Genomic DNA, 69,957 nt, shown 5'->3' with positions numbered 1-69,957 from the left:
AATATACAAAAATATATTTTGAAGAATGTTGGTAACCAGACTGTTGAAGGTATTCATTGACTTCCAGAAACTCATTCAGGTTTGCAAGAATTTGAGGGTGAGGATGATGAACATTTTTGGGTGAATCCCTTTAAAGCCATAGCTACAAGATTGTTAACTGATTGTATATGATTTTGTTGAAGACTTCGTCATGCATTATTATTTACCGTTCACTCCCATGAAGCACTGCAGTCACTTTCCCTACACTCTTAAACTACCTTAAATATTTGTTTACAATAAATGTAAAATATATTGTTTCTATATATTATCAACATCTGTAATTCTTTAAACAGTTTTATATTTACACCATTGTTTTTAATTTGATTGTCATTCGCAATGATTCTTGGGATTGTAGTTCTTTTCCTCATTAAAGTGCTACTCTCTAGTAAAAGTACTATTTTCAAATGCTTTTTTGCTTCAAATCAAAGTTTGTGTGATTCACCTCGAACCAAGGCCGCTGAAAAAGTGGATGGCATTGTTGCACTCTTCAAATAAATCCAATCTTAGTCAATAATGTTAAGGATTATTTTACACTTTCTTGCCAAAGTAAAATGCTATTTCCTTGACTAAAATTAGATTATGAAATATGCCTAATGACTAAATTTAAAAAGTATATATATAAAAATAAATGTTTTGTAAAATATGTATTTTCATCAAAAGACAAAAACTATGACTAAAACAATGTGGGGTGAGATAAGATAAAATGAGGTGGAAAGGGAACACCTCCCATGGGTCCTACAAACGGTTTCATAGCTCCCAAACAGCAAATGTTGTGCCATGCAGTGAGATCAGATTAGGGGTTTTGTCAACTGACCGGAGGGGATGGATGAGGGGAGTAGTGTCTGTATCCTGTGAGGCCTCACCACTGTGTGCCACATGTCTCTGGCCTCTGCCAAGCCTTTGCATGCAAATCCACAATATGGACATAAAATGGAAGGAAGGAGATGTGAGAACATGGGGAATTCTGCTGTGTTTGGGCTGACAGAGGGTTTTTTAAATATAGTATCATATGCAGTCACCACAGGGATAGGATTCAACATGATGTCAGTGCTCAGAGAGTTCATCCAAGAGGGGGAGGTTTATAATAATACTGAAAACGATCATCAAAATAACAATATAAAAAGCTATAGCACTAACAAAAGTATTACATTTGACTTGTACACTATATTCTGAAGCCAAAATGTAAGTGATTGTTTAGCATCTTGGTCAATATATACTGTATGTCATTCATTCAGTCAATTTAATTAAAAGAACATGTGGGGTACACTAGTGTGGTGCTGGTGGATATTGAGCAGACATAAGTCGTCCAGTCAGAGACGAAGTACACTTTAATGGATTCTTCTTCGAGTCCGTTGCAATTGGGTGTAGAGGCACAGCTAGGGCGTAGAGGCACAGGACTGGCGTTGTCTTTATACATCCTGTGATAATGCGGCAGGTGTCGTTGAGGGCTGTATCAATCAGTTTGGTGTGGTGGGAGCTGGATCCTTTCCAGGTTTGAGAATTGTGGCAGTCTTGGCCTTTCTCCATGCCGGTGGGATTATTTTCTGTGCCATGCATGAGTTCAGCATTTCTAGGAGCCAGGTCTTTGCTTTAGGTCCCAGGTGCTGTATCATTTCCGCCAGTACATCATTGATTCCTGCTGCTTTCCCAGGTTTCAGCATGCTCATTGCAGCTTCAAGTTCTTGTGGATCGAAAGGCTTGGTGAGTGCTCTGGCTGGTTGTGGGTGGTCCGGTACCGCTGTCCAGCGGTATTCTCCTCTGGGTCTGTGCCGGTTTTGACTGCAACCGTTTGCCACCAGCTGTGCTGCAACTGAGGTTGCTGAGACTGTTGTGAGCATGGGCGGTGTAGTATGGTCTTCTCCCATGCCTTCCTACTGTTGTTGGTCATATTGGTGTTTTCTAACAGCTCCTTTCAGGCTTGCCTTCGATCTTCCTCGACTTTGTTCAGCAGGATCTCTCCGAGTTCCACGGTGGTGGGGGAGAAGGGGTCCTCATGGTATGCCCCATGGTAGGCTTTCAATAAGTCACTAGATGTTTCCGATAGCCCGGAGATGTACTCTGTCTGACATCCTCTTGGTATATGTCGCCTGGCTGACCTTTTCAACAGGTCAATAAACATGTTGTAGTTGTTGGGGTGTGATGGAATGCTGGAGATGGAGTTTTCAATCTCCTGTTGGAATGACAGCCAGTCTGCCTTCCGCAGATTGAACCTTCTGCGGAAGGGGACGGTTGTTGCTTGGAGAACGGATCGGATGGTTATGGTGATTGGCCGGTGTTACGTATGGGGGATAGGGTCCAGGACCTCTTTCACAACTCTCGATGTTAGTTCACTGCTCACACAGACAAGATCTAGGTTATATCCTCGTTTCCATCTGGCGCTGTGAAAAGATTTTGGCAGTTTAGCGCCGTGGGTCAGGTGTTTCGACTCAAGCCAGGTTTCGACTTCATCTCCATCTTGATTGTTCACTTCATAACCCCACAGTGTGCTATGGGCATTGAAATCCCCAATACTGATGTGGTATTTCCTCTTGCATCTGTCTGGCAGTTCAGAGTGGAGGAACGGACTTTGGGGAGGTTTATACACTGATGTGACAGAGGCGTTCGGGAGGGCAACTGTGATGGTTTCCATTTGCCCTTCGGTGATGTGGGTGCAGACCTTTTCGATCGCAAGGTTTGGTCTGCTGAATACAGCTGGCCCATACTGTCTGTGTCGGATCTTGGCCACCAGCTTCATTCCAGGGATGGCTGGTCGGTGTTGTGCAGGGCCGATGTGGGTTTCCTGCATGCACACTATGTCGAAACGTCTGACCGCTGTTGCTAGTATGTCTGCCTTGCCCTGTGATGACATGCTTCTGAACCGCGAAGGTCGCACAGCACAGGCTGCACGTCGTCCCAAAGGGGAGAACTTGCCACTCATATACTTGCGGGGACTTGGACCTCTTGGTCCCTCCAGAGGAATCGTTACAGTGGGCGGTCTTCAGATTGTAGTCACACCTGATGAAACATGCCCCTAATCATCTGTTCTTGCCATTATGTTGTGTCATGTGGTGGGAGATGTACCAAGACTCTTCTGCTTGGTCCACTTGGTCAGGAGGTATCACTTGTGCATATCCGGCCTCCTTCAACTTGTTAATCTCCACCTGGTAGGCTGCTTCTTGTGCTGGATCTCTGGCTAATCGCCTCTCTATTCTTCTGAGACAAGGCAGAGTGGTTTCTGGGGAGGCATATTTTTCAATCTTAATAAGGGCATGGCGTATCTGGCTACTCCATCTACTGTAACTCTAGTAGTCTTGGACTCGAGCAGTGAAATAGCATCTTGATCTTGCTTCGAGCGGGTAATGAGTTTCTCACTGCGGTAAGGGAGCACGTCTAGTTTCCACAATTTCTCAACTTATCTGTACAGGTCAGTATACAAGCCTGAAGTAGCTGTGAAGAGGCACTGCTGGCTGGGAAGGCGATGCTTGATCTCTTGAGTGGGACCTTGCAGGGTCCAACCTAGTCGGGTCTTGATGGCAGCAGGACCATTAGGTGGGCCTAGACGGACTGGTTCTACTGGGGTGATGAGGTGAGAGTAATCCGACCCTATAAGGGGGAGAGGTTGGACGGATTCAACATGTGGCAACTGTAGACCTTGTAAATAGCTGTATTTACGTTGTAACTCATCTACTAGATAAGTATGCTCGGCTAATCCCAGCGTCTGTGCTGTAAAGGCTTGACGAATCCTGAATGTGGTCTTGGGTTGGGACGCTGGCAACACTGTGAATGTCACTGAAGCACCTTGCAGCATGTGGAGGTCTTGTCTTACTGTACGCAGTACAAACTCTTCTGGTCGACCAGTCAATCCGAGCTGCTGTGCTGCTGAATGAAGGAGGATTGTGCACTCGGACCCGTCATCCAAGAGGACGTAAGTCTCTAAGCAGTGGCTGCCATTTCTTAAGAGTACTTTACAGGTCTTCAACAAGACTTCAGAGAGCTGCTTTGTGAAAACGACTGCAGAGACACTGTACCTAGGTCAGCCCACTGACAGCAGCATGGCAAAGGATCGATCATTAACCTTGTGAAGGACGTATAAGTGTCGGCGATTACAAAGCGAACTTTCAATGCGAATATCCGGAAGGCTCTCGTCATCTCCATGACTGACATTCGGACCGTCCATAAGCTCAGCCATTCGCTGAAGTGCCAACTGGTGGGGCTGTCCATACTGTTGGTTAAGCGCCTCCATAGTCTCTGAGAAGGGGAATAATGAGTTGCAATATGAGTCTGCAATCAGCAGTGATTCCTCAAACTTCAGGTGATTGACAAGAATCTGGTACTTAAACCTCTCTGTAGCGTCCGCTGGCAGGATGTTCTCCAAAGCGATGCGCAGCCACGAGAACTCTCTAGGATCTGGCTTAACGAAGTTCGGGATGGTGGGAGCTGGTCCCCTATAGGTACTCTCTTGACTGGGAGGAATACGTAATCTATTTGAGCTGTAGCCACTTCTGCTATCATCAACTCTGTCTTAAGATGTCTGTGGGAAAGACTGGCGCTGTGTGGGTCGGGCGTAATTAGGCTGTGACATCCTCTCCAGCTGCTGAAGCCTCTGTTCTAAATCATGCAGGCAATCTTGTCTGAATGACTCTGCTGTGGTGTCAATTGGTCTCTGAGGTAGCTTGGATCTAGGCAGATGGATGGGCCTGGCAATAGTAGTGATATGCAGAGTATGGACACAGGGTTGAGAAATAGGGGAAGATGTACTCTGTGGATGGCGACTGGAATGATCACTCACTGCAAGTAGGCTCAACTGTGCTTTCAGGGCCTCATTCCTCTCCTCCAGTTTCTTTGTCTGCTCATAGGAATGACGTCGCACCTCCTCAGTCTCCTTCCGCAACTGCTGGAACTCTACTAAGACTTCTGACGACAGCTCAGGGAGGGGGGAAATATGTGCTTGCTGTTGTTTGTACTCTCTACTGGGACTCCACTCTATCAGAGGCTGCCATGGCTGCATACTTGCTCTATACTCGGGAGGTGGCAGCGAGTTTGGGTGCAGCCGCTCCTGCAGTGGGCTCAGGAAGGTCAGGTCTAGGATCTGAATCACTCTAGCCCCTTTCACACAGGGCGTTGATTCTGGGAAATTGCCGTAAAATTGCTAGAGTGCCTTCTGTTTGAACGCAAACACGTCCCGGGATTGATGTACGATGCCATGATGGGGACCTAGTAACATTGCCGGGATCAGTCCCGGAACGCGCCCAGTGTGAACAAAAGCCAGGAACAATGCCATAAGGGGTGTGACGTAGTGATGACACACGTTCCATCTCGCGACTCTGTTGCTCTTAGAAAGAAGTTTGTGTTCGTCATCAACATAGAAAGAACGAAAAAATGTCTGCAAACTGGAATGAAGCAGAGACCAGGGAGCTCCTTACTATCCGCGCTGAAGCTGAGATTGTTCGACGCGTACGTTACACGTCACATCCTGACATCACGTGTCTTTACGGGATGTGTATGAACGCACTCACAGATTCCGGAAAATCACTGGTAGTGTGAATGAACCAAAATCAAACAATCCCGGGTCAAATCCCGGGACACATTGTCCGTGTATTTTCCGGAATCTCTGTGTGAAAGGGGCTTTTGATGCATCATTCTTATGACAGCTCCTCACTCCGACTCGAAGGACCATTTGTGGAGTAGACTAGTGTGGTGCTGGTGGATATTGAGCAGACATAAGTCGTCCAGTCAGAGACGAAGTACACTTTAATGGATTGAGGCTTGTAGAAGCATTTAAAATCAAAGGGACTCATAATTACAATATTATACATAAATATCAATATATAGCTGTCTCTGTATGCTTTCACTAGCGCTGTATATGGATGATGCAATACACAATGCGTGTTGCATACATACGCGATTATAACTTACTAACTAACGCAGATACAATCAATCTTACAATCAAATTACAGCTCTTTAAAGATAATGAATAACATAAACAAAATCACTCACTTATATATGAACGCACTCTGCAACAAGAACAATAGCAGCGGGACACTAACAAAGTCTCTATACGAGCTCTCCGAACTGCGTCCTGTTAATATAAAACCGTTAAAGGCACACTATGTAAGATTTGTACCTTAATATAACAGCTTCAAAATCATTTCTATGGTAAATTAACTCGTAGTAGGGCGAATCATCCCGATAGCAAAGCAGGGTGGGGGACGCCACTGGCAAAACCAGCAATGCAAGTTTGAGAGGTGGCGCCCTGCCAAATCTTGCGAGAATCACGACTTGCTTTACGGCACGACGTCACATACATCAACAACATATGAAGCAGCCTCTATGGAAGACACTAGCACGCATTTCAGACGTGAATCATGGCAGAGTCGACGAAGAAAACACGGTCGGAAGAGTCAAGGAAAAGAAAACGAGAAAGTGAGACACAAGAGTCCCACTCGGTCAGGCTTTCACTTGTTGGCGAGAGCTAAAAAGCAGTAAAGGATGCAACAGCGATGCTGACCTGGCGTTCTTGTTGATTGACTAGTAAGTAAATCTCTTATTTGTAAACTTGCTTGCGTTCTATGTTGTATGTTGTTGCGCTTGCTTGTTGTATGTCATTTTTTACGAAGTTGTTCATTCATCCATTGTTGATAATAAGACCAGTCCACTAATTTCCACATATGTCTAGCTAGCTATCGATTAGCAGAGCTGTTAGTAGACTTGATAACAAACACTTGTTTCTCTTGTTTTCGTATGGCATGTGTACTGTGCTTATGCAAACTTTAGCTGGCATATTTGTATGAAATCGTAAAACATTACCTCAGCAGTAGACATCTTCGGAGGCTAACTGTGCCTGTTCAATGTCGTATACAGGGGGGAGGGGATCAGGTCGTGAGTGCAGAGACTGCTCTGCGTGAGTGGTATTTACAACACAGTAACGTTAAATACAAGTACTCCACAGCGACTCTAGGGGTCGCTGTTTGACAAAAACAGAAAACTGCATAGTATGCCTTTAAAGGGAAAAATGCTGAGTCATCAGAATAATGCGTCTTAAAGTCGCAAGGGGGCGCTAATGTCTCACTATATGCAAAGCTGGCCTTTTCAACAGAACAGTTTAGTTGACGATAAAGTGCACAGTTAAAACAATTATTCAAGCATTTTAACTATAAACATGTAAAACTACACTGTTTTGCATTGTTATACGGAAAGAGCCAAATATTCACAATTTGAGTTAAGTTCTGAAAAAAAAATATTTAATACATTAAAGGGACCTGAAAACCGTGCAGTGATTTTTAGTTTGTGAAAGTGCCAGAAATTACACTCAGTGCTTTGGACATGTGCCTGTCTATTATACCGGACTGACAAAAAACAAGCACTTTAGGTTGTTCGCCATCTACTGAAGTTCTAGGAAAGGCTCTCTTGCATGTCTTTGCTATTTTTGTCTTCACTAGAGTTCGGTTTGGAGGAAAAAGCCTTGTTTTTCCAATTAATTCCTCCCGTCATCCCAAATGGACGTGAAACTCTGAGTGATGGAGACACGCATATAACACACACCTTCTGCCATACTTTTCAAGCCATCCCATTTGTAGCAAGTGTCTAATCTCAGCCTGAGCTGTAATTAAAGAGGCCATACAGAAGCATGAGGGAGTGCTTCTCTTGAGCGGTCGCAGCTCCTCCTGCGCTGCATTCTGTCCAAACGCTTGGATGAAAAGTCTGCATGCTAATGACCAAGGTGCGAAATGTCCCTGGGGTCTGCGATGCATCACGTTCTCTGGCCCACTCACTGCTAAAGGTGCGGTGCCGCCTGCTCCAGTTCCGTGAGCAGGTTATGAATATGAGCTGGGGGAGGGCCTGGTCCTGCAGTGCCGGGCATCTGTTTGACTGTGAGGGTGTTAACAAAGCAGGCAGGTGCTTTGATGGATCTGTGTCCTTCATTTGGGTCAGAACAGGAGTTCTTCGGCATGTCAGGTGCTATTTTCAGCAGGCCTTTTCCGCTTCCCACTGGGAATTTCTTCAGACTTGTTGATACAAGTCTACTGAGGTAATAAAAAAATAAATAAAAAGTTGACTGTATTCTGCTTCTACAATTTATATATATTTTTTATTTAGGGTCCCTATTATTTATTTATTTTGATATTTATTTATTTTTGCTCTGAGAGTCTATAAAAGTTGCATTGGCTGCACACAGTCTGCGTCATGATCAACTACAAACGTCAATCATAGCTGGATGTTCCAAAAATAGTCTGGATTGGCATACTTTATTGTGTACAAATCACTGAACCTATCACATCTTGCGTCAGAGGTCAGCAGCAATCTCTCAGCTTTATGTAGAGCTGGTTTTAGGCATAATGATTAAAGAAGATGACATCAGTTGTAGACTTCTGTTTACTGTGGATTTCAGCAAGGCGCTTTTGACATAATTAGCTCTTCTAAAAATAACAGAAAAACCTCACTAGAAAACCATCTCTCTTCCTGACATTTCGTGGCATCATCGTACATTTCTTCTGAGGTGGGAGATCAGGGCTTTAACAGCAAAAGATTCTCCCCTGATCCCTGGTCTGGAAAGAGTCCAGGACTTTGTGTTTGCTTGTGCCATTTATCTGTGTCAAGCTTAGTGATTCGACAAGTAAAATACGGCCCTGGCACAAACAAGCACGAATATGGCCACTGCCATGATCTAACTGAAAAAGACAGCGAGCATGTCTTTATTGCACTTTACACAAGTAGGAGACAGTATAGGTTCTGGAAATTTTGAAGCTCATTTTTCTAAGATTACATTATATGAAGTTTACAATTTTACAAAATTATGATGTTGCAGGCTTGTAGCCCTTTTAAACCTTGAATTGTGTTATTGTCGCCATAGGGGAGACCAGATTTGGTTGCAACACCATTTTCTCCAGCCTCTGTAACTCCCTGAGTTTTTGAGCTAGAGGGCTTAAACTTACAAATTACCCACATTTGTTTACTACAAAAGACACCAATTCAAACCTCTGAAAGAAGTCACCCCTTATAACCCTTACAAAAAAAAAAGTATACTTCAAGTTCATTTTATGAAGTATACTTGAGTAATGTTCAAGTATATTTTTAAGTATACTTTATGTAGTAAGTATACTAATGTCAATATGTACTAGTAGTAAACTTGTAAGTGTACTATTTTAATACCGCTTGGGACTAAATTGGCCCACTTGAAGTATATAAAAGTATATGTTTAAGTGTACTATAAGTGTAACAGTAGTAAACTTTAAGTGCACAACTAGTTCATAATTATGTTTCTCATTTGTACTGCAAGTGAACTTATGGGTATACTAGTAGTTTACTATTTTAATACTTGTAGCAACTTTGAAGTATACTCTCAGTAAACTACTAGTTTAGTAGTTTTATACTACAAGTTTTCTTTAAGTGAACTTAACATCATACTTATAGTTTACCATTTATATATTATTTTTGCTCTTTTAGTGTACTCTCAGTAAACTACTAGTTTAGTAGTTTTATACTACAAGTTTTCTTTAAGTGAACTTAACATTATACTTATAGTTTACTATTTATATAATTTTTTTGCACTTGCAGTAGGCCTATACTACTATGTTCAAATGTTATTTTTTATACTTGAAAAATACCTTTAACTCTACTTTAATTTTAAAATCCTTTTATTAGCTTCATGCATCCTTTTTCATCAACACTTGAATGTCTGTAAGTTTCATAAAGAAAGGCAACATTTTAAACAAAATCACATTTTTGTCAAAGACTACGCCTTGATCAGATTCAGAACGATGATCAAACACAGATGGAGTACGTTAGATCGAGTCCGACACCCCCACAGCTTCAGTCGTTTTCTCTTAATGGGTTACGCTTCTTTTGGAAACATTAAGCAGTTTTGATTTACAAGCTGTTTAATGTTTGATAATCACATTATTTTACATTTGAGTGAGCAATCTTCTATCACTTGTTTCAGCTTCTTCTTCTCCTGTGTTTTGTTTCGGAGATTCTGTACTAGAGGATGTGTCATAGCGCCCCCTACCGTATACCAGTGAAAACATGGATAGCTGGAAAATTCAAAGTTGAATTAAAGTAAATTCCTATGTACACCTGTGGACTAGCCTACACAAAAATTCAGATACGCAGAATTAGAAACATATCTGTTTTATATCAATATTTTAATCAATATTTTCAAACAAAGTTTCATAAGACTGTATATGAAAAACGATGTAAAAAAAGTAGGCTATATTTAATAGGCTACTCGATCAAAAGAGTTAACACAACTACAAGCCAAGTATGCTTTGAGTAATTTAACTTTTAAGTATATCTCGATCAAAAGATTGAGTACAAGTATAGGCCAAGTACACTTAAGTGTAATTAAGTATATTTTTGAGAAGTATATAAAATGTAGACTGAAAGTATGCTTTCTTCTTTTTAGTTTAAAAGAAGTATACTAATAGCACACTTGAATAAACTTATTTTTCGTAAGGGAACCCTTTTATAGCCCATATAAGCTGATAAGCTGAAGTCAGATACATGGTGTGCCTTTGCAATCTACCCTACCGGAGTAGGTTGTAACTCATGCTGGGGTAAGTTGTACACTGTTAAACATTTTAGTGTGAAATTACAGTATATTCCAGATTAATAATTGCATTACTTTCACAGTAATTCCGCAGTAGGACTTTTCTTGTGTCTAACTGCACTAAAAATGCAGTTAAAAAAAAAAAAAAAAAAAAAATTTGGTTTTACTGTGAATTTACAGTATTGGAAAACACAATTTACTGTAAACAAATAACATCATACTGTATTTCTACAGTGCATATGTACTATGAAGGTACCCAGCATGCAGTGCGGTATGATTAGATATGCTGTAGAGTTTCTTGATTCTTGTTGGTTTTATCTGTGCTGCAGAACTTATTTTTGCCTGCTTTTAGCAGTTTGTGTTGTTGGATTATTTTGTAAATGTCACCATACTGTTTAGTTTTGTTCATGGACTTTCAGTCCGTTTTCATTTGTCGCATTCCTTGTTCTGACTCCTGCCACTCGTCTGTCTCCATAGTTACCGTCATTATTCATATGCCAGGTCAGCTGTGTTCTATTAATATTTGTCTTATATAAGTTGATCCCTCACATTCATTCTCTGTTCAGTCTGTGTTGCATTTAGTGTGTGTTGTCCTTGTCTGATTATTATCGTCATTAAACTTCGTATTGGAACTTTATTCTTCATCTTCGTCTGCCTTCCTGCAACCACCCTTGACAGTAATGTCGGTTTATGTTGTATGAGTGTTTTTATTATTTGTTGAGAGTCACCATTGTTGTGTTTTGTATGTCAAGTATTGATGTCTGTGCATCATTAGGTGATGCTTATGATGTCATCTTTCAAAAATGAATCTCGCAGTTATTTCAATATTGTGAAAGATCCATCTACAAACAGTTATGAATTTGAAATAAGTTATTGGTAAATCTTTATGCTTAAATAACACAAAAAGAAAATCTTCATATTCATGCCAAGAATAGTTTGACTAAACTATTTCATATTCATAGATGCCACCTACGTCACTACAAATAGAACGCCGCCATATTTGCCACCGACTCGCCCGGTATGGCCGCCCAAACTGCCCATTTGAATGAGAGAGAGAGACAGAGATACCTGGAGAAAATTTCTATTTAGGCTCCTCCGATCCTTATTTGTTACCGCCAGTTTTCTTTAGTCCATTATTATCTTCCCCAGGATTGCCCCAATTGGCCTTTCATGATGTAGAAATACTTAAAGTCATAGAGCTTCATGGCGCGCGTTCATGAGAGTCGAGGCGATGTCATGAATGAATCTATGAATCTTCAGCTGTTCGGCATGAATGAATCTATCTAATCCGTCCATCAGCACAGCCAGAGACATCAGCCGAATATCATAAAAGACTGCCATATCTGTCCGAAAGAACAGATGTTCAATGACAGAGAGAAGGTTTAATACACACAAAGATCGAAAGAATCTTTCGAGTCGAATCTTTTTGAATGATTCGGCTGCGATTAAAAGCTATCAAGAGGTAAGCTCACCAGTGATTATAATATAACGACTTAAATTACAGTTTGTTCGTCACATAAAGCTATCATATGAATAAATAACGCTATTAATATAACGGACGAGTCGTATTAGATCACTTTTATGATACTTTAGTGATGTTTTTTTTGTCTTTTATTATTATTATTTTTTGCGTGACAGCCCCCAGTAGGCTAACGTTACTCATTCACTTTCATTACATCGACAAGAAGAGTCTCCATTAGGCTACATATTCAAAAATGTCCCTTTGTCTTCCACGGAAAGTAAACAAGGATTTGCACATGAAGGTGAGTAAATGACGGCAGAATTATCATTTTTGGAAAAACTAGTCCTTTAATATGCATTTCAAGGCTGAGATTATGCATCGTCTGCAGAGCTAACGTTAACGTTACTTACACAAAATAACATCTAAAGCGCATGTGACGAAGACAATTTATGAACTTCATAAAAATATTAGATTTAGGTAGGTATTAACTAACAGACAGACAGACAGACAGACAGACAGTTATATTCAAAACAACCCCAAATCTTACTAACTTACCATGATAAAATGCATTTAAACAGATCCAACAATAAAATGAAGACAAAACATTATCTGTCGATATCTGTCTGTATAATGTTGGCCACTGAGAGTATAATGGAAATATAATTAACCACAAACCAACATGAGACTTCAAGTCTTTTAAATAAATTATTCTCTCTTCTCTCTTATTTTGGTATAGAATAAAATACCAGTTCAGGGTTCCTCTTTCGGCTGTTGTTGCAGCCAACTGCACAACATAATTGCAGGCATTACTGAGATCGGTCGCAAAGATGGCGGCGCAAAGCTACAGTGACGTCACGTGAACCGAATGAATAGTAGCTTGTCATAATTTTAACAAATGTTTTTTATTTGTAACATTTCTGACTTGGCTAGAACAGAAATTTGAAAACGAATACAGAGGGTCCAAGATAACAAGCAAATGGAACACTAATCATCATTATGGTGACTTCAAACCAATTACAGTGGTGACGAATACATTTCTTACAGTGGCATGATTAAAGACAATATTGTAATTTGAAATCATGGTAAAACAAGAGAACGTCTCGGTATGTAACCCTCGTTGCCTAAAGGAGGGAACGGAGACGTAGTCGGACGTACCGTACTGATTGGGATCACGCTTAAGGAGCCTGTCATCTTCGAGTATTGATAAAACGAGCTAATGCACATTGGCGTGCGAGATTTGCATCTCACGCTCCGCATCGCAGTGTGGGTATAAATACGGAAGTGGATGCACGCACCAGTTGTTTTTCGCTGAGGAGCCGAGCGGAGCCCACAGTCAGCGATGGTCCAGCAATAGTGGCGATGGGACTACTCCGTTCCCTCCTTCAGGGAAAGAGGGTTACATACGTAACCGAGACGTTCCCTTTTCAGTTCGGCATGGTGCGGTGCGCTTTCAGGTTCACCACCTGGTCACGAAAGAGAGTGGTAGGAACCTTGGGCACATATCCAGGCCGGGGTCTCAGGATTACGTGAGAGTCGGCCGGCCCGAATTCCAGGCACGATTCGTTGACCGAAAGATTGGTCGTAACCCACCGCCTTTCTTGGGTACAATGAAGTACGGGCTGTAGAAGCCGGTCTACATATTGGCATCTAATTTTAGATGATAGTTTATCTGATGGTTCTGACACCTATTTCTACCATATTTTTATCATAAAACCACAGTTAACAGCTATTCCTGCTGAAATCCTTATGTACCTTCGCATAGTCCCTTTGAGGGGAGAACAAGATATGGGAGCTTCTGTAAAATTGAACGGCTCAAGCAGAGACTTGTGTTGCTGTTCCTGTGAGTCCCAGCCCCATGAATCTATTACCGCTGCCTCAGATCTGTCTGGGAGTATGGCTGCTCTCATCGGATCAGCGGACACTCCTGTGGGCAACCGGCATTTTAATGAAATACCTGAAAAGTCAATTTGCACATCTCTTCCCTGTCCTTTTCTGTCATTAATTACAGCACCACAGGCAGAGGGGATTTAAAGCACTGTTTTAAAATGGAAATCTTTAAATAAATGGGTTGACAGAAAATGTGGTTGAGCTGAAAAATAGGGACTTCTCATGCATAATTGAATATACAAGATCAGTCCTAATTTGCTGTTACATTTGAAAAGGTTAATGAGAGTTGGCTTGCTAATTGTCTAAACCTCATCTTAAATTTCTGATCACATCATTGTATACCAAGCTTTTATTTATTTTTTCAGAACATAATGGATTTTAAAGGACCTGTAACATTGGCTACTGAAAGTTTGGTAATTAGGTTTAATGGAAAATCATTTGAAATTCTTGTGGACATTGATTTTTTTTTACCTGCTTAGCATATTGTTTTAGGGTCATAATATTCTCATTATTATCTCAACAATACAGTCTTACAGTGCATGAAAATGCAAAGTGTCATTTGAGCACCATAATTTAAAGTAAAGTAATTTGTTCCTCAGATCTCCGTCAGCAGGAATGATGTACACTGCAGTTTGTAATCCCATCCTCATCCCCCTTAAATCTTCTTATGAGAAAGAGAGCATGGCGGAGCATCTTGCTCGGGTAGGGACTGTTTCCTCAAAACTCATTTCACGTGTGGCTAAAACAGCAAATGGAATTTGTCCACCCTATAAAATTTTCCACCTCATTTCATTTAATAGTGCCTTTCAGTAACCTGATGCTATCTTAGCCTCCCAATCAACCCGTCAGATTGGCCTTGTACCCTTGTCAGTCAAAGCTTGAAATTTTCCATCCATCCGCTTTTATTCCCAATAAATAAGATCAACACACCACAAAAGCATTTTTACGTATTTATCTGGAAAAGAAATAAATACAATTCCAGGGGTAAATGCATTCTTGGATGTCATTTCTTCAGGCATTGTTCATAAAGTTCATGTAAAGAGGGAATAGACAGCCAAGTCTTATAGACTTGTGGTCTTATACCCTAATAAATGGGCTTTATGTATTGTTATTCTCTTGTAATACTACAATAAATCTCAATAAAAAATATACCTATAATATATTTCATTGTTTGTATCATTTAATTTGTCATTACTGGTTTATGCTGTACAATGACTCTTTCTGCAGGTCACATACGCCAGTAGTTGGCGACAAGTGAACTTCTGTATGAGTGATGTCTTGAATAATTCATTAATTTGAACCAAACTGATTTATTTAAGAACAAAACATTGTGTGTTGCTTGGAGATGCGTTTCTTTATTTTGTTTGGAACTGTTTTCGTTGTTGTAGCAAAAAAAACTTTTTCATATAAATCGAAGGCAACTGTTTTAATTATATGCACTGTCATATAATCAGATACTACAAAATCCTAATTTTTTTTAATTCCTTACATTTCCAGTGTGAATCATCCCATCTTTTGACCCTGTTGGCCCAAAACATGGGTTTTACAGGAACATACACCCAGACCATTACAGCAGGTCACTTCTCAGATTAAATTATCATTATCAAGCTTTCGGATTCATAGTGTGCTAAGGAACCATACCTTCACGGAGACAGCGTTGCCTTTCGGCATCTCTTAGTCACCTGGCATTTCTCCAAGATGTTTTCCAAAAGGGTATGTCATTTTTGAGAAAATTCAATAACAGCTCAGAAAAAAGCTAAACTTCCTGAGAACTCTAGCAATCTCCAAGCATTCAGCATCTAGTTTGTCACAATCTGACATATAGCAAAACTAAATGTATGGTTCTGTTAAACATAGATGTGCTTATCTCTGTCTGTATATGTCCATTTGAAATGAGAGAATCTACAGGTTTTTGATCTAATTCCCTGTCTCCATCTTGTTTTTTTTTTTCTTGTTTTTTATCAAAGCAGATGACAGCAGGCTGAGCCTCCATCACCATCATGTCAAACAGTTATAATCTTTTTACAAGACTGCAAAGACGTTCTTGAAGTTGAGAGCTGTGAAAGAAGGGGACCACTTAATCTCCTTTCCATCTCCCTTTTATTCGATTAATCCCCGGCACAGCTGTTTGAGACAATTATCGCTCTCTGAGATGATCTCTCTCAGTCAAGTGCAACCAGAACACTTCTTTAACTCAGAATTAATGTCCAGTGTGGTATTGTTTTTTGATCACCTATTTAAATACTCCAAGATGAAAGTGTTCATTTCACAATTATAAGAATTAACTTTTGTCTAAACATTGACAATAGCACACTGCTTTATCCAGTGTATTAGATATAAAAATCCCTGCAACATTAATTGTCAACTATATTATGAATTGCACACATCTGTCACTATCAATTGTTTTGATTAAGCAATGCTATTTAGAATTTTCTTTTACTCTCAACATGGGCTTTCTATGATAGGCTACAATACATTTTTAAAGTCGACATGAAATCAAAATTGACCCTATTTACTTTGTTGGCGCGTATTACTAGTCTTGTGGTGAACAATTAATCCGCGCAAGGTAATACACAGAAAAAAATTGTTTGCTGTGGTAATTTTTAATCAAAATCTGAAAAGTTACTTTCGATCTGGAATTGCGTTCCTTTTCTGATGACGTCAGTTTGACGGCTTGGGTTGAAAACGCTTAACCACTCCCCTCAAACCGTTAGTCTGCTATGAGCAGAGATGGAGAGGAGGAGCGCTAAAGTAAAACCCTGCCCTCTGTTCAATATTCCGTTTCACCTGAAAATACGTCACAACTCTGGAGAAAAGTCGTTTGCAACTTCCGGTTCACGGGAACTTTAATGCTACAATGTTGTACATTGTACATTTGTTTAAACTGTATAAATGAAATACATGTGTATAGGCTAATATTACTTTTTGGATTGTTTGAAGTGGTGGAGATTTTACTGACTTGTTCTCGTTACACTAAATGATGGTGACAAGTGACTGTCTTTATGAGCGAGAATCATCAACCAACTTAACCGACTGATTAATTCAGAAACTAAACAATTGAATGTCAGCGTCTTAATAAACGAGTCACTGAATCATTCACTCAGCTGAATCTTTCAGAAAAAAATTAACTGAAAACTGATTCATTTGCAACTTTCCTTAGGATCTGTTTTTTGTTGGCGGAGCAAAAATAGACAAAGTAACTAATATTGTGTTTACAATATTGAAAAAAAGTAGTACTTTTAAATTTTCTTGTAACTTTTACATGTTATTTCACTTGTATTTTGATCTGTCATGTCTGTCTACCATACAATAGTTTCTTTTCATATAAAAGCTGGTACTATTTGATGTCCCAATAAACATCTGTGCTGTGACATATTATATAAAAATCCTCAAATGCAATCTTTGTTTGTCTGTTTTTTTTTCGTTTAACTATAGCTAAGGATTTTACGGATCCTTTCAAATTAAATAACAATGAAATCCTGAGCTATTACATGTCAAATCCCATATGTTTGGACTTTATTATTTTTAGTAACATACAGTTATGTGGCCCAAGGCATATGGCATGACAGATCAAGCTTATAGAATTATCTTTACCATCATTTTAGTGGTTCTGAGTTAAATATCTTACCTAAATTCAATGGCAGGAAGTAAAACCATATTTATGTTTTCCATTTATCTGTAATTTCTACATTCAGATTCAGCTATACGCTCTGCCAGTCTTTCAGTGAACAGTAAATGGACCATTCTTAGCTTCTATATAGGGTCACAGTGAGTCCGACTGGCACAAATACCAAGAATGATGCACTACTCAATTAAATTCAAAATGCTCACAAACCCAGATGCCAGAGATGTTGAATGTTTTGTCCAAGCATTTCTTTAAATAATCCCTTTTCCTCATTCAAATGGATGTTAAAATCTAATAATGCTCTTGATTTGGCCTTTTAGGTCGAGGTTATTGCAGTTTGTTGCTTTGGTGTTGAACCCGGAAATGAGTTAACATTATTCTTGAGATTGTGTCGTCTTGGCAGCGTCTATAGTTGTAAGAACTCCAATATCTTTGGATTAACTTCTCAGTCTCCAAGAGCTTGTTAAATCTTTGGTCAAGATGTGCACTTTGATTGGAACTCAGTCAAGACTTAAAGCATGTCTGTCGCTGCTTTTTATGTGCCCTCTCTCATGGGGGTTGACTGTATGACCGTTACATAAAGATGTCCAAGAAAGGACAACACCACTTACAAGAAGATTTTCCAAGAACGGCATGTAGCTTCTCTTCATGAGGTAAACAGAGAAAAAAATGTGCTGAATAGTTTGAAATATAGCAGGGATCTCCATCCTTTTTAGTCCTTGGTGGAGTATAGGGACCACCTGTTACATATTGTATAAATCCTTGTTCTATAAAAATACTATATATAGAACAATATTAATGTATTTACACACTTTATTTTGTGATGCTTACTTTGCAAAGGTATTTTTACAGTCGTATACTTGTACAATACATATTTATTTTGCCTAATGCATTAAATGTGAGAAGCAAAGACCATTTAGTTGAACTTTACCTTCTTAAATTAATTTAACTTTGTACTTTGTTCACAAAAATTTAATTGAGATCCAAAACTAATTGGTGGAATCCCTCTGTAAAACTATTTTACTTGATTGAAATTCACATACAGTACTATGTTAAAATATTATTTAAATTTGGCATTGATTTCTCTACTTGATAGCTTCTTGAAATTATAACTACATTGCTGCCATATATCCAATATGAATCTATTATGGATTTATGACAGTAATACCAAATACCCTCAGAGTCAGTCCCCAGAGATCTTTCAAGCATACATTGTAGTTCACTTAGCTTGCAGTAGGAGGTGCTTTTTTTTAAGTGCTATGTCTGGGCACTGGCCTTGAATTAAACTAGAGAGCTCAACAGAAACTAATAAATGTGGAACTTTATCATTCCAGTGCAGTCACTGTCCTTCCCAACTTCTTAAAATCTCAATTTTACAATTGCGCTCTGTAAATGAGTGAGAAATCAATAAAAGATGCCCCTTATGGACATTTTCCCAGAACTATGAGACTTGCATGAAGTAAGTGGTCCATGACTCAAGGTTAAAGGCTTTCCAAGTGTACAAGCCATATAATGTATAAATGTTCAAAATGATCAAAATGCCTTGCTTTGACCCTGGTTTGAAAGTTTTTATTTTTTTATTTTTGTATCAGTCTTAAATCAAAAGTGATCACAGATTCGTATTTTATGAGGCTTATCATATCTAAATTTACCATGTGCATTTGACTGTTTGCAAATACAATGTAATAATTATAAAGCATTTGATCTACCAAAAGCAATAAGAGTAAGACAAAAACCTCAGATTTTTAAGGTGCATTGAGAAGTATGGTTATTTCCAGGGCATTTTGTCTTACATATCTTGTGTTTCATTGTTCTTTGCATCTCTGAGGAAAATTCACTAAAACATCTCTAATATGAAATGCTTTCTGATAAACTGATTATCTACAGTCAGACTTATTACAAGGCCATTCTTAAAGAGATAGTGCCCTCAAAATACCATTATTTACTCAACGTCATGTTGTTCCAAACCCATATGACTTGCTTTACTACATGCAAAACAAATGGACTACTTTTATTGTGATTTTGTGGCACTTTTTGTCATTGTTGATGCTTGAAAGCCCTAGTCCCCATCTACTATTATTGTATGGAAAAGAGCGTGAACATTCTTCCTAACATCTTAATTTATTTTCTACAGAAAGACATCATACAGAGTTGGAATGACATGAGAGTGAATAAATGACTGGATTTAAAAAAATTTTTTATAAACTATGTCCAGATTTTTGTTAGTCTGTGTGCTACAGTATGTGTGGTACACCGCAAGATAATGCTTTAATGTTGAGAAGCAACCAACGAAGGTACTTGATACAGTCACACAAGACTTTCAATAACTTTCAGATTCCATTTCACCAGTGATGGATTACAGTCATGAAAATGAATTTACAGCTCAAGATACTTATGGGAATAAGAGATGATTATACAATGTAGGGCTGTGTAACCATTTTTCTGCCCTCCTTTGAGTGAGATGCTTCATAGATTTTCAAAGATGTAAGAGACTTCCTTCTGAGATTTATGATTTATGATATGTCTTTGTCATCAAGTGTACAGCTATTTTAATATATTTTGCTGACGTTGTCCATTGGTGTTGTTCCTTTTGGACAAATATAACGGACATAAAAGATGTGGTATGGTAACTCTGGAATTACTTGGATTATTTGAGCTGTACATGACTTCATGGCCACAGTGTCCTAACCACTTTTTAATACCCACAGAGAGACACAACACTGTATTTCCTCCTGGTGGTCACATTTAAGCATCACAGTCTTTGGTCTGTGAAACTCAGGCAGAATTAAATGTAACAATTTACATAAGCATGGTTTTATGAACAATTTACATAAATCGTTTCATAAATGAGGACCTGTGTATAGCATATAGGGCCATAAAATGTATTTGGACACTTTAGACACACCTAACGAATAAAATGTCTTTGCGTTATATAAGAAAATACAAAATTACTCTATTTGATTTGAGTTTTGATCATTTTTGATCTATGCAATGAAAAACATTATTTGGCTTAGATGTTCAAATGTGTACTTGTATAGGCCTCTGTATATGCAGTTCTGCTGTTGAATAGGGAGCTCTGATTAAAACTGTGACAGAGTCAATAAATGATAGCGCTTACTCTTATTTGTATACGTGTTGTAATGAGGGGGAACATTTTGAATAATAGTAATTAAGTCACTGGTTATAAAGGATGTTATAAACAGTGTCAAATAGGAACATTTACCTTTTGTCTAATGCTGCCTGGTCTTCTTAATTCATGCTTGGATGGATGGATGGATAGATAGATAGATAGATAGATAGATAGATAGATAGATAGATAGATAGATAGATAGATAGATAGATAGATAGATAGATAGATAGATAGATAGATAGATAGATAGATAGATAGATAGATAGATGTCAAAAGTTAGCTAACACACCGAAACTTAGGAGTGAATGCAACAGACTGAATTTATTATAGCTTACATGAGATGGCAAATATGAGTCAAGAGATATTAAGCATCTAATTACCATGCTCATCAGATTATAAGCATTAATACACAATGGGAAAAACAAAATTTATTTTGTTCCTGAAAGTTCTTAGCTTGTACATAATCAGTTTATACCTGCATGAGTCATTGATCATTTTGAGAGCTGCAAATGCACATATCACTTCACCGACAGTCATGCATATTTGAATATACTCATACAGACTAATTCCAACTACAGATTAAAGTCAATGAAATGTAATACTCTTGTGCTGAATAACAAATGCATAAATTTGTTTCTTTTTGATTAGGAGTAATAGAAGTATTCTAAAAATAAGTCCCGTGGTAACAGCTGTGTTTTTTGCAACGTTAATTATGAGCAGGCTGTCACATTTTAAATTGCTGCTTTCAGATAAACCACATAGAGGGACATTCAGTTCAGCATAGTGTTTATTACCTGTTTCCCAGCAACATACAGCAACAAGATGCCAAAAGAGTGAGAAGCTCAAAGAAAGACTGCGAAACGAATCTATATGATAGTCGTTTGCTGTTAAGAGAGATCCAGCTCTACTCAAGCGCAGAGCTTTTTAGGAGACAACAGGCATCTTCTTAATGACCCGTCTGCGCACCGGGTTAGCAGGTGCTGCGCTCACGCTGGCCCTCTCTGTCTTCAGTTCGTCGATAAAGGTTTCCAATGGTCCAAACTTCTCGGTCAGCTCACCAAGATGAGTTTTCAGGGCATTGAACTCCTTGTACAAGTCGTCTAGCGCCTCAGAGAGAGGTTGGATCCTATGTGGAGTTAAAGAGAGAAAGAAATATGAGAAGCAATAACACTATAGCACAGTCACTGGTTGGAAAAGTACTTTGAGGAATATGAAGGTGAATAGTTTCCAAACCATAAGGAGCCAGGAAGTTCCCCATTAAGCACATAAAATATTTAGCTAGTTTCCAGTATAATGAAATGTTCAGCTCTAAAAAAGAACACAGTCCACATTTTAACATAACTGCAGATACCAAAATAACAATGCTGTGTTCCTGCTGTTTTCTGTCTGTGGAAAGAAAGAATGCCTGAATCTGAGAGTTTGATGTAACACATTGAACCTCATGAATGTCTACCTGGAGTAGTCAGGCAGCAATGACTGATGGTCGTTCTGCAGGAGTCCTTTAACTTGGTTCAGGATGTCAAACCTCCAGTCATCAAGCACTTGAGTCAGATTTGCTACTCCTCGCATGTTTACTTTCTCAGCTGAGGAACCGAACAGCAATACAGATTACATTTTTTATCATACGAAACAGCAGTAATATTACCTAGCGGTATTTTTTAAGTTCATATGAACCAAACAATTGTGAAACCACACTTCATAGCATAGAAGCAAAACATATAAATGCATAAATGAACCAGTATGTGTTTTATTAAACAAAAAGACATCCGCTCACAGCCGTCTCGGTAGTTCCACTCCTCTTTTGCAATGCGTCTCCTCTGACCACAGACTACGACCACGGTCATGGTCAGGAACAATAGTTTCACTATGAAACTCATCCTAGTTCTTGATGTTCCCTGCACAAGTAGCCTACAACCAAAAAAAAAAAAAAAAAGAGTATGTGAAAGCAAATTTCTTCCCCAAGAAAATGTTGAAATGACTGGCCAGGTCTTTTTCTCTAATCTGCTAAGCAGATGATGTATGTTTACTGAGAGATAAATCAAGTCCTGTGCTAAACTCACTATTAATCTTAATCCTAAAAATAATATTGGTGCATAAACACTGTATTTGGTTTCAGGGCACAATCTGTGCAGACTTGCTTGATAGCTATGCATGAAATTTTCTTCATGGTCTGTAAGAAAGCTACATTTTATAAAACAATGTACATGTAAAAATAGAATAAAAAAGAAATAAACTATATATATATAGCCTATATATATATATATATATATATATATATATATATATATATATATTTAAAAAAAAAAAATATATATATATATATATATATATATGAATATATAAAATGCATTTAACATTTTTTAAACTGATACGAAGAGCCAAAACAGATTCTTGGAATTATAGAATTGTGCAGGTCTAAATACCCATGTTTACTTACCAGTCAGAGAGTTTGGGAAGATGTGTGCTCTTTTCAAGTGCCCCTGCAGTTCTGTGTCTGGGTAGCTGCACCAGTCTGTCCCAAGACTGAAAAACACTCCCTCCTGTTTTAAAACATTCCCTCATCACACACATCTTTTCCAAACACTTGGCTTGTATGAGCAAGCCACTATGGTTTGAATGTCAAAACTCTCCCTTGAGGTTCAAAGAGTTCTTTAAGGATTTGTTTGCTTATTTGTGACTTCTGCGCCTAGAAAGTTAGCATGCACTTTAAGAGTGTGTTCTGTCATTGCCATATATGTGAAATAATACAAAAAGAAAAATTGTATTGCACCTTTTTTGCTCTTATTTATGTTTGTTTTGTAGTCTGACACGTTATTATTATTTTTTAGTAGAGATTTATAAAGGGAGCCTCTTTCATTTTAAAAGTCTGTATGGAAATATAGTTTGAGAGTTTTTAGCAAAAAATAAATTGTTAACACATGAAAAATGCCACAGAAGCTGGCATGTTTTGTTTGTGTATAATTGTTTATAGCCTATAGGCTATATAAAATGAAGAAATGGACAGCATATTCCAATGTTGTAAATGTCTTTCAGCCTCTGTCTGCAGAATAATGATATGAATATATGTCACATCCGTTTTTGAAACGGTTGCTAAGAGACAGCACGGTTGCGTCGTGTCTCTGAAAACACAGAAGGCTACATCTTTAACTTTATTAATCTTGACGTTTTTGTTTATGGGATAAAGCTACATGTAGCGATTGTGTTCGATAATGCCGCTAACAACGATTAAAGACGGCGAATACACGGCCACCGTGTACAAAATGGTCAGTGATTAACTTAGCTGCACAAGCTAACAGGCTAGCTTAGTTAACGTTAGCAGCTACTAACTTACTGTTCTCTTAAGCTATTTGCTTGCTTTTAGCGAAGCGTGTGTAGTTTTATCGAAATTATTGGCTTTTTACTAATCCTTATTTCTTTCTTTATAAGATCAAAGAAGGGCGATATGGAGACGCAATTCATATTCTGAGCAAAGAACATCAGAAACACACTAAAGTAAGTTACAGGAGTCAATCTGGACTCATTCTTTACATTGAATCAAACGTCCTTTGCTTCCAGTTGTGCTCTTTTTTGTTAAGGAAACCTTACCATATATATATATATATATATATATATATATATATATATATATATATATATATATTCCTTTATATATCCATAGTATATTGATATTTGATCTGACAATCTCTGTTTATGTCCAGTCCAGGGCTGCTCTGTCTCTCCTAGGCTACTGCTACTATCACATGCAGGACTTCACTAATGCAGCAGAGTGTTATGAACAGCTGACACAGCTTCACCCAGAGGTGGAAGACTACAAACTTTACTACGCCCAGTCTCTATATGGAGCGTGTGCATTCCCAGAGGCCATGAAGGCTACATTTCTCTTAGACAGCACAGCTAGTCATACTAAGGTAACACACTTATTAAGTTTTGTCCCATCTGCAAAGAACCTTAAACCTGTTTTGCAGTTTTGCAGCACAGGTTATTGAGTTGCTTGTTGCATCAAATTTGTAGATGTGACCATCTATCTCGAAACTGCAGTTGTCACAAAAAGATCAAAAAATTTTTTTTTAATTGTTTATTTTTGGTGCCTTATTTTGAGGAGTTCTCCACAGTTCTGGGATTCCTACAAGGTATCCTAGATTTTTATGGTAAATTTAGCATTTTATGATAAGAAGATTCATCATGAGTGATTAAAGTCACAAAGAAGCTCAGCATCTGTAAAGATCAGAGGAGAAACCCCAATTTTTTTTTAATAAATGCAGCCTTGGTGAGCATAAGGGGCTTATTTTTTAAAAAACATTTTAAAATTCTTACCGTCCCCACATTTTTAAACAGTAGTGGCAGTTAAAATAACAGTTCTCTTTTGTTTACTGTGAAGATCATAACATGTCACATTGTATCCCTTTTAAAAATAATAATATTTTAAAAAATAAATATCATTATTCATCCTAATTCTAAACAGATGATCAAACTGCAAGCTGCCATTAAATATGGAGAGGAAGATTTTTCGGGAGCAAAGGTAACATCTTTCTTTCTTCCATCATTTTTTAACCCTCATTCCATTCCAAACCCTCTCCTTCTTCCATGTGGAAAATGAATCACCATCTGACCACATGAACGTTTATTTTGTTGGAATATTTGGTATTGCTTCTCCAGACTCTGGTTGAGCAGTTGCCTCAGGATGATCCAGACTACGATGTGGATCTCGGATGTTTGCTTTATAAGGAGGGCGAGTATGAAGAGGCTTGCAAAAAGTTTATGTCCTCCATGAACGTATTGGGCTACCAGCCAGGTGAGCATGAGCTTCTTTAGCACTGGTTCCGTTGAATTATAACTGTGCGTGTTTGTGGTGTCTGCATGCAGGAGCTTAATAGACAAAACACACAAACGCACAAACTGGTCTCTCCCAGTAATTTATTTTGCCAAGAGTAGCAAAACATAACATTGACTGGTTGACCACACTGCGTAAAGGTAGTAATTTTGATTTTTATGGAAATGAATGCGGTATGGAGAACTTTTGACACTGTGATGTTTTCTAAAACTAGCTGTGCTGGACTATGTCTGATTGTTTTTTTCTGTTACAGATCTGGCATACAGTATAGCACTCTGTTACTACAGTTTAAAGCAGTACGCTTCAGCACTCAAATATATTGCAGAAATTATTGAACGTGGAATCAGAGAGCATCCAGGTACGTGTAACAGAAAATCTTTGTGCTAGATGTGCAATGTTATACTGTTAATTTCAGTGAATGATTCTTATGTCTATAGAACTCAGTATTGGAATGACAACAGAAGGCATTGATGTAAGAAGTGTCGGCAACACCCTTGTCCTGCATGAAACCGCTTTGATTGAAGCCTTTAATCTGAAAGCAGCTATTGAATACCAGCTGAAGAACTGTAAGTATAGATAAACCATCCAGCATGATGTTTCACTTTGGCGCCTTCCTATCATATACTTTTTGATGTGCACTCTATTTATTCATAGTGTATAATAAACCGCAAACCATTAGAATAATCTATGGCCTCCCAGGATTCAGTGTTTTGCTCAGTGCCTTTGTGCAAAATTTAGCATGGGGTGATACAGTGCTCTGTTTTGACTGCTTACTCTAGCAGTTACTACTATTGAACTTCAGTGAATGTAATTCAGTGATACTGGCCTCTTATCTCTAAATATTTTTGCAGATGCTGCAGCACAAGAAGCACTGACTGACATGCCCCCCAGATCAGAAGAGGTACTAAAAATGTCACCTCTGTGGTAACACTTTGCCCCCTTGACACTTGGCATTCGCATGCATTTCCTATCCGGATAGTGTCTGGATATTGTTTAGCAGAACTGCATTCAAATGTGTCTGTTCGCACTTATCCATTCTTTTGGAAAACAGCACTTACATATTGCATCAGAGGTTGCATTACCATATGTTTTCTGCAATTTACAGAATTTTTTAAAGTAACAGTAAAACAGTAATTTTTTTCATAAAGTATCTGGTCTATTGTGCTGTCCCGCTAAAAAGTAAAGGATGCTAATAGGGATTAGATCAGAAGAAAAAGGAAAAAGGTACATTTTAAAGTGCTTCTGCAAAAAAAAAACAGATCATGAGGGAAACGTGAGCAAGGATTTGGGGAGAGAAATTTGAGATTTTAAGTGTGGTCTAGTGAAATCATTTATGGAATATTGTTCATTAAATTGGGTGAGCAGATTGCAAGAACTCAGTGTCTGTTGACTTATTCATACTTTGCAAGCAGAATAAAAAGAGAAGAAGCTGCAAAAGCTCTTTAAAGACTGATAAAAATAGAGCATGATGAAAAAATTTACAACCTAGTCCATCAAAGTGATGGATCATTATTATTTGTAGCGCCACCTCATTATATGATATTTAATCAACGTGATCATTAGATATTGCTTTAATCAAAATGCATTTGCATTTATACCGTGTGGCATTTATACTTCGTCAATTGAAATCAGTGATCCACACACAATCTGATTTACACTTGACTTTAAATGCATTCAAGTGCTGTCCGATTTAAATCTGACCACCAAAAGCACCTGTTAATGTATTCATAGCACATTACTGTTTTATTACAGTATATTTCCAGGTGATTTAGTTCTTCTCATTTCTGTAGCAATGCCGAAAACAAAGGCTGCCGGATAAGATGAGATGCCTGTCAAGAGAATATTTTCTTCATTAGTTATGCTGTTTGATCTGAGCGTGCTCACTCTTGCAGGATAGCTTCTTGTGAATCAATGTCATAGGCATGCCAGTTCACATGCACACTTGCAGAACTTTTATCCTATATTGACAGACCATGTGCCGTCCATTTCAGAAGAAAGAAAACAACCAAGTCAGTTTTACTTGAATAGCACAATATAAGTTACTTAGAAGATTGTCTGTAGTTATGCACTGGGAATTTGCTGTTATTGTGATTCTGGTGCAGGTTTAATCCTTTTCTGCAGGGGTTTGTATTGTGAGAGCTGGTAAGCTCACACCTGCTGGCTGGAATGACGGTGGGCTGCAGGGACATGTTTTTGTGCTAGTTTGTGCTGGCTCCTAAAAGTTAATGAGTCCAAACAGTGATCCATCTTACATAAGCACTCATTAAATACACTGTTTCTTCCTGTAGGACAGTTCTTTTTAAACACTACATCTGTAGCTAGGACTAGCGCAAGGAATGCACCAGCGCAAATGCTATACAATATTCACATGGTTGCTATTTCAGAACGATTTAGAATTTTGGATTGAACTAACAATAATACAGTGCAATTTCACTGTTAGTTTATTGAAAAATAACTCTTCATGCATATCTTTTTTGAGAAACGCACAAGCGAACATATGCTGCCCTCTAGTGTACCAGAATGTCACTGTGATGGTTTACCATTAGTACATATGACAATTTAAAGCTAATTTATGTCAATAGCAGTTATCCTTATTTTACTCTTTTTGTCTCTTTCTATGTGTAAGAAATGCTTTTATTTTGGAAGTCTATCAACCATAGAAATGATGATTATGTCCTTTGTTTGTATCTCTTTTTTTACATTTAGGAGCTGGATCCAGTCACTCTTCACAACCAGGCCCTAATGAACATTGACACCAAGCCCACAGAGGGTTTTGAGAAACTTGCTTTTCTCCTTCAGCAAAACCCCTTCCCTCCTATCACTTTTGGCAATTTATTATTACTTTACTGTAAATACGAGGTGAGCGTACTTCATTTGATGAGTGTTCAGGAAACCAATTGGTTAGTGGCATAGAAATTATGCAACTCAGCTTTAAAGAAACTGTATTGTATTTTTCTTTCAAGAAGTGAGATTTCTTTGCTTTTTCCATCTATAGTACTTTGACCTCGCCGCAGATGTCTTGGCTGAAAATGCTCATCTCACTTACACGTTTCTCACACCGGTAAAGCAGAAATTATTTCGTAGCAATTTTATTTCCCATCAGCACAATTTTAGAATTAGAAAATGCAATCATGTAGAAACAAGTCTCTACTTTTTATTAGCCCAGATAGTCATTCCATTAATAACATCTACATTGATTCATGTGGCCATATGGCATTTGCAAGTAATAACACACCAGGTGATAATGACAGAGCTGCCTCATTCATATTGACATCGGTCCGAACTCGCATCAAGACTATTGGGCTCATTTTTGTATTCTCCTTTATAGTACCTCTATGAGTTCTTGGATGCCATGATCACATGCCAGACAGCACCTGAGGAAGTAAGTGATCTTTTGCAGAGTTTTCTGAGTTGGCAAGTACCTAGTGAGCATTTGTTTTTTGTTTTTTAATTAATTTAACTTTGTATGTGATGTAGGCTTTCCGAAAATTTGATGAAATTGCTGGAAAACTGACTGAGCAACTACGCAAGGTTACAAAACAGGTTACAGCTTGGCATTTTCCCTTATAAGAATTCACAGTAGCCTATTTATGTCTGCTTGTGTCAAAATCACTCCCTGAATACACCATTAAATCAGTGTGTCTGACACTGAAAAGGCTAATTCGAATTTAGAAACTAAAATCTCTTTCCTTTAAGGTGCAGGAAGCAAGGCATAATCGGGATGACGAATCCTTAAAAAAATATGTCCAAGACTATGACGAGGTTCTTGAGAGGTAAACTTAAGATTCATTTACATTTATTACATTTAGATGCTTTTATCCAAAGCAACTTTCATAAGAAGAGATTACTAAAGCTTCATTCTTAGATTTCTGTTCCTTACCTCATTTATGTAAATGAATGTAAAATGGTCACTGTATATAAATACGTTTTTCTTAACTTTTTTTTTAAGGTACATTCCTGTGCTAATGGCACAGGCCAAAATCTACTGGAACCGCGAGAACTACAGCATGGTGGAAAAAATCTTCCACAAGTCACTGGAGTTCTGCAATGAGCATGATACTTGGAAACTTAATGTTGCTCATGTGCTCTTCATGCAAGATAACAAATATAAAGAAGCCATTGGTTTCTATGAGCCCATCGTTAAGAAGCATTATGATAATGTAAGTATGATGTTGCTGAATGCGCTTTTCTTTTAGATGAAAATAAGAATGGTAACTTACGAAATAAAGTCAGTCCTCAGAAAGTCTGCACTCTGTAGGATGATAATTTAGAAAATCAGAAGTGTAATTTAGTAAGAATCTAGTTTGAAAACAGATTGTTCCCTTTTTTTATATACATATATTTAATATAAATCAGTAAATATTGTGTAAAATTAGTGACATTTCATCAGTTCTATGTATATCTGCAAATATCTGTATTTGGATTGGTCATTAAAAAACAACCAGTAGTATTTAGCATAAACAGTGGGATCCAGTTGTGTTTTTAAACAAATTAAAATAAGATGGTAACACTGAACTCAAGAGGGATCTGAAGACATGTAGTTCATCTTTGATGACTCATGGATTTATTGTGTATAAGATTTCCTGTGATGGTGGGTCACATTTCTATGTTGAAGTACTTGGCACAGCAGACAATTATATAACAAATCTAAACATTTAAAAAATAAAAACGTGTTCTTTGCTCCTCTGCTTGCTAGCTGGAACAGTGTAACATTCAAGAGTGTCCCTGCAAAACAAAACCCTCGGTAAAACGATCTGTGACTCTTGGAGTCTTGCTGTGTGACTGCATGGAGTTTGCAGCATGATGTTTCTTCTTCTTTTCTTTTCTTTTCTTTTTAAAGAGTGTCTGTTATTAGAATCCTTGAAATTGATTGTCACATTTTGTCCCGTAGATCCTTAACGTTAGTGCGATTGTTCTTGCTAACCTGTGCGTGTCATACATCATGACCAGCCAAAATGAAGAGGTAAAAATTAGAATCTTATTTCAATATAAATATTAATACTAATTGGAGCAGCCTTGTTTCATCATATTTTTATTTAATTTAATTTTAACCTTCTGGTCCACCTCTCTGTGTGTACAGGCAGAGGAACTGATGAGGAAGATAGAGAAAGAAGAGGAGCAGATCTCTTATGAAGAGCCAGACAAAAAAGTATTTCATCTGTGTATTGTAAACCTTGTAATCGGGTACGTACAATATTTTTACATAATTGTTAAATCAACCCATAATAACATTTTGTATCTAATCCAGTGTGTACAGGTACTATTTTTCACTTTACTTTTTCTTTCTGAAATTATAAACCAATGACATTATGAGAACAGTCTGTAAATTACTGTTCAAAAGTTTGTGGTCAGTATCTTTTTTTTATTTAATTTATTTTTTAAGAAAATTAATACTTAGAGATGCATTAAATTGATCAAAGGAGACAGTTAAAAAAGATAGGATTTCTATTTCAAATTGAAATTTTTATTCATCAAATAATCCTGAAAACAAAGATCACAGTTTCCACAAAAACATTAAGCAGCTGTTATCAACATTTATAACAGCATATTAGAATGATTATCTGTAATACTTATAATACATCATTTCTTACAGGACTTTGTACTGTGCTAAAGGGAACTATGAATTTGGTATTTCTCGTGTCATAAAGAGTCTTGAGCCATACAACAAAAAGGTAATCAATATTTAATTGAATGTTTTTAATAAAAGCCATTTTTAGTGTGTTCAGGCAGCACATACACTTTCATATTCCTTACTTGCTGTATTTCTCTCAGTCTAGCTCAGTTACCGTCCTCAACATGTTATTTTTGTGTATTCACAAATATCTATTGAAGAGGTCTTGACTGTATCCAGCTGCATAAACAGTGTTACTCAAAGAGCATTCTCGCTCTCATGACACTGTAGCAGATGTACAACACTGGATTGCTACTGCACTTCCTTTTGCACCCCATCTCTGCCTTTGGTCTCCTGTCACCCAGGAGTCTGTACTGACTATGTACATTTAAATCCCCCCCAAAAAATCATGTTTGGTTAGATGCTTTCTAAACATGTTGAATTTTTTAGGGTGACAAGGTCTTTAGCCTCAAGTTCAACCAATGTTTTCTGGTTTTACTGATGTGATTGCCATGTGATAATATATAGTTATTTGTGCTTGGGATGACAATGACGTCCTGTGTTTTTAGCTTGGAACAGACACGTGGTTCTATGCTAAGAGATGTTTTCTCTCACTACTGGAAAACATGGCCAAACACATGATCATGCTCAGGGATCCAGTGGTGCAAGAGTGCATTCAGTTCCTTGAGCACTGTGAATGTAAGTATTTCCTCTAAAGAAGTGGTCTGATCCCACAGATAGTAGAGGAGAGCCGGGAAGTTGTTAATCACAAAAAAATAAACAAATCTATCTGTAACCTTATCTTAGAAAACGACATTTATCTGAAAAGTGTTTCAACTGTCCCGGCTCTCCCCTACCTCCTAAAACAGGTTCTGTATTCAAATGTAGCTGGACTGTGCCAGCGCAAAGCTATAATCCTCCTGTAATACGGAAAGCATCAAAATCTAATCCAGTGATTATGAGTTCACTGTTGTTTTGATTGTTTAAATCAGTGGGGATGAAATGCTGTTTTCTGAAAGCTGAGATGCTAATTAATTTTCAATCCTGAGATTCTCCATGGGACTAATTACTTTTTTAACCCTCCCCTCTAGTGTACGGTAAAGATGTGCCTGCCATCATAGAGCAGCCTCTGGAGGAGGACCGCATACACATTGGCAAGAACACTGTCACATATGAATCTCGCCTGATAAAAGCTCTCTTCTATGAAGTCACAGGATGGAATGAGTAATCCTTACACATCAAATATCTATATTAGAACAAGATATTGGGACAATATTCATCACAGGCCACAATTTTCTCACTGGCATTGATGATGGTTTGACTAATAAGACATTTCAACATGGCTACTTTCTAAGCAGCTTTGGAGAGATCATGCTGTGTCTGGACTAAAGTCAAACATGCATTTTTAAGCATGCATTCTCTGTAATAATGAGCCCACAGGGGTTCACTCCCTCCAAACATGAAAGAGAAAATATTAACCAAAGAAGGGCATTTTTGTTTTCATCTAAACTAAGCTCTGTTCATGTTAAAATGATGCCTCTATTTAACCTTTTATGCTCAATGCTTTAACATGGGAGGCATTAGAATTGTACAGTTTGGTTATTTTTCCTCAGAATAAAAACTGTATCATAGTAGATTTTCTTTATTTATTATAAAGTATACATTTTGTTAATTTGATTTTATTAAAAGGTATTTTCCTGTAAAAGTTTTCCTGGCTATTTTGCCCTTCTTTGCATCGTGTGTTTTCACCTAGACAGCATTAAATCTACCACACATTCACAGAGAAGTGATCGTAGAGGAAAGAATAAATACCAAGTACATCTAAAGCCTGATAAAGAAGGAAATCGGGGTTCTGGGACCATTATCTCATTAAGCATGGCCCTTAAATTAAGGGTCTCTTCGTTATGTCCTGTTCTGAAAGGTAATAGTTGAGAAAACCTCCTAATGTGCTCACTGCAACTCCTGTCATATGACTTGAGCAGCCATCTATGAAAAGAAACATATACGAGTTAGTTTCAGACAGAAGTAATTCTTCATTTGTATTAACGACTGCATCGTTAAGAGCAAACTAACACCTGTCAGTGTTTTTTCCCTTCTTTTCACCCGTTTGTGGGGTGCATCCAGAAATTCCTCAAAGATCTGGGAGATGTCCTCTGAGGGGGAAAAACAATATCGCAATTGACAGTTTAAAAGGTCATTTAAACCGTTCATTATTAGGATATTTTTAAGTGTATATTTAACATGATTTAACTCACCTTCTTTGCCAAAACAACCCACTTCTTGGTCTTGCCATGTTAAAATAGACTGTAACCAGTCCAGTTTATAGAAGTCTGAGAATCCCTCTAAACCACATAAAAGAACTGTAAAAAAAAAATAAAAAAATGCATTAAGTGGATGTTATAAGAATTTTTCTCCATTAACTTATTCACTCTATAGCATATACTAACTGTTTTCTATGAAGATGTCCTGCATTTGGCCAGTAAGACCATTCTTGAAAATGTCCTGGTTGCTTTTTATCATGTTGGTGCAGAAGATTCTCTTATAATGTTCCACAGTTATGTTGACACGAGACAATCTCAGGTCCCCCTTGAGCATTCTGGAGCACCCTTTCTGAGGACACAAGTGTCAGACTGAAGATACACAGATTTACCTCAAAGTACACCAGAAATGTGCTTTACTTTCTCTGTTCTTAAAGGGATCGTTCACCCAAAAATGAATATTTTGTCATCACTTACTACACAAAAGAAGATATTTTAAAGAATGTTGGTAATGGTCCCCAATGACTTCCATAGTATTTTTTCCCTATGTGGAAGTAAATGGGGACAATCAAATGTTTGCGTACCAACATTCTTAAAAATATCTTCTTTCGTGTTCGACAGAAGAAAGAAACTCATACAGGTTTGGAACAACTTGAGGGTGAGAGTAAATATTTGTTTTTGGGTGAACTATGCCTTTAACAAAAGGTAAACAATCATTTGCTTATACAATAGTAAAGACTAATAGAGTGGTTACCATTGTTCCTATCATGAAGTACAGTAGCTGGTGGGACAGGGAATAGTGTGGACATCCAAACTGTGTCATTGTGTCTCTACAGGACTTAGTCACAATACATGGGGTTCCATTGTCTTTCCTTTCAATAAAATAACAGTTAGGCTACCTTATTGACTGATATTTATACCTTTTTGATTGTATTTTTATTATATTCTACAATCGTCTTACCATGTTCCTAGAAGGAGAGTCATGCACTTGTCACTCAGGTGCTCATCATAGCACTCCATAGACTTCACTGAGGTATAAACCAGCGAGGGGTCTGTGGAGCCCCATTCTGCAGGCAGGGACCAAAAGGAGCTGTGCAAAATGGGCTCAAACTCTGCTCAGGAGAAACAGTTCAGGTTTTCTATGTCATTATTAGACTGGATTTTGAATAGGGTTTCTTTTCAAAGTAATGAGTGTTACCTTTGAAGTAATTGGGGTCTGTCTCCTGAAGAGCGTTGACGGCAGTAGAAAGGCTCTTGTTCAGTCTCTTCAGCATTGAAACAGCTGCTGCGCGCTGAGAGAGACTCAAAAAATCCGAATGCGGCCAAGTTCGTGTTGCCTTCCGCAGCTGCGCTGAATTATATAAACAGACATACGATACGGCTGTGGTGAACCTCGATGGATTATTTACTTCAGAAAACCATCAGATTATGGGGGCCCTTTATATAAAGCACTGAACCCTCCAAAAGGAGGTCAACATAAAACGTTGAGGTTCTAAAAATGTACTTTATAAATCTGTAAACAACTCAGACAACGTGCAGTAATTAGAAAGATTACAGAAACCGGAATAGATTTTACGTATCACAAATATAATCATACTTTTTTTTAGTGTTTTGTTTAAAAAGTCATTAAGAAACAATATGGTTGGGCTATATAGCTTAACAGCGCAAGTGGCGCCTAAAGACAACACTGATTGCGCGAGGAGAACCTCAACAGACTCGAATTACTGATAGACATTCATCGACAATCCTGAAACGAACTGGGCTCAGTTAATTTTACAACCGAGTCCAGTGTCAAGTAAATCGGTCCATTAAAATAAGACTCTTGAAAAGCTACATGAAAGATGTTTTTGTTCTGTAGGCTACATTGCAAACTTATAATAGGCTAATCAATAAAAAAAGTTGAATTATTATGGCACTCAAACAAACGTGTTTTAAAACACAGCCTGTTTGAATAGATTCAAACTGTAACATAATGGTTTACCTTGAAGTATTATGTATCCAACAACACCGTCCAGGTTGATGTTTCTGCCCTGCATATCAAAGTATGTGATTCCCTTGGATAAACTCATAAGTATGTTATCAATCACATCCTGGTTTGATAAATCAATTGTAGACGAGAGAAAGATAAGTACAAGGAAAGGAAACCACATTTTAAGAGCTATATAGAACATTAAAAAACAAACGGGGCAAAACGTTAATGGACGAGTAGTCTATCCAGTAGCTGTTTTCCTTATTTAAAAGGCGAAGCTGTTTGACTAAGCAAATCCATCACGTGACTCAGGTCCCCTGAAACCGTGGGGTGCCACAGTTTGAATAATTGCTTTAGCTTAAAAATAATAATTTCTTTCTTTCTTTCTTTCTTTCTTTCTTTCTTTCTTTCTTTCTTTCTTTCTTTCTTTCTTTCTTTCTTTCTTTCTTTCTTTCTTTCTTTCTTTCTTTCTTTCTTTATGGTTCTCTGTTTGTACATCATCTGTAAAAAGCATCTTTCTGCATTGACGATAACATCAAAAACATCTGGAATAATAATAGGCTAATAATAATATTTGCAAGCCGCAAATATAATATTTTAGTAGTTTATTATATTACATGTTTTACCTGTGACCAGTTCTTTTTGGTAGGTTCTTAAATTGTTTGAAATTTACGTTTTTGTTAATGATTGGATTATGGAATTTAATATGCTAGGCTTCTAATTTTTTAGTGTTTCTAATATTTACTTTTTTCATGTTGTAAGCTACATATGTAAATAATATATAATATAATATATATATATAGCCTACACAATGTGTGCAATGATAATAAAAGCATACAGATGAATTATGACATTCAGAATTATTCAAATGTTTGTTTAATTAATTTGTTGTTAGGAACTGTATACTTTTAGCGATTATTAACATCAAAATCCCTTCAAAATGTACGAACGACATGACTGACATGTTGTTTAAGAATGTTAATGCAATTTATAGGTGTATTCGCTGTGGTTCGTGTCTCTTTAAATTTCATGTCCTACTTTAAGCCACGTCATAGTCAGGAAAACACAATGGCGGATGCCAATGCGGCAGTAGCTGTGGTGACAGTTTCATTGGTTGTTTTAGGACTTTTATCGGGGCTAAGCTTATCGTGGGCTCTTCTACCGGTCGCTGTAGTGGTGCTTATTTTTGTACTAGCCAGTGGATTAAGGGGGCGAGATGAACTTGCACATTTGAACGTTTGCGTGTTGGTGCTGGGAGATATAGGGCGCAGTCCTCGCATGCAGTATCATGCGCTCTCTCTCAGCAGACATGGATACAGTGTCACCTTAATTGGCTTTCTTGGTATATACATTTTAACGCATGGACTTCTCATTGCATCAATTTTTTGCTTTTATGCATGATACCAAATGCCCATAAATGTAGCCCCCATGTCTGTAAGGAATGCTAATAAACGACAAATCACGTAGATATGCATTATACAGGTCACAGTGCTAGTTTTTAGCACCTCTAACACTGGCATTTTGCTCACATAGGTTCTAAACCTCATCAAGACATTCTTGAGGATGACAGGATAGACATACTTCCTATTTCAGAACTAATGGGGCTTAGAGGTAACACAAACATATAATATAAAGAATACCCGCAAGCACAACAGACCATGGACAGTCGTTCTGATATAAAGAATGTAATCTTCATTTTCCTTTCAGTTGGCCCCAAAATTTTCAGGTATGTTTCAAAGGTGATACTCCAGTCTTTCCAGCTGTTCTATGTGTTGATGAAGCTTGAGGACCAAGGCTATATCCTTATGCAGGTGTCTGTCTATTTTATCAAGTAATTTTGATATCTGATTATGTCTTAAAGTGAAATTTTAAGTCACATCTGTGCATTCCATAGAACCCTCCAGGACTGCCAGCTATAGCAGTGGCATGGGTGGCCAGTCGTTTCAGGGGAAACCAGTTCATCATAGACTGGCACAACTATGGATACTCCATAATGGCTCTTACTCATGGGGAGAATCATCTAATTGTTACGGTGGCAAAATGGTAAGTAACACATGAAAAATATCTCTTAAAGACACTATTTTAAGTGGTATTTGGAAAATGTCTGAACTGTGCTTTGTGTTGGCAGGTATGAGAAACTCTTTGGATGTTTCTCGGATCATAACTTATGTGTCACTAACGCAATGAGGGAAGATCTTCGGAAGAACTGGAATATTGAGTATGTTTAATGTAAATTTGTTTTATTTTTTATTAAATCAAATAATATTAATAGTAATAATAATAAAACTTGAATTTCTTTACAAGACAAGCCAGTTTATTAATCTTGCAATTGTAGGGCAACCACATTATATGACAAGCCACCCTCGATATTCAGAGAAACACCTCTGAAACTTCAACATGAGCTGTTTGTCAGAATGAGCAGTGTTTATTCACCATTTAGGCCTAGGTAAGTATTTTCATGTTGAGCCATTTGCTCTTATTCCATTAAATCGCACAGATAGTAGTTAATACCAGTCAGCTCTGTTCCCATTTAGGTTTTGTCATTTTATTAGTGCTTTACATATTCCTCTTTATAACTTCTTAGTTCTGATGTCACTAAGGAGCACATGGAACTGACAGCCTTCACAGAGCGAAACACTCATACAGGTGCTGTGACGCGCTCTGCTGGACGACCTGCTCTGCTTATCAGCAGCACCAGCTGGACGGGTCAGTGCCGTCTACACTGAGCTATAGGGATGTTGTCCTTTGTTCGCTTAATTGAAATGTCCTAACTCTTCATTATTTATGTTCTCTAACAGAGGATGAAGACTTCTCAATTCTTTTACAAGCCCTTCAAGGTTATTATTATTATTTTTATCTCTCCATATACACTACTGTTCAAAAGTTTGAAGTTAGTAAAAAGTTTCAAACAAATTAGTATGTTTATTCCGCAAGGATGCATTAAAATAAAAGAAAATCCAAATAAATTGTGTTCTTTTGAATTTTCTATTAATCAAAGAACCTAAAAAAGTGTATTAGTTTCCACAAAAAAAGAAAAGAAAAAAGCAGCACTGTTTTCAACATTAATAAGAAAAAGCAAAACAGGATCACGTTACACGCTTTGCCATCACAATTACATTTTAAAAATATATTAAAATAGAAAACTGTTCTTTTAAATTCTAATATAAATAATATTTTACAATATTAGTGTTTTTATTATATATTCATCTTTTCAATATTTTAAAACCTATTAGACTATGTAATCTCCAACATCTGATTTATTTCCATCTCCAATAGAGTATGAGAAGTTTGTTGAGGAAGAGGACAAACTTCCATCATTGGTCTGCGTGATTACAGGTACACAACACTGAGTCTAATATGAATAAATGTTCAGCCTGTGTTTGTATGTTTCAAACACTTTGATTTGTCAATACAGGTAAAGGTCCTCAGAAGGAGTATTACAAGAAGCTGATCGACTCTAAAGAATTTCAACATGTCAAGATTTGCACTCCATGGCTGGAAGCAGAGGATTATCCAGTTTTACTTGGTACGTGGAACTCATCATCAACCATTTAAACTTCATAGTCCAGGTTTTCACATTTTGCTGACCCCTGGTTGTTTTGCCTTAAAATACATGCATTTACATGAGCTTGCTGTTCTCGGCACAGGTTCTGCTGATCTTGGGGTCTGCTTGCACAAATCCTCCAGTGGTCTTGACCTTCCGATGAAAGTGGTTGACATGTTTGGATGTTGTCTTCCAGTCTGTGCCATACACTTTCGGTGGTAAGATTGTGAGATCCGTTATGCTAACTACATATGTTAGGTGTCATGCAGGGAACAGTTACATCTGCTCATTATCTGTATCTTGTTAGCTTGCATGAGTTGGTGAAACACGAGGAGAATGGGCTCATTTTCAAAGACTCCAATGAGCTGTCTCAACAGTTAAAGGCAAGACATTTAAGATCAAGACTTTTCTCTTCAATATCTTGAATCCCTTGTGATAAATGCTCACGGCTAATTCTGGTATCTATGTAGCTTCTGTTTTCAGACTTCCCTGGTGATCAGGGGAAACTGGGCATCTTCAGGAAGAATCTAAGGGAAAGTAGGCAGCAGCGCTGGAATGAGAATTGGGACCAAAACGTCCTTCCGCTTATTAAAGAGCACTGCGACTGACCATCTAGGTGATGGGCTCATGTAGCATCCTCTCAAATCCTTTGACTCCCATTCTATGGAAAGTTACTGTCAGGTATTTGCACAGGGTACATATTTTTAAGCTAACTGTCCCCACAATGGGACAATCAGGATTGCAGCAATGCTACTGGGAAAGACTTGAATATGAGATTAAAAAGCACACTTTCCTTGTAAATAATATGTAAATAAACACTTTATTACAAAGAGATCGTTTTTGTCATACATATATTTTGATCATTTCTATAGTGGAGGCTCGGTTGTATGGAAATACTTGAGCAACAGAATCTTTCATGATGACATGTCTCAGTCCAGCCCTTTCTGTAAATAAATGAAATGTTTCATCTATCATGAAGAATCAGGAATAATGAAAATGTTTTAAACCAATAGTGTAATGGAATAGAAAAGTATTAATAGTATGAAACCTACCCAATTCTTCCTTGAAACAGTCATACGTCTGTGGGTTACGTACAGTAGATGCAATGTAAACATCAGGATGGTTTTCTTGAACTTTGCAGTTTAGAAGCCTGCTCAGCAGCTTCACCAAGCAAGCAATTATGTCAGGATCGTACACCACATCTGGTTCAAACAAACAGAGCAATGTTACTGAAGACTTCTCAGACAATATATGTTATTCAGAGACCTTCTAATCATTCAATTAGAATAAATCACATTAGAAAGTATAATGCGTGTAATCTTGAAAGTATTTCATTTGTGAATGACAATATTCACATTTTATGTGTGTAATATACAAAACACATGTTTTGTGTCACCTGAAGCAATGATGGTGTTGGCCTGTATTCTTTGCAGCTGTTCATCAGACACATTTTCCCAGTGCAGTTCCTCCACGCTCACTGATGCACTGTTGCTGTCAGAGTTAGTTAAGCAGTTTGTGATATTGTCCTTCAGCCTCTGGAGCACAGTTTGATGGCAGTCGCTGAAGATATATTTGGTTGGGCTGGATGATCGACATACTACAATGCCCGTAAGTCCAATTCCACTGCCCAGCTCTAGCACTGTCCTGCATGTACAGCCCAAATGTAAATTTATGGCAGCATAAATGTAATAATTTAAACAATTAACAAAATAAAGTCACTTCACTTTATTCAGACCTTCATAAGTAGCTTGTCACTCTGTTCTTGTTTCTCATACGCTACTGTTCAAAAGTTTGGGGTCGGTAATGTTTTTGAAAGAAATCTTTGCTTTATCGTGAAATCTTATTACAAATTAAAATAGCATTTTATTCTATTTTCTATTTTAAAGTAGTTTAATTTATTCCTGTGACGCCAAAGCTAAATTTTCAGCATCATTACTCCAGTCTTCAGTGTCACATGATAATTCAGAAACCATTCTAATCTGCTGATTTGATTTCTTACTATCAATGTTGAACACAGTTGTGCTGCCAAATTTTTTTTGTGTGTAGAAACCATGATACATTTCTTTAAAGATTCTTTGAATACAATGTTCAAAAGAACAGCATTCATTGGGAATAAATTTTGTAGCAATGTAAAAGTCAGTGAGTCACCTTTGAAAAATTTAATGTATCCATTCTGAAAAAAAAAAAAAAAACAATTTGAACAGTAGTGTATATATAATTAAATGCAATTTTAAATTACTAATTATATTATCAATTTAAGTGACTTAAGATTATTTTTACTTGATTAATGACAGAGCAATAGTATTTCTAATTAATTTTATTACACATTTCTTTCCCCCCCTCAAAACGCTAAAATATTACATAAACATTAAATGGCGGTAATCCCAGATTTTCAGTGTTGTCTCAGATTTGTGGATATATATCCACTGTATAACATAAAATGATATAATATAAAGAAACAACAAATGTAATCAACCAGAGAGCTGTGAAGTGTCAGACTTGCTTGCTTTTGAAGATGTGTGTATTTTCCAGAGCCCATTCAGCCAGGTACAGGGCGGCCTCCCAGGTAACCAGACCTGTGGTTCCCTGAGCGATGAGGGCCACGTTCTCTGCTAGACTAACCGCATCTCCTGTTGGCTTTTGAGATCGAACACTTTCTGATATGTGTCCCTGGATCACAAAACCAGTCACAAGTAGCACGTGTATATTTGTGGCAAAAGCCAACAATACATTGTATGGGACAAAATGATCGATTTTTCTTTTATGCCAAAAAATCATTAGGATATTAAGTAAAGATCATGGTCCATGAAGATATTTTGTACGTTTCCTACTGTAAATATATAAAAGTTTATTTTTGTGAGTGAATGCAGCACAATTGCGAACATAAATGGACAACTTTAAAAGTGATTTTTTTCAATGTTTTGATTTTTCTGCACCCTCAGATTCCAGATTTTCAGATAGTTGTATCTCGGCCAAATATTGTCCTATCCTAACAGAGAATACATCAATGGAAAGCTTATTTATTCAGATTTCATATGATGTATAAATCTCAATTTCAGAAATTTGACCCATGTGACTGGGTTTGTGGTCCAGGGTCACATATTGTAACTGTTATAAGGAATAAGGTCCAGTTCTAATATCATCTAACTTACCAGAAAGTAGGTTTTGTAGCATACATCCTCCTCCTGAGCACACATGAGCTTGCCAAGCGCTTCATACAGTTCATCCAGAGGTTCAGCAGCTATCATCTCATGCTACAAAAATAATTCTTCAAATTAAACAAGCAGTATCTCAAAATCAGTAGAAAAAGTGTAAAACATGTTTTATAAGGTTATGTAAAGAAACAAAGCCAACCCTTTTTATCAATTCTGTTAGGAAGCGTCTTCTGTATTTTAAAGAGGGGGGACTCTTGCGACAAATGGGATGCAAACATGTCTGCAAAAAAAGTTACTTTAATTGTATTAATTGACTCATTCGTTCACTTTCACAGTAGCTTCTTTACCTTCTGAAGAATGTCCATTATGATGTCTGAAGTTGTAAGTTCTTTGTCTAAAGACTACAAAAACATTTTGTGTTAATCATGGAACAAAAGAAGACATAAAAAAAACAATCGTAAGTAATGTTTAATACACTGATGTTGCAAGTCAATGCGCTACTTACATCCCATGGAAATGTATTTAAAAGTCCCATAGCGAAGAAGTTCACTTGAAAGGAATGTATGACGTCTTTTCTAGTTTTGTGGCCCATTTCCTTCTTATATAGCTAATCTCTTTAAAACACCCAAATATGCTTGCTACTGATATTACTAGAGTATGCGGAAGATGCATGTGCGATACCATGGTGAATTTCTTCGTGTGTATGAGTCCAGAAATGTTGTGGTTCGAGCGCCACCGTCGGGTTGGTTGTGCAGCAGAATCATATGACCACGTACTATGCCTCGCCCACGTGAATCTCAGCAAGTAGTTTTCTGTTATTTTCTAAAAGTGTTTTATAAATGTAGGCTAAGCCTATTAATGTTGAACCATTTATTAGAAAGTGTTCTACATCTGGCATGATATGATGATTAAGATGGACATGCAATTATCTGAGGCTGCAGCTGCCAAAACATTTTATTGCTTGTGCATAATTGTATAATACGTTCTAAATATATTCTCTGACTGACCAGATGACAAAACCGAAATCCTGAGATCAGTTAGGCTATTATTTTTCATTTTCTCCGTTGTTCAGTCTTTTTTTTTTTTACCCTAGTTAATCAGTGTTTTCGATTGGGGGAAAAAGAGTAAGCCACTGTTTAAAACTCAATAAAACTGTCAAATTGACTGTGTAAACTGACATTGTTTCTTTCAAATTGCATTAGGGCTGCACGATTTTCCAGTAGCACCTCAATGCAGTAGGCTACACGAGATCCGGGCGGCGGAGTTGGATCCAGATATAAGGGGTGGAGATTGGTGGGTTTAGGGGTGGGTTTAGGGATCAGAGGGTGGAGATGGGTAGGTTTAGGTATATGTAAGGTGGGAGGAGTTGGATCTGGATCCGACTCCTCCCCGTGGATTTCATGTTCTGCAGTGAGGACCATCTCCGATTTGGGGAAAATCTTTTTTTGTCTTGTCGCGCATGAATGGTTTAAATTAAAAGTATTTGCATGAATAAGAGCGGGATCATAACACTAGCTAAAGGATGACACAAATTAACAGATGCTGCTAGCAATAATAACAATAATTGCGTAAACAGCCCTAAAAAAAATAAAAATAGGTTTAAATTTTATTTTATTCCCCAAGCAATCAAGTTTTTAAATTCTCCTCCTTCCAGTACGGCAATATTGCAATATTTCGCTATATATAGCGATTGCGATATTATTAATCGTGCAGCACTAAATTGCATAGGCTATAGCCCTTGTAGTCCGTGAGGCAGACCCCCAAATTTCAGAAATTAGTATCATAAGAGGGCACCAATGTTGCTCTTTTTTATTCAACAGAGGGATGTCCCTGGACCACAAAAATGCATGATAGCAATTCTTAGTGGGTAGCTTAAGGTACAAAAATCACCAATTTTATGTATGACCCTCCCAAAATTTGTCGAATTCAACGTAAAGTCAGTTATTTCTTTAATTCATTATTTTTGGTACCAAAACATTTATACTTGGTGATATCTAGGTTGGAATATTGTCAAAACTTTAACTTGTTTCAATAATATAGTTATTATGATTATTTTTCTGCATAAAACATAGTGGTACAGCTTTCACTCATTGTTTTAAACTGAAGACCAGTCAGTATATGCTTCCATGTAACAATATATTATACAATTATTGATTAATCTATCAAGTCAATTCATTGTATGCTAATTACCATGGATAACTAAACAACAAGTGAAGTGAATGCTAATTGCCCAAATTGTACATACACACAATGTACATACATTGTCAAACACATTTACAGCAGCAAAGAAAGCTAAAGTGAAATGAGATCAGGTGATGATGGTTACCTGTTGATGGTTTTATAATCATCATGAAACAGCCTGATTCACTGAGATTTTTATAATCTAACAATTGTGTTGTACCGTTAATATTTTCACATCACAAACCCTGTGTTACTGAAGCATCAGATCCAGCAATATTACAATCAGTTAGATTTTAACAAACATGAGCAGGCAAAAGTCAGTTTAATATGACACACACAGACATCAACAATCAGCGTATGAATCTCAACAATGGTGAAAATCAAAAGTGCCTTGCTGCAATGCATGCTGGGTACCAGCATAGTACAAAACTCCCAGCATGCATTGCAACATGGATAACTTATGCAGCTGAATTGTACTATAATTTTGTTTAATTCTAAATATTTTGTTTTATTTTTTGCTGTGAATTAGTAGCTTTTCAGTGATGTTCTGAATTGATCTGTTTAAATATTTGTGATTGTCACCATTGTTGAGATTCATACGCTGATTGTTGATGTCTGTGTCTGTCAGCATAAGCTTTAGTGGTGGGCGATACTCCAAATTTTGGTATCGATCTGAGACCAAGTAAATACAGGGCCAGTATCGCCGATACCAATACTTTTTAATTTTAAAAGCATGCACTTGAACTTGTATGCACTTTCCTGTGCTAGAGCAGTGTGTCATGATTTATGAGGTGAATGCATCATTAATATGCTAAATCTGAAAACGTTTTAATGACTACTAAATATTTTGTGATTTGTGCTCTCAACTCGCCTATAATTATTAGTCAGTGACTTTTACAAAACTACCCTAATTATAGTAAAAGTGCTATTGTACACTAGCCTATACTGTTCAAAAGTTTGGGGTCTGTAAGATTTTTTATTCTCTTCTGCATTTATTTGATCAAAAATACAGTAAAAACTGTAATATTACAATTTAACATAGGCTATCTGTTTTCTATGTCATACTAAACTGTAATTTATTCAATTGATCAAAGCGTAATTTTCGGCATCATTACTCCAGTTATGATGATAATTCATTTTAATATGCTGATTTACAGCTCAGAAAACATTTCTTATTATCAATGTTAAAAACAGTTTCATATTTTTTTGTGGAAACCATGATGCAGAATTATTTGATGAACCAAGTTGAAAGAACAGCATTTATATGAAGTAGTTTTTTTTAACAGTGAAAAACCCTTGACTGTCACTTTTGATCAATTTAATGCATCGATCCTTGTTGAATAAAAATATTAATTTCATTAAAAAAAATCTTACTGTCCTCAACATTTTGAACCGTTATACACTTTTGCTTTGTTTATTGCAAAATAACTCCCGATTGTTTCTCTGTCATCTAAGCAAGGCTTCGTTTCCCAAACGTGCCTGTGAGCTCAGTGAAGCACCAGCATCGAACGCTCTCTGTGATTGATTGGTTTCGTCTTGTATCCAGATGACTAGGAGAAAAAGTTCTATCCTACACAATTATCCGCTAATATTCGCTTATTTTTCCACTTAGAAGCTTATTTTACGCACTGAATTGCGTGCTAAATTAATAAAAATTACTGGTAAAAAACACACACATTTGGATCGATATTTTTATGTGAGGATCGATCCTTTTCGATACCACGTCAGTATCGAAGTATCGATATTTTAGGATCGATCCGCCCACCTCTAATAAGCTTAGTTTTTGATCTCATGTTTATTAAAAGATTTAAACTGACTGTTATAATATTGCTGGATCTCATGCTGCAGTAACACAGGGTTTGTGATGTGAAAATATTTATGGAACAACACAACTGTTAAATTCAAAAGACATCAGTTAATGAGGTTATTTTATGATGATTATAAAACCATCAACAGGTAACCATCATCACCTGATATCATTTCACTTTAGCTTTCTTTGCTGCTGCAAATGTGTTTGACAAACACACTGTCACAGCGGCCAAAAAAAGACAAAAGATATAATAAGAGTTAAGAGCCCAACTAATGGAAACACTGATCACTGTTATGGTGACTTCAAATGAAACACATTAGAGTTAAAGCAGCACTCAGTAGCTTCGGGATTTCTTCGCTGTATTCTCGCTTTTTGCTCGCAGGTTTCTCTCTAGAGCTCCCCCACAGCTTCGGAATAGATATTTGACAACACTGTTGTAAAAACTCGTTGGCTATTCTCAGACACCAGAGGCTAGTAGATCAACGACATCAAAGCAGATGGGACATTCTTTAAAACGTCTTCTTCATTCGGGTTCGAACAGCGTGAGGGAGCGCAATAATGACGGCATTTTAGCAGATTTCTTTTGGCCGTAAAGCAGTTGTTTACATCGCGAGACCTGATATCACGCGATACTTCCTGACGCGGCGGCCGGCGGCCCGCCGCCCCAAAGTTGCAAGTGCATATTTTCCGCTCACGGGCACCAGGGGGGTGCGAAACTACCACCATTCAACCCGAAATAAGTATTATAACCATTCCAATGACTCCGAAGCTGTTCAGTTAAGGTAAAAAAGTTACTTAGTTCACCTTTAAACCTCTGTTAATTCTCAATAAAAACTTTTGTAGACGTCTGACAGAAATAAAGTCAGTCTGGTTAGTAATAAGTGAAGCTGGTAATGCTGTTTGTGGAGTTGTTTAATCCTCCTCTGCTGAGATCTTCACAGATTTAATGTCTTCTTTTCTCTTCAGTTGATTTCATCTGAGGCTGTGACTGAAGTCAGTTGTAGTTCTTGTGTTTCTGCTCATCTCTTTTTCTGTTCCCTTCTTTCCTTCAGTGATTCTGCTTGTTAACAGGCTTATTAAGGCTGAAATGACTCCATATTTAATATACACAGGTTTTGTGGCTCAGATAAGGTTGGCTGTGCTCTTGGCTGATTTGTGGCATTGCTATGGCCTGCTTGTGGCCCAGATCTGGCAAACAGGAGTGATGCGCCCAAGTGCCATCATTCCACGCTGCATGTGGGCCAGATCCGCATTCCACAAGTTCCAGATGTGGGCCGGATCTGGGCCGAAACAATGTTGCTATCTGGGACAGACACTGAATAACTTTGTTACCTGTATGTGACTAAGGGGTTCTTAAAGCTGCTCATTTGTACACTCTAGGATTTGATACACTTGACTTGTGGTTTAGTTTTCTTTAAAAGTTCTTCTAATAAGGCTAATATCCAACTAGGTGGATGTTCATGAAAATATTTTCCTAAAAATGTTGGTATATTGAACCATATTTGCACAAAATATTATTTTGTGTTAATAAAATTTCAAAATTGTGTTATATTTTCCTTAGTTTTTTGTATATTTTCTGTCCTAAAGAGCCTATATTATGATTTTATTTTATTTTATTTTATTTTATTTTATATATATATATATATATATATATATATATATATATATATATATATATATACATATATATATATATCATAAAAGAGATCTAAAGCAATAGATATGTCAATATAATACAGTTTATCAATGTTGAGATTTATTTTGCATAATTATATTTTTTCAGCACGTTTAAATGTAAAATTTGTAAATTTCATACCTTAAGCTACCTACATGGCACTGCTATCATGCATTTTTGTGGTCAGGGGGCATGCCTGTTTTGAAAAATAAACATTAGAATTGGTGCCCTTTTTGATACCAATTTTCTGCCCGCCTCACGGACTATTGGGGGGTCTCGATCACTTCTCCAAAGTATTTCCTCATTTTGCGGTCAGTCTATCTTGTGACACTTAGTCACATCCTGGAGCCTTAATCTTTGTTTTTGTTTTGTTTTTGCTGTTAGGCTTACTTTCAAAACAAACCTGCTGCTAATATGCTGAAATTCTTGGTTGTAGGCCTACAGTTTAGATTAATAAGCAAATGACACAGTCATGTTAAAATGCTAGTCAGTTTCGCAAAGCAGCGCAAATGGTCAGTGCCACACCCTTATGTCATCAGCTCCAAAATACTGGGTATTCCAGCACTCACACCACAAATACATCACCTATGATACCAGCTCATCATTACTAATTGTCTTATATGATCAATATATTTTACAACGTGTGACATTTTTCAATCTCTTCATATGCCTGTCAATTGTAGCCTATTACGTGTTTAATCGCCTTGGAAACTGAAGCCAATTATTTTAATAAAGCTTTAATAAGTAGATTAGTTATGGGCTACAAGCGTATAATTACATTAATTATGATCTGCTCGCAACGTACACCAGCATTCATTGTGGTTAAAGTCGCTTGTTTTAATTAGTTACATGTATTTATAGCGTATTACCAGGGTATGCCTAGAAATAGACTGCATAAAGTAACTCCACATGCCTCTTTTGCGATTGGTCGAGGTAGAGCAGACAAAGAATTGCAATTGGGCAGAATAAAGATCGGTCATCTTAAGATTTGAACACTCCTAGTTCGCAGTGATCATAAGAAGCCCTCCACACAGCGAAACTTTCTCCAAGACACTTCATTTCACTTCATTGTGGGTCTCAAAGGAAGTCAAAATGGACGTGAGTAATCTTAGAACGCATCGTCGCTTCATTATTCCTATTTATATTGGCCTGTATTTTGTCAAATTGTCTGTATTTGTTTGTAGGCAAGAGAGAATGTCAGAATGCATGCTCCATATTATAAGTTACATCAAATTATACAGTACTTATGAACGTATGTAGCCCACTTGTAGCAGCTGATATGTAGCCTATATTGGTGTTTGTTGTCTGTATGGTGCATAGTGTGTGAAGCGCCCTCACGTGCATTGTTAATGGGTGTGAACTACTCACATCTCAAATGCTCATATGTATTGATAGTTCCATCATCAGATCCATTTCTATCATAATGTTGTAGCCTACTGGTCAGTGACATTACGTTTATTTCATAAATAATAGGAAATGCAATTCATAAAAGCCGACTTACCTCAGTTGAATGAATAGAAATTCTGTCATCATTTACTCACCCTCAAGTTTTTTCAAACCTGTATGAGTTTCTTTTCTTCTGCTGAACTCAAAGGAAGATATTTTGAAGAATGTGGGTAACCAGACAGTTGATGTACCACCTTGACTTCCATAGTAGGGAAAAAAATACCATGGAAGTCAATGGGGTACATCAACTATCTGGTTACTCACATTCTTCAAAATATCTTCCTTTGTGTTCAGCAGAGGAAAGAAATTCATACAGATTTTTTTGTTGTTGTTGTTGTTGATTTAGTGTAATTGAATTTAGCTTTATATGTGAGCCTTTTCATTGAGCAATGCAGCCATAATCAAATAATATAAATATAATTATGCTAAGTTTAGGACAGAGGTTAGCTTCATAGCCTTAGGCTATTGGGTTTGCAATGTAGTCTGTAACCCTTCTGCATTTTAGGGTAATACATCATACATTAACATGTTCAATCCTTTGGCATTTCTACAGATTAAGCAAGACTGGCCAATTCAAGTCCAACTATGGTCTGAAACCATATACAGACCCAGGGATGTTGAAAAGGAGACCCTTTAACTCACTCTCACTCTTAGCTCAGAGAAATTAGTGTGACTCAGCCATGCAATGATAAGACTGAACTTCACCAGCCAACTTCCCTTTTGCAGTTAAAGTAAGCAGTTTAGAAAGTTGAAGAAAGAAAGAGTGAGGCATATCGCACTGCTCTGAGAGTGTCGTTCTGCAGTACAGCTTCTGTCTGAGAGCTGGTTTACAGTTACTAATGTGGAAGGAATTCACCTCTGTTACACATCTATCTTTTCACATTCTCAGTCTAAGTACCCTTTTCCCTTCTTTTCCTCCTCCTATCTCTCTTTTGACCATCTTTCCTCTCCACTATTCAGCCAGCAACCGCTATAAAAATCAACTTTCCTTGGCAGCTGTTAATCACAATAGAGCCCTTGTATAATTCAGCTTGTGATTTTGCAGCTGCTGACCCAACATGGCTTCTCAACTTACACCAGATCTGCACAGAGATGGCATTGCCACTAGTTTTCAAAGATTAAAAGATTAAAGTCGTCATGAAACGGAAGTTGCAATTCCCTATTGTGACGCATATCCAAGTGAAACGGCTTCAAGAACAAATGTAGGGGCTTGATTTTGTCCATCGGAAATTGATTGGAAAGTTGGATCTTTGTGGTTTGCTATTGCTGTGATGTCATGTTGATCCCGCCAGTAAACACGTCTTCAGAGAAGAGATGTCACTGCAAGAGGGAGGGGAAGTTATTTTGATTAAAGATTACGAAGGCACACATGAATTTTATAGAAATAATGTTGTGCACAGATAAATCATTCATAATGAATACTGCAATATTCCATAAAAGAAGTAAGAATTGACCATTTTAATTTCAGGGTGACTTTAAGATACAGCTCTTCTTATATCCATCTTGTAGAACAGAGGTTTTCCGATAGAGCAACCATGCCACATCTGCAGTTTTTTGAAAGTTCAAGTCTGGCTCTTTGCCATTTACCATTGGACCAGGATTTTCCTTTCAACGCATTGGAAAATTTGACAGCATTGCTTTTGTGAGGCTGATTCTGTGCACTCCATCATTACAGCTGCAGTCTCTCTTTGGTCTCTAGGGAAAACCAGGCACAGTGCCCAGCTGTACAACTCAAATTTAAGTGGATACACATGTTCTGCTATTCATACTAATATCCCAAATAGAACAGTCGGTGAGATATACAAAAATCTAATTACTCTTAGAATAAAGAGTAACATGAGCTCTCACTCTGTCTAACAGGGTGTGCTTGTGCAGAATATGTCCTTCAAGGTGGGACAGACTTTGACCATTACAGGAGTCCCCAAGGCCGATTCTACAAAGTAAGCCACCGCAAAGTAACTTTTCGAATTTAGGATGTTAACAGCAACAGGAGTTATGTCTCTCATTTGCTCTATTGCAGTTTTGCCATTAACATTGGTCACAGTGCCGAGGACATCGCTCTACACTTAAACCCTCGGTTTGATGCCCATGGTGACCAGCGCACTATAGTGTGCAATTCATTCCAGGGCGGCAGCTGGTGCGAGGAGCTAAGGGAGGGCAACTTTCCATTTAATCAGAATGAGGATTTCCAGGCAAGACACAAGACTTTCATATATCTTAATGAAACTGCTGTTTGAGTATAAACATAAAGATAATGATAATAAAATGGGCTGTGGATGAAATGTAATGGCCCCTTATATTGTGTGACCTATGCTTTGTTGAAAAATGTTCAACTTTCTTTAGTACTGTTTCTGTTTGAGCATGGAAAAGGTCTGCAAAGTTACAAAGCTCAAATTGACTCCCTGAAACGGCTCAATTGTAGTCTTGAGCTTTCTTCTGGGAACAAACACGTCACAATATTCCTCATTTAAATAATTCCCGATTGAAGGGTGGCCTGGTTGAATTGCGTTAGTAGTGTGTTCAAACTCACCATGACATTTCCATAACACACTTGAAGCGGTTGACCAATCAGAGCACATTGTGCTTTCAGAGAAAGGGCGCTTCATAGAGACAGGAACTAAACAGAACATTACTGACAGACTGGGAAGAGAGATGCTGCAACAATGTCAACATGATTTTGTTTTTGGGCTCTACTAGAATAGGTTTTCATACTTAAATGTTCAAAAAACATGAACAAGGGCATTTGTAAAAGGGCATAATGTAGGTCCTCTTTAACAAGCATACTCTCTTGTTTCTTTTCTTCCTTTAGATAAAAATCACATTCACCAATGAGGATTTCCTGGTGTCTTTTCCTGATGGTTCTCAAATGCACTTCCCTAACCGTCAGGGTGCTGAGAAGTACAATTACATGCACTTTGAAGGTGAAGCCAGGATCCATGGGGTTGAGATCAAGTAGATTAATCAAAATAAAAAGAAGGCGGCTCACTGTTGTATCCTGAATGCTAAATGATTCTTTGCCTTATTTTGTCACTTATCCAGCTCTGTTATTCCACAGTTTTTACTTGCTCAATATGGAGTCTCTCAATCACAATCTTATTATTTCCATGCCAAATCAGCATTCTAATTTTGCTGTGGCACTGTCTATCTTAACCACTAGAGGGAGCGCAACTACAATAAATTGCCATGAGCTTTAGAGGTAGGCCTACTTGTAAACCATTATTAGAGATTATCAACTGCTTTTATTTGATACAGTATCATGTTCTTAAATCTGGTTTGTAACTAAAACAAATTCACAATCTATAGCTGTTGGCAGATATAAATAAAAAATAATATCCTGTTTTCACCAATAAACTATACGCCTCTTAGCCTTTTTGTCTGTTTAATGTGTTCAAGCAGAAATGAATTTTCTTCATGTTGTTGTGTTTAAGTTTAGTTCTGCTAAACAAACAGATGGAGAAGATTGAGAATGAATCAAAAGCTTTAATTCCATCAGGTGCTTATCATAGAAACAGAAATAGGAAGTCCCACTGCCAGTTTAAAATAGGTCATTCATGACATGAATTAAATATTCAGTGCATGAGAAACTAAACAGCACAATTCAAGGGTTTTGTGAAGTTGGCTATTTTTTTTCTGTGGTTAGAAACAACAGAATCATGGCATAAATGATTATCTTAAAAAGTCTTCTGTTTAGTCATACTTGGATACATCAAACTATTTATGGGGAATAGTAAAAAAGACATAAACTGTTGCTTATGTGAAGTGTTTATAAATATATATTTCAATGGTAGAGATTAAGTATTGGTTGAAAATGTACCATTACTAACAGTTAGTGAAGTTAGTGAGTGCAATATATGGTAAATGAGTATCATTATAACTTCCAATATGTTTTTCATAGAAGTTCAAATGTTTTTTCCACCTGTATATCAATGATTTCCATAAGATTCAATTGTTTTTGTTTTAATCATATGCCAAGAAATTAACTTTGGCTTTGTCCTGGCTTGTGAAAGTAAAGAAAACCTGAACTACTGCAAAGGAGAGAAATCTATCAATCGATCCATTCAATGGCAATGACTTTGTATATACTTACTATCTCTTCAAAAAGAACAAGCCAATGACCTGCATATTTCCTGTACTGCTAAAGAAATCTTTTAAAATATACACACTTCAGATCGCAACACCTCTTGGCTTTGGGAGATGAATAGCCTTCACAGAATCTCTTATGTAAATCGGACATATTGTATGCCTCAAATTCAGTCTTGGCCAAGGGTAAACTGTTCAGTGCCTTGATTTTAACCTTTGAAGTGTCAACTGGTATTTTTTCCCACTTGCATTTTAGACTGCATGAAACACACTGTAGGAAAGCTAAAGTATATCACAGTTAAAAGTGTAGTTATAGTCAATAAAATAAACACATGTACTACTATTACAAGAATGTACATTATGTATTCAGTGCCCCAATTATACAACTTGTGTCTTTTTTTAAAGAAACAGAAATTATAATGCACCCATTGTAAAAAACTAAAAGTTGACCTAACTACAAAAAATTATCTACCCATCACATTCAACTTATGTTAATTTAACTAATTCACTCCAGTTAACAATTCTTGTCATTGTTTTGCATTTAGTAACAAAAGGGGCTACAATCATTGGTCTTTCATCTTTAAAACTAACTACATGATATGAACATTATTTGCCTCTTAAAACTAGGGGACAACATTTAACTCTGATAAATACACTCACCTAAAGGATTATTAGGAACACCTGTTCAATTTCTCATTAATGCAATTATCTAATCAACCAATCACATGGCAGTTGCTTCAATGCATTTAGGGGTGTGGTCCTGGTCAATCTCCTGACCTCCAAACTGAATGTCAGAATGGGAAAGAAAGGTGATTTAAGCAATTTTGAGCGTGGCATGGTTGTTGGTGCCAGACGGGCCGGTCTGAGTATTTCACAATCTGCTCAATTACTGGGATTTTCACGCACAACCATTTCTAGGGTTTACAAAGAATGGTGTGAAAAGGGAAAAACATCCAGTATGCGGCAGTCCTGTGGGCGAAAATGCCTTGTTGATGCTAAAGGTCAGAGGAGAATGGGCCGACTGATTCAAGCTGATAGAAGAGCAACTTTGACTGAAATAACCACTCGTTACAACCGAGGTATGCAGCAAAGCATTTGTGAAGCCACAACACGCACAACCTTGAGGCGGATGGGCTACAACAGCAGAAGACCCCACCGGGTACCACTCATCTCCACTACAAATAGGAAAAAGAGGCTACAATTTGCACGAGCTCACCAAAATTGGACAGTTGAAGACTGGAAAAATGTTGCCTGGTCTGATGAGTCTCGATTTCTGTTGAGACATTCAGATGGTAGAGTCAGAATTTGGCGTAAACAGAATGAGAATATGGATCCATCATGCCTTGTTACCACTGTGCAGGCTGGTGGTGGTGGTGTAATGGTGTGGGGGATGTTTTCTTGGCACACTTTAGGTCCCTTAGTGCCAATTGGGCATCGTTTAAATGCCACAGCCTACCTGAGCATTGTTTCTGACCATGTCCATCCCTTTATGACCACCATGTACCCATCCTCTGATGGCTACTTCCAGCAGGATAATGCACCATGTCACAAAGCTCAAATCATTTCAAATTGGTTTCTTGAACATGACAATGAGTTCACTGTACTAAAATGGCCCCCACAGTCACCAGATCTCAACCTAATAGAGCATCTTTGGGATGTGGTGGAACGGGAGCTTTGTGCCCTGGATGTGCATCCCACAAATCTCCATCAACTGCAAGATGCTATCCTATCAATATGGGCCAACATTTCTAAAGAATGCTTTCAGCACCTTGTTGAATCAATGCCACGTAGAATTAAGGCAGTTCTGAAGGTGAAAGGGGGTCAAACACAGTATTAGTATGGTGTTCCTAATAATCCTTTAGGTGAGTGTATATTGAATACAAAAGTTGCAGTGATATAAACATGGTGATGATCAACATGTTAATTCAGTAAAAATATAAACTCTGAACCATATGAAATAGTCCAGTCATTTTAAGCCAAAATGGGGGTCAACCTTGAACAAATTGCAACAGAAGCAAACTCAACTGATTTTGTATCCTCATTATGTCCTGAGTAAGAAAAAAAAAAAAAGCCCAGAAGAATCCCATTCGGGGAAAGCTTCGAAAAAGACCCAAATATAGCCTATTCACATGCCTATTCATTCTTTTTCTCACGTGAATAGGGTAAAAGATTTAACCTTTAGACATCACCATGAAAATTACTGCGTTGATTACTTACATCAAGACAAACAAAAAATGTATTACAAGTTTTTTTTTTATTGTTTGTTAACATGGACAAACGGTGCATAATCTAATTACGTATGTGCTATTTTGCATAAATACCACAACAGATCTAAACATTGGGTCTAACCAGGTGAAAATGTCTTGTTGAATCTTGTTGACATATAACAGTAAAATACTTAATTTTAAGGTCTGAATGGAACCCATTTCGGCTACCCATGAACATTAATACATAGAGGCAGGAAGAAGTACTTTAGAAACCAGCCTTTATTAATTATTATTGCAGAGATGGGGTTTGGGGCTGGGTCTGTGGGACTTTTTCTGGGGGTTCACTTTTTATTTGACCTTTTGTCTTCTGCATTCTCCTTACCATTGTCTCCTGTTCTTCCCTCAAACTCGTCCCCCAGAAACAGTCCCACTATTTTGCATAAATAGAAACCATGCTAATGCTTTAGAAACCAGCCTTTATTAATTTTTAAGAGATGGGGTTTGGGGATGGGTCCCATCCCCAAACCCCATCTCTTAAAAATTAATAAAGGCTGGTTTCTAAAGCATTAGCATGGCTTCTATTTATGCAAATTAGCAAATACGTAATTAGATTATGCACCGTTTGTCCATGTTAACAAACAATTTCAGAAAACTTGTAATACATTTTTTGTTTGTCTTGATGTAAGTAATCAACTCAGTAATTTTCATGGTGATATCTAAAGGTTACATTTTTTACCCTATTCACGTGAGAAAAAGAATGGCGTATGAATAGGCTATATTTGGGTCTTTTTCTAAACTTTCCCCTAATGGGATTCTTCTGCGCTTTTTTTCCCCTTACTCAGGACATAATGAGGATACAAAATCAGTTGAGTTTGCTTCTGTTGCAATTTGTTCAACCTTTTTTCATAAAATGACTGGACTAAAAGCGACAACAGCAGCAGCATAGTGTAGCCAGTAAATGCAAAGCAATGATTATTTTAAAATAATGGTTACCACATAATTTTTTTTCAAGCTGAAATGCATGCTGGGTACTGACACAACATTGTTGAACGTACATTTTTTGCTCATACTTTCATTTTGAAAGTTTGGACAAGTTTTGGACAAATATTCGAGAATAAGGTCAACAAAACAACTTTTGTTATTAAAGTAGGCCTATTCTTGTTTGGTTCACTCTGATGAACTCTCTCGATCATCAGCTGCTTCTTTTTTTCACATTTGTTAGAAGAACATTTTGCAAGTTGGAATTTTTTCTTTTTATTTTACAATGCAGGACAACATTAAAGAGCAGCAACAAAAACGTTCACATGTAACAAATATGAGGGAAAAAACATACATAGCCTTTCAATTTAAATAAATGAAAATAAAATAAATTATATATAGGCCTAATTAAAAAAGCATAGTAATAATAAACTAATCAACTAAGGTGGGCAAATGAGAGGCGAAAAACCACTGGGCGACTGCCAATCGCTGCAAGATAACGACTGTGACCTCAACTTGTAAAAAAAGCTGTTTCCCCCGCTTGATCTGCTATTTGTCCCATAATTTTGCGCGCGAACATGACACGAACCTTGACCCTTTATAGAAACACGCGCACGTTAGTACTATTCAAATATAAACAGTAACGGCTATCTTACTAAAGAGGATGTTAATGAAAGGAAATATGAATACGATGGATGTTCATTGGCAGCTAAAAAAATGGAGAGAAGCAGTGGTGTTTCAGTGGTAAGAATTGTTCTAATTCATATTAACGTTAGCTTAGTCTAGTTGTTTTCATATGAAAGACATTAAACTATTTTGACACTGGAAAACAGATATATGTAAGCAATAAGGTACGAGATGATCGTGTATCGTGCAACCCCTTCAGCCGTGACTTATTCACGATACAGCACTTCGAGTACCAAAGTGCTTTTATAAAACGGTTACCACAAAATACAAATATTAAAGCCAACAAATTTGTATCAATGCAACTTTCATGATGTAAAATCACTAAAAGTCTTCCTTCCGCTGGAAAAAATAGTCCCTGACCCTGAACAGCAACACAAGTTACATTATTACGCCATTAACGTTAGATGGCAGCAAAGACTGTCTTTATGAGCGAGTCAGTCAGTAAAGTTAGAAGACGGAGAAAGACGCTTTGACTAACGTTGTGTCAAAAAAAAACAACAAAAAAACCTAGCGCTGTGTCAGGGCACGGGAAACCACATTAACGTTAACTTAACTTTAACTTACCTGTTAAAATGACAAGATATCGCAGTGGACATTCAAACGGATTTTTTTATTATGAACATAGGACTGACCTGAAAGAAAATGCTATCTCTAAATGCAGGTAATACACTCGCTCTCTCACACACAATACTCTACTACTCTACATAATACAGTTAGGCTCAATCCCAATTCACCCCTTGCCCCTACCCCTTGGCCCTACCCCTCTGTTTTGCGCGTTCCCGTGAAGGGGTAGGGTTGTCTCAATTCTCTTTTGGTTGGAGGGGTAGGGGTAAGGGGAAGGGCCAGATAGCCCTTGAAATGAAGATTTTTCGGGACCACACTTCAAACGAAGGGGTATGAAAAATGTACCTGCATACACCGGCTACAGAGGCAACATGACTGCCAATAATCATTTTCTTTGTCACATTCAATCTTGTGTTCATATTTACGGTCATGTTCTTCAAAGAAACGGTTGCAAAAAAACACAAAAGTTCGTTAACAATATGACGCGTGTAAAAAGCAGTTTGAAGCGAAGTGGACGAGCGAATGAGGCGAATTCGTGTCCGCCGCGCTAAACGTCTCATTCGCGCCGCAAGACCTCCAGACGCGCTTAAACGCGTCTTAACATTGAAATCACTCGTGCCAGACGCTCTATTCACGTTTGGTGTGAACGCGGCAGCATTAGGCGTCGAAGATATCGTCATCTCCGTTGTTTTCTGCCAACTTCAGAAGAAAAATGCAAAAAATAGCTGTAACTCACGCAAGACTACAGCTGACGACGGCATCTTGGAAGTTTGTGATAAACATTGGCGCATCTCCTGTGACGTAGGCGCTAGCGACGATGTATAATAACATGTAACGGTGTAGTAGTGGTGTCCCATTTCTTAGGGGAATATTTTCACCCCTACGCCTTGACACTCTGTTTCAAGGGGCAAGGGTTAGGGGTAGGCGAAGGGTTAGGGGTAGGCGAAGGGGTATAAAATAGAATTGGGATTGGGCCTAAGCCTCAATGACCAATATCAATGAGAACAAATGTTTACGTTGCTTCACCCAACGGTATGCACAGAACCGTTGGGTGAAGCTGTCGTAGCTGTTTTTATCGTGAATAAACACAGCTATTGACCAATCAGAATTAAGAACTGGAACTGTTAACCGTTTTATAAAATGGGTTAATTATGACTAATTCTGGCTGTTAATGTTAATATAGTACGTTACGTAGTACGTTAAGTAGTGAGATGATGTTTTGGGTTATTTTAGTTTCATGTATATGATCTGCAAATATTCAGACTGCATAATATCCAGATATTATGGTATGTTCTTGTGCTTTTTGTTCAATTGCAGCTTTCACTACAAATCATTACAGTCTGTATCACTATACATTGTTTTTGTTTTTAGTACTGATGAACCATGACAGAAGATTTCTCTGCTGTTTTACTTATTCATCAACAGAGCTAAGTGCACAGCTTTAGCATCATCAGCTACCTGACAGGTATTGAGCAACAATAAGCTACGATATAACCCTGGCTGGTAAGTGATTTATGTTCTTGCTGGAATAACATGATCATGTTGAATGGAAATGCTATGATTAACTTGTGCCTGTCACAGTGTCACAAACAAGCTACAGTTAGTCCAGAATGCCGCCGCTAGAGTGCTTACTAGATCAAGAAAATATGATCATATAACACCGATTTTATCATCACTGCATTGGTTACCTATAAAGTTCCGTATTAATTACAAGGTATTGCTACTGACTTATAAAGCCCTAAACGGCTTAGCTCCAGTCTATTTAACGGATCTTCTATCGCCCTATAATCCATCGCGCTCTTTAAGATCACTAAATTCAAGGCTTTTGGTCATACCTAGGATATCCAGAACCACCAAAGGAGGGAGAGCATTTTCACATTTAGCTCCAAAACTCTGGAATAGTCTTCCTGATAGTGTTCGTTGCTCAGACTCGCTCTCCCAGTTTAAAACTAGATTAAAGTCGCATCTCTTCAGCCAGGCATTCATATAATATTTTTAATCTTACAGTTCAAATTACAATCCGGCCTCTAGTTAATAAACGCCAGAGGAGAACTGGCCCCCGACTGAGCCTGGGTTCTCCCAAGGTTTTTTTTCTCCATTGGGTCACCTGATGGAGTTTTAGGACACCATTAGGTCACTTGATGGAGTTTTTCGGTTCCTTGCCACTGTTGCCTTTGGCTTGCTCAGTTGGGGATATTCTGGGGATATCTAATTTGATTTTATCAATAAATTCCACTAGAAACAAACCTTGTTGTATTATTTTAATTTAATACTGTGAAGCTGCTTTGATACAATCTGTATTGTGAAAAGCGCTATACAAATATACTTGACTTGACTTGACTTGACTTGACAGTGTCACATATTCATACTCGTACTTTGTCATACTCATACTTTTTCATACTACATTATATGTTATATACTATACTTGTACTATATGCCAGCAGCCATATCACCCTGTAGCCCAAGACTGGTTACTCACTGAAGCTAAGCAGGGTTGAGCCTGGTTAGTACCTGGATGGGAGACCTTCTGGGAAAACTAGGTTGCTGCTGGAAGAGGTGTTAGTGAGACCAGCAGGGGTGCTCAACCTGTGGTCTGTGTGGGTCCTAACGCCCCAGTATAGTGACAGGGACACTATACTGAATGTCCACTGCGATATCTTGTCTTTTTAACAGTATAGTGAAGTGCCTCCTAATCATCTCCATACTGATTGGCTTCATCACTCTGTCTCCTCTCCGCCAATAAGCTGGTGTGTTCTGGGCGTTCTGGTGCACTGCCGTCCATCATCCAGGTGGATGCTGCACATTGGTGGTGGTTGAGGAGATTCCCCCCCTTCTATGTAGAGCACTTTGAGTGCCAAGAAAAGCGCTATATAAATGTAACGAATTATTAATTATTATAATTATTTTAGTGATTTCACTCACTTTCTTTGCCTCTCTGGATTTTTGCACCATAGGAAACTTAGAACATTTTTAATTTGCAAACTGTCCATGTAAAGCAGAAGAAAGAGTCATTTTATTTGAATATCTGACCCTATGTTTATAATAATGTCAGACAAAGTTTTTTTAAGGATTAATTCAGGAATGTGCATTTCTCTCCAAAAAGAATAGCTAACATTTCTGCTTCAGAAAAGTATTCATTCGGGACTCCCCTGTCTCTGTTTTTGTGTTTCCTTTGATCACTTTGTTCTACTGGATGTTAATTCATTGCCATGGAATGTCTTCTGTCATTGACTGGATGCAATTCAGGGGTCTGGTTTCCATGGAGAGCTGACATTCTGAGTGTTGAAAGTGGACATGCATAATCGGGAAGGACGGTCTGTCCTGGGCATGTGCACAGAGATGTGCAGTGGTTATTAGCATGTTTTAACATTCACTGAGGTCAGACGGTGGCATTTACCCTAAATCATCGTCTGCAATGCCAGCCACAACAGTACAGGCAAGGGGCAAGACAAGAGATTAGCTGTCTGAATGTGTTATCACATAAATGAAATAATACTCACTCTTGTGAAAGAGATACTGTGATGTGTGACGCTTGAAGAAAGTCTTTGTTGTGGAACTAAATAATTTTTTATATAGTTATTTCTTAAGTCTAAGCAATGGAGTGTATGTCATTCTAAAATGAACTAAATCATTTTGACCAGTTGATCAAAGCATACAGTATCTCACGAAAGTGAGTACACCCCTCACATTTCAGCAAACATTTTAGTATATCTTCTCATTTTAGAGTAGTCAATGTGCTGCTTGTATAGCAGTATATATTTACTGTCCTCTGAAAATAACTCAACATACAGCCATTATTGTCAAAATAGCTGGCAACAAAAGTGAGTACACCCGAAGTGATAATAGCTGTACGTCATTTAAACATGTAAAGCCACATGTCCTATTCATCGTGTTCCTGTTTTTGTCTGCTTGACAGGACCATACAAATGTGTGTATCTTTAAGAGCATTTAAAATTTGTGCTTTGAGTACAATTCTCTCATACTGACCACTGGATGTTCAACATGGCACCTCATGGCAAAGAACTTTCTAAGAATTTGAGAATTAGAATTGTTGCTCTCCACAAAGTTGACCTAGGCTATAAGAAGATTGGTAACACCCTGAAACTGAGTTACAGTGCAGGCCAGGGTCATACAGAGGTTTTCCAAGATGGGTTCCACTCGGAACAGGCTTTGCAAGGGTCATTCAAAGAAGTTGAGTCCTTGTGCTGTGCGTCAGGTTCAGAAGCTGGCTTAAAAAAACAGACGCATGAGTGCTGCCAGCATTGCTTTAGAGGTTGCAGAAGCGGAAGGTCAGCTTGTCAGTGCTCAGACCATACGCCAACGCCACACACTGCAACAAGTCGGTTTGCATGGCCGTTGTCCCAGAAGGAAGCCTCTTCTGAAGCATGAATTACTGGAACCATGTCTTGTGGTCTGATGAGACTAAAACTTGTTTGGCTCAGATGGTGTCCAGCATGTGTGGCGATGCCCTGGTTTGGAGAACCAAGAGAATTGTGCCTTTCCTACAGTCAAGTATGATGGTGGTAGCATCATGGTCTGGGGTGCATGAGTGCTGCTGGTACTGGGGAGCTGCGCTTCACTGAGGGAAACATGGATTCCAACATGTATTGCAACATTCTGAAGCAGAACATGATGCCCTCCCTTCAGAAACTGGGCTGAACGACATGATAACGACCCCAAACACACCACCAAGATGACAACTGCCTTGCTGAGGAAGCTGAAGGTGATGGAGTGGCCAAGTATGTCTCCAGACCTGAACCCTATTGAGCACCTGTGGGGCGTCCTCAAGCGGAATGTGGAAAAGCACCATGTGTCTAACATCCATCAGCTCCGTGATGTCATTATGGAGGAGTGGAAGAGGATCCCAGCAACAACCTGTGCAGCTCTGGTGAACTCCATGCCGAGGAGGATTAAGGCAGTGCTATAGATAACAATGGTGCTTGCACAAAATATTGACACTTTGGACACAGTTTTGACTTGTTCACTTGTACTCACTTTGGTTGCCAGCTATTTTGACAATAATGGCTGTATGTTGAGTTATTTTCAGAGGACAGTAAATATATACTGCTATACAAGCAGCACATTGACTACTCTAAAATATATCCTAGTTTAATTTCTATAGTATTTTCCCTTGAGAAGATATACTAAAATGTTTGCTGAAATGTGAGGGGTGTACTCACTTTTGCGAGATACTGTATATACTGTAAGATTATACTAATTATTATAATTAAGGAGCAGAAAATCAAGTTAATGGGGCAATCATTGCGATGATTTCTTCATTTTACGCTCTCTTAACTACTATGATGAATCAGATTGCAGCCAGCTTGAGGAATGGGCTGGCCTTAGTACTTAGAATTTATTTTAGTTTATTTATTGCTGAAGTGATACAAATTTCTCTCACATCCCATAAAAAGAGGAACTTTCTTTCCTCACCAGTTCCTTTTATGTCCATTGCCTATGCTGTTGATGTTAATTGTGAAAATAAAAAAATTCTACCTCTTGACACAAAATACAGTTTCGAAAAACCACTAGATGCCACTAGGAAACCAAGAACAAGTTACAATATTTGCATCAATGGTCTTTGCATAGTTCTTTTCCTTTTGGCCATTTGTATATGCTGTGACATTTATTGAATTTTTTTCATTCCTATTTCTCAGGCTGTACCTTTTGTGCAGTATCATAGGCCTTAGTTGGGGTAGATGTCATATTGAATTTTACTCAGCTGAAAATGAGGCTGTGAGGGATGAGACTTTAAAGGTCCTAGATTACTTGTAATTTTCATAACTGTTTTATGGAATTTTTCTACTGAAAGATTTTAGAAAACTGTTTCATTATTGATATGTTGACAGTACAATCCATTGAGCACACTGCACTTCTATCCCTCCTTACTGCCTCATTTCATTCCTGTAAAAAATTTATATGGTTATACCCAGTGTGCGAAATACGGGGGGGTCCGGGGGGGCTCGACCCCCCCGATTAACCCATGAGACCCCCTGAAAACCTCAAAAGCAAAATTTGAAGGGGGTCTCAAATTTTGCCAATTTTTTTTTTTAAATGTAATATTTTATTGTCACAAATGGTCACTAAAATGTTTTTAAGCTCACCATGTCCAGTATTCAGAATTCAAAACATTTATTTACAATCACAAATGTTCTATTTTTTGCCAAGCGGAGCCAGCCAGTCCTGTGCACGTATGCAAATTGGCCATGTGCACCAAACAGAAGAAACATTGAGAAGTCATACTAAAAATGGCTAGCAAGCGAAAGCTAAACCAGAGTGTATTACTCACACACTTTGGGTTCACATCCAAAAAGGTGGCACTCAGAGATGAAGAACCACTCACTACCAGAACAGAGGATCCTCTCCCGCCCAGTGACTACCCAGAAAATCAACGATTAGTTGAGGCCGAGTGCTCCAAAGACGCAGCAGGTGCTGAGGTAAATTAAGCTGACTGCTGCTAGCACAAGTAGGATTGCCAACTGTCCCGTATTAGCCGGGACGTCCCGTAAATTGGACCTAATTTATTTGTCCCGTTTATTGACTGTAACGCTGATCTAACCACTGACTGAAATAACAGCAACACGATCACGAGATTCACGACACCGGTCATCATCCAATCACAGGCCATACTCGCGCGCATCAGACCCGAATAACAAACTCTAAATTGAGAATTAATCATTATTTTGGGACGAATCATTGTTTGATTTGCGAACAGAATCCTCTGCTGTCTGGTCGCTCCCGGTTCGATCCGGACTCGCGCTAACGCAAATCCCTTTCACTTTCTGCGTTAGTCAGCAAATCAGTTTTGGCGAATTAAAACAACGTGATTATTGTTCATGAGTCCAACATGCATCCATCCAGCCACGCAAGAAAACATCAAATCTACCTGAGGGAATAATATGCTGATGTGATTTGCTGCTCAAGAAACATTTCTGATTATTATTAATGTAAAAAAAAAAAAAAAAAAAAAAAAAAGTCAGGATTCTTTGATGAATAGAAAGTTCAAAGGAGATTTATCTTAAATAAAAAAGCTTTTGTAACATTATAAATGTCTTTACTGTCACTTTTGATTAATTTAATGCATTCTTGCTGAATAAAAGAAGGCTATTACTTTCTTTAATTTCTTTCAAATGTAGTGTATAATGTTACAAAAGCTTTCTATTTCAGATAAATGCTATTATTTTGAACTATGGTTTGCAATATGACTTTTTTTGTATGACCTTAAAATTCGTTTTAGAATTAAATTGTACATAAATAGGTTAAAGGCAGGGTCGGCAGTTTTTTTCAACAACAACAAAAAAAAAAAGTCAGTTTTTTTTTACAACTTTATTTATATACCAATACATAACTAGATGAAAAAGTTTGTAGACAAACTTTAAGTTGGCATGAAAAAGCCTTGCCAGAAAGTTTGAAGAATTTTTAAAAGCTTGAAGTTTGAAGGTTTTTAGTTTTAATTAGTTTAAGTTTTAGTTTAAAAGTTTGAAGGTTTTCAGTTTAGAAATAGATAGAAAGAAAGCTTAAATAAGTCTTGATTGATTAGAAATAGTACATAGAGCGGCAACTAATGGAGTCTAATGAGCCTCTCCAACTGTCAAAATTTGAATTTAGTTTGGAGTTAGAAAGAAAGAAAGAGAGAGAAAGAAAGAAAGAAAGAAAGAAAGAAAGAAAGAAAGAAAGAAAGAAAGAAAGAGAGAGAAAGAAAGAGAAAGAGAAAGAGAAAGAGAAAGAAAGATAGTTTGTACCAAAGTTTGAATAAGTTTTAAGTATAAGTAGTGTATAGATAGATAGATAGATAGATAGATAGATAGATAGATAGATAGATAGATAGATAGATTTTTAAAAGCTTGAAGTTTGAAGGTTTGAAAAGTTTGAAGGTTTTTAGTTTTAATCAGTTTAGTTTAAGTTTTAGTTTAGCAGTTTTAGAAGTTTGAAGGTTTTCAGTTTAGAAATATTAGATAGAATGGAAAATGAATCTGGGTTGATTAGAAATAGTACATAGAAAGGCAGCTATTCTGTCTAATGAGCCTCTCCAACTGTCAAAATTTGAATTTAGTTTGGAGTTAGAAAGAAATATAAGATAGATAGATAGATAGATAGATAGATAGATAGATAGATAGATAGATAGATAGATAGATAGATGGTAGCGAGGGAGAGTGAGAGTCACCCAGCCAATCATTCCATTCGTTCCGAATGGAAATAAGTAGCTCTGTTTATTGCGCCCTGAGAGGACTACAGACACTCAATTTGTATACTCTCTTTTTCAGAGTACTTACATTTTAATTATGTATTGGTATATAAAGAAAGTTTAAACAAATTTGCCGACCCTGCCTTTAAGCAAAACAAATGTGTTTATGTCTGAGAACACCCAAATATTTTGAGTGTCCCTTATTTTCCTGTAAAGAACCACAATTGTCCTGCATTTTCCTTTTCTGAAGTTGCCAAATCTAAGCACAAGTGACTTGCCGACTGGTTGGACAACAAAGCAGGTGGGCGAATGGAAAGACCGCAACCCTTGGCTTGACATTAAGTCAGGAAAATTGGGGTGTTTAGTGTGTAGAAAAGCAAAAACGTTGCTACTCTCAGAAAAGGGACCGGGTTTACACCTTGCAGAAGAATGGATCAACGGTGATGTTACTAGCTCTGAAGCAAAGAGGCTACGAAAGAAAATATACAAACACAGGGACAGCCAGGCCCACACAAGGTCAGTGGAAATAGCCCAGATGAAAGAGAAAGACACCCTCCCGAACACTTTCATTGATATACAGTCAGATTTACTCAAGAAAACCACAGTCTCGTTTAGAACAGCTTACACCGTGGCAAAGGAAAGGCTATCGTACAAAAAGCTCAACCCACTCATGACAATGCAGGAGCTTAATGGAGCTGAAGTTGGCAATATCCACAAATCTGACCATGCATGCGCAGAAATAATCAGTCACATTGCCAAGGAAATGCGCCGCAAATTCATCTGCAATGTGAAAGAAATGGATTCACGGGTGTCAATCACAATTGATGAAAGCAACATTCATGGCAGTCCCTATCTAATAATCTACGTAAGATGTGATGTCAGCGGTAAGGGGGATGTAGACAATGTTTTCCTGGATCTAGTGGAACTTACAGATGGGGTCGATGCTGAATCTATTTATAACTCAATGATGGCGAGTCTACATAAAGCTGGAATGGATGATGACTTTTTGAAGACGCATCTGATAAGCATTGCCACCGATGGAGCTGCGGTGCTTACAGGAAAAGCCAGTGGGCTTGTCGTTAGACTCAAAGAAAAGTTTCCGAACATGCAGTCTGTTCACTGCCTGGCACATAGATTAGAACTGGCTGTCAAAGATGCTCTTAAAGAAGTGGCTGGCACTAATCAGTTTGAGTTCTTTATTTCAAAGTTATACTCACTCTACAATCAGTCAACCAGGAACACCAGATTGCTGAGAGAAGCAGCGGCCGAGCTCGACGTGGAAATACTGAAAATAGGTCAAATCTTCACCATCAGATGGGTTGCCAGCAGCTTTAAAACAGTAAAAGCAGTATGGAAAGATTTCCCTGCACTAGCACTCCATTTCAAAACAGCCAGTGAGGACACATCACGCAATGATCTTGAGAGGCAAAAATACAAGGGACTTCTGAAGCACCTTGTTAACTCAGGATTTTTGGAAGATTTGGCAGTCATGAAAGACATTCTGCGTGAACTCCAGAGCCTGTCTCTCAAGCTGCAGAAAAGAGAAATGTCACTTGTGGATTCAAGTCTCGCCATCCAACAAACTATCGATGTTTTGACGGCCATGAAGACGACTGGTGGGGGGAAATCAACCAAGAAGGCTGAACAGTCCGTCTCATCCAGCCTTTTTAAGGGTGTAGAGCTGAGTGAAGGCAGGGCGAAAATAAACAGGTCTCGGTTTTATGAATCAGTGATTGCGTCTCTAACTAAGCGATTACCGGAGTCAAATTTGGTCCTGATGCTCAAAGCTCTTGACAAGCGTTTTTGGCCAGGAGAGCAGGAGGACCTGATTTTGCATGGTGAACCAGAAGTACACAGCCTTGCGAAAGTGCTTGGAGAACCAACCAGGGAGGCCGTGGAGCAGTTTCGAGACTGGAAACTACAGGGTACTGCACCGGGGAAAACATTGGAAAGACTTTGCATAGCAAGTCGCACGTATCTCCCCACGTCAGCTGAGTGCGAACGAGGCTTTTCCGCAGTTAATAACACGGGCAACCAGACGCGCAACAGGTTGCGTGAAGACAGCCTGTCTTCACTCCTGTTTGTGGACCTCAACGGACCTCCTCTGGACAAATTCGACCCAGTTCCATTCGTCAGAAGCTGGATTAAAGCAGGACATCGCCTCTCTTCTTCCTGGAAACCAGGACGGCAACCACAAGAAGTCAAGCTAAGACATCTTTGGTCTATTCTAACTTAAACCTTGAGGGTTCTTCTGGGTCTTTTTGACCCTCAAATGACTTTTGCTAAAAAAAAAAAAAAAACTTTGTCCAAATGGCATGAAACTTTGTACGTCTCTCATCCCTTTCTAGATCTACAAAACACATTAAATTGTAATGATATCTGTTTTTATGTTAGCGACAAAATTTAACAACCAAAACAGAAACAGCGCAGAACACACATAGACAGAAATTAAGTGGCACACTTCTAACAATGGTAAAAACATTCACAATGCAAAATTATCATGCTCACGCGTGCACACACACACACACACACACACACACATACAGAGGAATACATTTGTGAGACTATAGAAACTGCTCTCTTATAATTTGTCACATAAAATAGTCCAAAATGCGGAACCACCAAAAAAAAAAAAAACATGTGAACACTCACACACACACATACACAGAGAGAGAGAGAGGGAGGGAGAGAGAAAGAGACAAAAGTTACTGCCTTATTTTTTGCTAATTTGTTATTGCTGTTCAGTTCATTGCAATTTGATGTTCATGTCATGTATTTGTAACCAATATGTAATATAACTGTTCATATCTGTTCTGTTAGTTAATAACTGAAGTGTAGATTACATTTGTACAATTATATGAAAAAAAGAGAAGATTGAAATAAATTATAAACTCTAAAAACTCAACTTTTCTCTTTGTAACATCTTTTTTTCAGGTTTGATTCTAATCATAATAATGTAACATAAAAAAAGCCAAAAAGTGACAAAAAGCCATTTTTATTCTTATAATAGTGATTTCATAATATTTAGATATGAATCCAACTGGAAAACCTTGTGAAAAGATATCTTTCAGTTAGTCAAACAGCAAATAGCATATAGTGGAGCTCATGCAGGCTCTCATTTGCAAGTGCACTGATTGCGTGCCAGTCTCCAATAGGCTACCTGGCATTTATTCAGTTGATTGCTCTTGTAAGTGCGCCAGATTGGTGCCAATTATTGTCATTTCGGCTGTAATGCACAACTTTGCCTCTCCTTGTTATAAAACAACATGCATCCAAACAACTTTAGCCAATGCAACCTCCTATGTTGCATTGCCGTTTGTTTGAAATGTAACATCTATGCAAGATAATCCTTGAATCATTTCTTATTTAAGGCCATTCCCGTTTCGAATATGTGATTGTGTATTGTCAACAATAAGCATAAACATTCTGCATTTCCATTTTGCAGTGTGGATCATTCATTGCGACATTTAATCTGATTCTCATGTTTAAGAATCTGTTATTTGATAAAAAACTCCATGCTACTGCCCACTGAGATGCTTTTAAAGCTACTGTTGTCCATTATTTTGGCCTTCAAAACACCTTAAAATGCACATGTCGAGATAAGGAAAATCAAAAAAAAATTAAGTGTTTAAGTGTGTGTGTGTTGTCATGCAGGCTATAGACTGATTGTCTTGGCTTGCATCCATGAAATATTGTAATGTTATATGCCTACTGCAAATTGAGAAAATTTAGATCGGTATTGCGCAACAATCGGGAGACGGGGACCCCCCCGAATATTGACGGGTATTTCGCACACTGGTTATACCCTTTACAAAAGTCTATGATCTGATCTGTACAATTACGTTCTCTTTTACCTGTCTCGTGTCTCATCATCACTGTGGTTTCTGTCTATGTCCTCACGCAACATAATCCGAACACTGAATTCTTATTTGAACAAATATCAAATCATTTGACTCGCTCAAAAATCATTTAAGTCTGCCTCTTTCTTTTTCTCTCCCACAGTCACGCAAAAAGACTGCATATGCATTATCCATTTAAACGGATGGAGTGACAATGTCAGAGTCCTGACAGGAAAAATAAATGGAATAAGTAACCAGTGCAGAGAAAT

The 69,957-nt window shown here is 37.7% G+C and overlaps 7 protein-coding genes across 12 annotated transcripts; 4 read left to right on the top strand and 3 right to left on the bottom strand.

The window, feature by feature from the left end:
• Window positions 1–20,969: 20,969 nt before the first annotated feature.
• On the bottom strand, window positions 20,970–23,757 carry LOC311300381 (uncharacterized protein). The gene is made up of 4 exons (XM_084424626.1): window positions 23,106–23,757; window positions 22,443–22,576; window positions 22,122–22,251; window positions 20,970–21,794 (listed from the first exon to the last, which is right to left on the bottom strand). Exons 1-4 carry the CDS (start codon window positions 23,237–23,239, stop codon window positions 21,593–21,595), a joined length of 600 nt encoding a protein of 199 aa, XP_084280752.1. The 5' UTR covers window positions 23,240–23,757; the 3' UTR covers window positions 20,970–21,592.
• A 39-nt stretch (window positions 23,758–23,796) lies between these two features.
• On the top strand, window positions 23,797–32,964 carry ift70 (intraflagellar transport 70). 2 transcript variants are annotated; one of them, XM_084424599.1, is made up of 19 exons: window positions 23,797–23,931; window positions 24,095–24,160; window positions 24,367–24,576; window positions 25,131–25,187; window positions 25,325–25,460; window positions 25,753–25,857; window positions 25,937–26,065; window positions 26,351–26,400; window positions 28,206–28,358; window positions 28,495–28,560; window positions 28,828–28,881; window positions 28,977–29,042; window positions 29,202–29,272; window positions 29,449–29,659; window positions 30,391–30,462; window positions 30,580–30,683; window positions 31,093–31,171; window positions 31,680–31,809; window positions 32,202–32,964. In XM_084424599.1, the coding sequence occupies exons 1-19, from the start codon at window positions 23,878–23,880 to the stop codon at window positions 32,336–32,338; spliced, it is 1,950 nt and encodes a 649-aa protein (XP_084280725.1). In that variant the 5' UTR covers window positions 23,797–23,877; the 3' UTR covers window positions 32,339–32,964. The 2 variants fall into 2 exon arrangements, with proteins under 2 accessions (XP_084280725.1, XP_084280724.1); XM_084424598.1 differs by having other exon boundaries at window positions 29,196–29,272.
• Window positions 32,964–35,581, bottom strand: cUnh16orf89 (chromosome Un C16orf89 homolog). Of its 2 annotated transcripts, XM_084424619.1 has the most exons (8): window positions 35,350–35,581; window positions 34,567–34,719; window positions 34,330–34,480; window positions 34,123–34,240; window positions 33,558–33,720; window positions 33,366–33,470; window positions 33,186–33,263; window positions 32,964–33,096 (listed from the first exon to the last, which is right to left on the bottom strand). In XM_084424619.1, exons 1-8 carry the CDS (start codon window positions 35,537–35,539, stop codon window positions 32,993–32,995), a joined length of 1,062 nt encoding a protein of 353 aa, XP_084280745.1. In that variant the 5' UTR covers window positions 35,540–35,581; the 3' UTR covers window positions 32,964–32,992. The 2 variants fall into 2 exon arrangements, with proteins under 2 accessions (XP_084280745.1, XP_084280744.1); XM_084424618.1 differs by having other exon boundaries at window positions 33,186–33,470.
• An 810-nt stretch (window positions 35,582–36,391) lies between these two features.
• Window positions 36,392–39,589, top strand: alg1 (ALG1 chitobiosyldiphosphodolichol beta-mannosyltransferase). Its single transcript, XM_084435053.1, has 13 exons — window positions 36,392–36,679; window positions 36,871–36,948; window positions 37,045–37,148; window positions 37,232–37,380; window positions 37,466–37,555; window positions 37,673–37,783; window positions 37,922–38,043; window positions 38,136–38,174; window positions 38,614–38,673; window positions 38,753–38,863; window positions 38,985–39,099; window positions 39,189–39,264; window positions 39,352–39,589. The coding sequence occupies exons 1-13, from the start codon at window positions 36,406–36,408 to the stop codon at window positions 39,487–39,489; spliced, it is 1,467 nt and encodes a 488-aa protein (XP_084291179.1). The 5' UTR covers window positions 36,392–36,405; the 3' UTR covers window positions 39,490–39,589.
• Window positions 39,590–39,682: 93 nt separating this feature from the next.
• eef2kmt (eukaryotic elongation factor 2 lysine methyltransferase) lies at window positions 39,683–42,820 on the bottom strand. 4 transcript variants are annotated; one of them, XM_084435062.1, is made up of 8 exons: window positions 42,542–42,820; window positions 42,384–42,437; window positions 42,236–42,316; window positions 42,034–42,135; window positions 41,385–41,551; window positions 40,278–40,525; window positions 39,934–40,083; window positions 39,683–39,825 (listed from the first exon to the last, which is right to left on the bottom strand). In XM_084435062.1, exons 1-8 carry the CDS (start codon window positions 42,626–42,628, stop codon window positions 39,725–39,727), a joined length of 990 nt encoding a protein of 329 aa, XP_084291188.1. In that variant the 5' UTR covers window positions 42,629–42,820; the 3' UTR covers window positions 39,683–39,724. The 4 variants fall into 4 exon arrangements, with proteins under 4 accessions (XP_084291188.1, XP_084291189.1, XP_084291191.1 ...); XM_084435063.1 differs by having other exon boundaries at window positions 41,385–41,518; XM_084435065.1 differs by lacking the exon at window positions 42,236–42,316 and having other exon boundaries at window positions 42,542–42,746.
• Window positions 42,821–48,501: 5,681 nt separating this feature from the next.
• Window positions 48,502–52,513, top strand: LOC311305344 (beta-galactoside-binding lectin-like). Its single transcript, XM_084432987.1, has 4 exons — window positions 48,502–48,800; window positions 51,009–51,088; window positions 51,169–51,340; window positions 51,958–52,513. The coding sequence occupies exons 1-4, from the start codon at window positions 48,795–48,797 to the stop codon at window positions 52,102–52,104; spliced, it is 405 nt and encodes a 134-aa protein (XP_084289113.1). The 5' UTR covers window positions 48,502–48,794; the 3' UTR covers window positions 52,105–52,513.
• Window positions 52,514–66,384: 13,871 nt separating this feature from the next.
• Window positions 66,385–68,085, top strand: LOC311304708 (E3 SUMO-protein ligase KIAA1586-like; the record flags this gene model as incomplete). The annotated part of the gene is made up of 1 exon (XM_084431895.1): window positions 66,385–68,085. The coding sequence occupies one exon, from the start codon at window positions 66,385–66,387 to the stop codon at window positions 68,083–68,085; it is 1,701 nt and encodes a 566-aa protein (XP_084288021.1).
• Window positions 68,086–69,957: the final 1,872 nt, after the last annotated feature.

The sequence above is a fragment of the Rutilus rutilus genome (genome assembly GCF_951802725.1).
Source record: "Rutilus rutilus genome assembly, chromosome: 1".
Lineage (NCBI taxonomy): Eukaryota > Metazoa > Chordata > Actinopteri > Cypriniformes > Leuciscidae > Rutilus > Rutilus rutilus.
This window is presented reverse-complemented; position numbering and strand designations above follow the sequence as displayed.

Excerpts from the sequence above, each read along its gene's own strand:
- LOC311300381 (XM_084424626.1), bottom strand. The coding sequence starts at position 23,239 with ATGTGTGTGATGAGGGAATGTTTTAAAACAGGAGGGAGTGTTTTTCAG. Across the intron at positions 22,577-23,105 it reads CTTCCCAAACTCTCTGACTG|GCTACTTGTGCAGGGAACAT; the intron begins GTAAGTAAACAT and ends TTTTGGTTGTAG. Across the intron at positions 21,795-22,121 it reads TTGCTGCCTGACTACTCCAG|GATCCAACCTCTCTCTGAGG; the intron begins GTAGACATTCAT and ends AACTCCACATAG.
- ift70 (XM_084424598.1), top strand. The coding sequence starts at position 23,878 with ATGCCGCTAACAACGATTAAAGACGGCGAATACACGGCCACCGTGTAC. Across the intron at positions 23,932-24,094 it reads CGGCCACCGTGTACAAAATG|ATCAAAGAAGGGCGATATGG; the intron begins GTCAGTGATTAA and ends TTTCTTTATAAG. Across the intron at positions 26,066-26,350 it reads TGAATACCAGCTGAAGAACT|ATGCTGCAGCACAAGAAGCA; the intron begins GTAAGTATAGAT and ends ATATTTTTGCAG.
- cUnh16orf89 (XM_084424618.1), bottom strand. The coding sequence starts at position 35,539 with ATGTTCTATATAGCTCTTAAAATGTGGTTTCCTTTCCTTGTACTTATC. Across the intron at positions 33,721-34,122 it reads ACTTCATGATAGGAACAATG|AAAGGGTGCTCCAGAATGCT; the intron begins GTAACCACTCTA and ends TTGTGTCCTCAG. Across the intron at positions 33,097-33,185 it reads AAGGGAAAAAACACTGACAG|ATGGCTGCTCAAGTCATATG; the intron begins GTGTTAGTTTGC and ends TTCTTTTCATAG.
- alg1 (XM_084435053.1), top strand. The coding sequence starts at position 36,406 with ATGGCGGATGCCAATGCGGCAGTAGCTGTGGTGACAGTTTCATTGGTT. Across the intron at positions 36,680-36,870 it reads CACCTTAATTGGCTTTCTTG|GTTCTAAACCTCATCAAGAC; the intron begins GTATATACATTT and ends TTGCTCACATAG. Across the intron at positions 39,100-39,188 it reads TGTGCCATACACTTTCGGTG|CTTGCATGAGTTGGTGAAAC; the intron begins GTAAGATTGTGA and ends GTATCTTGTTAG.
- eef2kmt (XM_084435062.1), bottom strand. The coding sequence starts at position 42,628 with ATGGGCCACAAAACTAGAAAAGACGTCATACATTCCTTTCAAGTGAAC. Across the intron at positions 40,526-41,384 it reads ACACACATCTTCAAAAGCAA|GACAGTGCTAGAGCTGGGCA; the intron begins GCAAGTCTGACA and ends CTGTACATGCAG. Across the intron at positions 39,826-39,933 it reads CTGTTTCAAGGAAGAATTGG|AAAGGGCTGGACTGAGACAT; the intron begins GTAGGTTTCATA and ends ATTTATTTACAG.
- LOC311305344 (XM_084432987.1), top strand. Across the intron at positions 51,089-51,168 it reads CCCAAGGCCGATTCTACAAA|TTTTGCCATTAACATTGGTC; the intron begins GTAAGCCACCGC and ends GCTCTATTGCAG. Across the intron at positions 51,341-51,957 it reads ATCAGAATGAGGATTTCCAG|ATAAAAATCACATTCACCAA; the intron begins GCAAGACACAAG and ends TTCTTCCTTTAG.